The 72,089-nt window shown below is 42.1% G+C and overlaps 1 protein-coding gene across 2 annotated transcripts; it reads left to right on the forward strand.

Annotated features, from left to right (window-relative positions):
• Positions 1–12,893: 12,893 nt before the first annotated feature.
• Positions 12,894–58,898, forward strand: pdcl3 (phosducin-like 3). 2 transcript variants are annotated; one of them, XM_060826008.1, is made up of 7 exons: positions 12,894–13,085; positions 26,968–27,085; positions 40,713–40,803; positions 44,777–44,920; positions 45,403–45,611; positions 55,824–55,984; positions 58,496–58,892. In XM_060826008.1, exons 1-6 carry the CDS (start codon positions 13,080–13,082, stop codon positions 55,964–55,966), a joined length of 711 nt encoding a protein of 236 aa, XP_060681991.1. In that variant the 5' UTR covers positions 12,894–13,079; the 3' UTR covers positions 55,967–55,984; positions 58,496–58,892. The 2 variants fall into 2 exon arrangements, with proteins under 2 accessions (XP_060681991.1, XP_060681990.1); XM_060826007.1 differs by having other exon boundaries at positions 55,824–58,898.
• The last annotated feature ends 13,191 nt before the right edge of the window (positions 58,899–72,089 follow it).

The following is a 72,089-nucleotide window of genomic DNA, read 5'->3' on the forward strand; positions in this document are numbered from 1 at the left end:
TGCTATCAAAGAGCTAGAGTTGATGTAAATCAATAAAGCATTATATTATATCGGTGCCTGAGTATGAGGTGTTGCAATGTCCTGGACACAGACAAGCCTTTGATGAGAAGTTATCAGAAGTACGTTTTCTTTTAGCTACTATGAAAGATCAGTGAGATGATGGTGCATGAGCTGCCAATGAGATTGTCAGTGCTCTGACTGTGACGGTACAGATTAGTTAGGAGTACAATTAGTTCAGGAGCACAAGTCTTCACTTCCAAAACTGGATTGTTGTTAAGGTCTGTAGCCTTTGCAGCATTTGATGTCTTCAGCCATTTCTTGGTATCACATGGAGTGAATTGAATTGGTTGAAGACTGATATCTATGGTGCTCGGGACCCTTGGAGGAGGCCGAGATGGATAATCCATTTGGCACTTCTAGCTGAAGATGGATGCAAATCTTTCAGTCTTGTCTTTGCACTGATGTACTAGGCTGCTGTATCATTCAGGATGAGGACATTTATGAACCACTACCTCCTGTTAGTTGTTTAATTGTTTACTAGCATTCATAATTGGATGTGGTAGAGCTTAGATTTGATCAATTAGTTGTGGAATTATTATGAGCTGTCTATTGGATGCTGCTTCCCTATATGGCATGCAAGCACATTTGTATTGACCAGGTTGACACCTCATGTTTAGATATGCTTGATGTTGGTCCTGGCATGTCTTTCTGCACAGTTCATTGGATTGAGGTTCATTTCCTGGCTTGTTTGTAATTGCAGAGTGGGGAATTAACCAGGCCATGAGGTGCAGATTGTAGGTGAATATAATTCTGCTGGAGCTGTTAGCCCATGGCGCCTCCTTTACTCTTTCCTTCCCGATCTTCCCTGAACTCTTTGTCTCCTGGAATGTTGAGTCTTTAGTCCTGTCCTTCTTTGAACCAGTTCCCTGTTACCAGCATACCGTTATTTTTCTATGTGATTATGCTTACCTGCTGCCTATCATCCTTATTTGTCACACTCCTCACATTTACCTGAATGCACAACTTTAATTTAGATCTTTTTACATTCTCTATTCCTGTGATCCGGAATTTAATATTTTGCTACTTCCACTCTAAGGTTACCTGTCTCTCCAAATTCTCTGTGTACCTTGATTTTCTGACTTTACATTACCTCTTGGTTCCGAAGTCATTTGAAAACCATGCCAATAGCACTAGCAAACTGCCCCCAAGAGAATTTGAGCTTAGCTCTGTTTGGGTGAAATCTTTATAGCCTGAAGAGGTCCCATCTTCTCCAGAACTGGTCCCAAAGCCCCAGAGATTCAAAGCCTTATCTCACAGGAACATAAGAACTAGGAGCAGGAGTAGACCATCTGGCCCATCGAGCCTGCTCTGACATTCAATAAGATCAAGACTGATCTTTTCTTGGACTCAGCTCCACTTATCCGCCCGCTCGCCATAACTCGTAATTTCTTTACTGTTCAAAAATCTATCCATGTTTACCTTAAAAACATTCAATAAGGTAGACTCAACTGTTTCATTGGGCAAGAATTCCACAGATTCACAACCCTCCTCAACTCAGTCCTAAATCTACTGCCCTTTATTTTGAGACTTTGTCCCCTAGTTTTAGTTTCAGCTGCCGGTGGAAACAACCTCCCTCCTTCCATCTTATTCACTCCCTTCATAATTTTATGTTTCTATAAGATACTCCCCCTCGATATTTTAAATTCCATTGAGTATAGTCCCAGTCTACTCAACCTCTCCTTATAAGCCAAACCTCTCAACTCCAGATTCAACCTAGTGAAATTCCTCTGCACCCTCTCCAGTGCCAGTACATTCTTTCTCACATAAGGAGACCAAAGCTGTACACAGGATTCCAGGTGTGACCTCACCATCACCCTATACAGCTACAGCATAACATCCCTGCCCTGCAACATCTCCAGTCACACATTAATTTGCTATTTCTTCTCATTCTAAATGCACTTACTTCTCGTACCACAAAAACCCCTGCGATTGTTAGATTGCTAGGGTTCGTTTACGGAGGCTGAAACCAAGTGTAAAGTCTCCTGCAACTGTTTACTTGTGTTTCGAAGTTCAGTACACACTCCAGTCTGTTCTGTCTACTCCCCAACCAATTCCCCTTACTGGGGAGAGCCAGTCCTTTTGCTTCTTTTTAATAATCACTACCAAACCACTCATTCAACCAATTAAATAATTAATGAATTACAAGAACTGCCTGCTTGGGGCTGTAAAACAATAACAGAAATAAAGGCAGGAAGAGAGGGAGGCGCTAAATTTTGATGGAGTTGAGGTGGGGAATAATGCCCAGCCCCTGTGATGTCCATCTCTTTAAAAACCAGTCCTTTGATTTGAATACACCACCCACGCCCTCCACCTCCTCCATGGTTTTCGCTTCCCCGGTCCCCAACGCCTTATCTTCACGATGGACATCCAGTCCCTGTACACCTCCATTCCCCATCACGAAGGACTCAAAGCCCTCCGCTTCTTCCTTTCCCGCCGTACCAACCAGTACCCTTCCACTGACACCCTCCTTCGACTGACTGAACCGGTCCTCACCCTGAACAACTTCTCTTTCCAATCCTCCCACTTCCTCCAAACTAAAGGAGTTGCCATGGGCACCCGCATGGGCCCCAGCTATGCCTGTCTCTTCATAGGATATGTGGAACAGTCCATCTTCTGCAACTACACTGGCACCACCCCTCACCTTTTCCTCCGCTACATCAATGACTGTATCGGCGCTGCCTCGTGCTCCCACGAGGAGGTTGAACAGTTCATCCACTTTACCAACACCTTCCACCCCAACCTCAAATTCACCTGGACCATCTCAGACTCCTCCCTCCCCTTCCTAGACCTTTCCATTTCTATCTCGGGCGACCGAATCAACACAGACATCTACTATAAACCGACTGACTCCACAGCTACCTGGACTACACCTCCTCCCACCCTGCCCCCTGTAAAAACGCCATCCCATATTCCCAATTCCTTCGTCTCCGCCGCATCTGCTCCAAGGAGGACCAGTTCCAATACCGTAAAGGCCAGATGGCCTCCTTCTTCAAGGACCGCAGATTCCCCCCAGACGTGATCGACGATGCCCTCCACCGCATCTCCCCAACTTCCTGCTCCTCCACCCTTGAGCTCTGCCCCTCCAACCGCCACTAGGACAGAACCCCACTGGTTCTTACCTAGCACCCCACCAACCTCCGTATACAGCATATCATCCTTTGTCGTTTCTGCCACCTCCAAACGGCCCCCACCACCAGGGATATATTTCCCTCCCTTCCCCTATCAGAGTTCCAAAAAGACCACTCCCTCCGTGACTCCCTCGTCAGGTCCACACCCCCCACCAACCCAACCTCCACTCCCGGCACCTTCCCCTGCAACCGCAAGAAATGCAAAACTTGCGCCCACACCTCCTCCCTTACTTCTCTCCAAGGCCCCAAAGGATCCTTCCATATCTGCCACAAATTCACCTGCACCTCCACACACATCATCTATTGCATCCGCTGCACCCGATGCGGCCTCCTCGATATTGGGGAGACAGGCAGCCTACTTGCGGAATGTTTCAGAGAACACCTCTGGGACACCCAGACCAACCAACCCAACCACCCCGTGGCTCAACACTTTAACTCCCCCTCCCACTCCACCAAGGACATGCAGGTCCTTGGACTCCTCCATCGCCAGAACATAACAATACGACGGTTGGAGGAAGAGCGCCTCATCTTCCGCCTGGGAACCCTCCAACCACAAGGAATGAACTCAGATTTCTCCAGTTTCCTCATTTCCCCTCCCCCCACCTTGTCTCAGTCGATTCCCTCGAACTCAGCACCGCCCTCCTAACCTGCAATCTTCTTCCTGACCTCTCCGCCCCCACCCCACTCCGGCTTATCACCCTCACCTTGACCTCCTTTCACCTTTCACATCTCCATCGCCCCTCCCCCAAGTCCCTCCTCCCTACCTTTTAACTTAGCCTTCTGGACACACTTTCCTCATTCCTGATGAAGGGCTTATGCCCGAAACGTCGATTCTCCTGTTCCTTGGATGCTGCCTAACCTGCTGCGCTTTTCCAGCAACACATTTTCAGCTTTGACTACGCATCACCAAATTAACTAATGAAAACAACTAAATAATAATACTGAAAGCTGTTGACCTTTGCATGAACCCTGACATCATTTTTTGATTTCTCCTACGTTGATGTGGCTCCTGGAGTATTTTGTTCAATCTCCATCCTGCAATGACAGAATTATATTAAGGCCCTGAGCTTGGTGTGCTTTTTGAACCCCTGCTTTGCTCTTGCTCCATCATATCCAGTCTCCAATCACTTTGCGTATTTTTGTATTGCAGGCAACACAGTTTGCATGCAGCGATCTATCACAAACAGTAATGTGATAATGACTAATAATCTGCTTTTGGGACGCTGACTGGGGAATAAGTATTGGCCAGGACACCAGAGGGAACTCTGCTCTTCTTTAAAGTAGAAAATCTTTAACACCCAACTGAACAGGCAGATGTGGCCTTGGTTAAGATCACATTGAAAATTCAACATCTCTGTAGTGCAGCACACTTTCAATAGTTAAGGATTGTGGAAGGGATGGTATCATGATGGACAGGAGGCATACAGCATTGGTACTGGCCTCTGGGCCTATACAACATATACAGTGGTATAGTGGCTTCATGGTTATCACTGTGCCTCAAGGTACCAGGGAGCCATGCTTGATTCCACCTTGTGCAACTGTGATGATCTTCAGAGGGTCAGTATAGACTTGATGGGCTGAAAGGCCTCCTTTCACACTGTAAGGATTCTATGATCTATAAAAATCAAGGCACAATTTATTTTTTCTACAATGATGATAGAAGCCTTCTCTGCATAAATGCCAACCATGCAATACAGGGCATCCATCACAGGGCATCTAACGTTCAGAAGCAGTGAAGCCAGCAAGCCCTCACACATCGGCTCCAGCCACTAGGGGAGGAAAATGTAGAAGCGCTTGGAAACAAGCATGTAAACATGTGTGTGGTTGACATAACAGCTTTCATAGCTTTGACTTCATGTGATGTATGACACTGATTGTTCCATTCTGAATCAGTGAACATATATTTGATGCCTTACTTCACTGTTTCATGCAATTCTTATTTCAGCAGTTTGCGGCATTTCATTCCTCGTAGCTTGTGATGTTTCAATGGTTATTTTCTTGCCAAAAAATATGTCCAGTATGAGAGTTAATGGTTAATGCAACAGTGCTGCATACTGGAATTACTTTATTCATGTGACTAAACATATGTTTGATGCCTCCACTGCTTCATGTAATTCTTATTACAGCACATCGAAAAGATTATTGGGAAGGTACCTGAATAGATTTACATAGCTGACAATTGTATCTAGTTCCTCTCATTCTTTTTATGTCTAACAGGGTCATTAGATACAAATTCAACTTCTCTCTGTTTCCCCAGCTTGTACAGGGTGCAACAGAGTACCACAATATGGGACACATTTGAGGATCTGCACTGGATTGCTCCCCAAAAGTTCTCGCATATTTTCAGTTGCCTGACTGCCCTTGTCATTAAGACAGCTGCAATCATATGAATCCTCTGTCTCACCGTTGGCATTATGCACTGGTGTGAGCAGCCAAGTCCTCAGTGCACAACTCCTATCATCCAGTTTCCATCCATGAAAGCTTTTTGGTGCAGGAAACAGTTGAGATAGTCTCACAAAGAAGGAGTTATGGCAACTTCCTGGGACTTAGCACACCCTTGCATGATTCTTCAAGTGTTCTGCACATTGAGGAGGCAGCTGACTGTTCTGAGGGAACCTTGATGTCTAGATGGGCGCAATCAATCACAACATGAAGCTGAGAAAGTCCTGTCAGGGCTCCAATGCTGATTGCCCTCTCAGCCTCTGTTCCTATCTTCCACAAAAACTTTTTGCAGTCCCTTTCTCTCTCGAAGAAAGTATCCAATAACTGCATTATGGGATGATGGCAACAAATTGCAAGATCTCAGAAACTTCCTCAGCCAATAACTGGAAGGACACTTCATTGAAATAATTGAGTACCATGGTAAATTTCACAGTTAAAGGCAGTGCATATCTGCTCCATCCCAGAAACTTCAATTCCTCCTCCAGCATGCAGCACAGGACAGCAGTCACCTGCACTGATAAGCAGAGTCTAAGGACACATGGATGCTCCTGCCCATGAGCAGGAGTTTAGACTCAGCCAGGGTACCTACTCCCACTGTAAATGTAGGGACCAATCTCAGCACACAGCAAGCTAATGCTAAGTGGCCAGTAAAGCGGCTCAAGTCAATACTTCCTCACACATCTGGGGGGTAATGTTCTGCATCTGAGATCTGCCAGTAAACAAATAAGTTGTCAGCTGTCTGGTCTCAGTAGCACCACCTGATGCAATGGTTGTTGCTGGACTTGCATCCAGTCCTTGAAAGAGATTTGCTGGATCTTTACAAAGGTAGGTGGAAGGGATGGGGTGATGTAATTGGGAGCAGGCTGTAAGTTCCAATGAAACATGCAAGGGGCGGATGTGTGTAAATGCTGGATTGGCCAGGGGATGGATTCAAGGACTCAGGACTTGAATTCAAAATTGGCAGAGTGATAGGAAACAGACAGTTACGGTCAATGGATATTTTTCGGGCTGAATAGAGGTTTGTGGTCGACTTCCCCAGAGGTTGGTTTAGGGGCCCTTGCTTTTCCTGATATGTATTAATGATCTAGATCTTGTGTGCAAGGGACAATTTCAAAGTTTGCAGTAGACACAAAACATGGAAGAACTGTAAACTGTGAGGACAATGTGGAATTCCAAAAGGATATTGGCAAATTGGTGGAGTTGGCAGATACGTGACAGATGAGGTTCAATACGGAAAAGTTTGAAGTGATGTATATTGGTCAGAAGATCATTGAAATGCAAAATAAAATAAAGGGTACAATTGAAAGTGGGATGGGGTGGGTGTGCAGGGACAGAGGCACCTCAGTGTATATGCACACAGATCATTGCATGTGGCAGGACAGGTGCAGAAAGCAGTAAATAAAGCATACAGCGTTATTAATAGGGCCATAGATGACAAGAGCAAGGAGATGATGTTGAACTTGTGTAAGACACTTGCTGGACCTCAGCTGGAGTATTGTGTACAGTTCTGAGAGTCACATAATAGGAGGGAATGTGAACACATTTGAGATAGTGCAGAAGCAGATTATAAGAATAGTTCTTCAGATGAGTTCCAGAGGATCTGTGGTGGGCAGAGACATCAGTGGCCGGAGCAGGTATGTCACCACCAGTGGCCCAGTGCAGAGCATGGCTGTAAGCGGTCCAGTGTGGGAGTTGTCCAGTACACAAGGAGGTAGTGTTAGCAATTCTTCAAAGTGTGAAACAAGATAAGTCCCCTGGGCCGGATGGGATTTATCCGAGATTTCTCTGGGAAGCCAGGGAGGAGAGTGATGTGGTGTGTATGGATTTCAGTAAGGGGTTTGATAAGGTACCCCACAGTAGGTCACTGCAAAAAATACAGAGGCATGGGATTAAGGGTGATTTAGCAGTTTGGATCAGAAATCAGGTGGCTAAAAGAAGACAGAGGGTGGTGGTTGATGGGAAATGTTCATCCTGGAGTTCAGATACTAGTGGTGTACTGCAAAGATCTGTTAGTCATTTTTGTAAATGACCTGGATTATGGAATAGAAGGATAGTTTAGTAAATTTGTGGATGGCACTAAGGTCGGTGCAGTTGTGGATAGTGCTGAAAGATGTTGCAGGCTACAGAGGGATATAGATAAGCTGCAGAGCTGGGTTGAGAGGTGGCAAATGGAGTTTAATGCAGAAAAGTGTGAGGTGATTCACTTTGGAAGGAGCAACAGCAATAAAGAGTACTGGGCTAATGGTAAGATTCTTGGCAGAGTACATGAGCAGAGAGATCTCAGTGTCCACATACATAGATCACGGAAGGTTGCCACCGGGTTGATAGGGTTGTTAAGAAGGCATAGACATGCTAACTATTGTTGGTCGAGGGATTGAGTTTCGGAGCCAAGAGGTCATGCTGCAGCTGTACAAAACTCTGGTGCAGCCGCACTTGGAGTATGTGTACAGTTCTGGTCACCGCATTTTAGGAAGGATGTGGAAGCTTTGTAAAGGGTTCAGAGGAGATTTACTAGGATGTTGCCTGGTATGGAGGGAAGGTCTTATGAGGAAAGGCTGAGGGATTTGAGGCTGTTTTCATGAGAGAGCAGAAGGTTGAGAGGTGACTTAATTGAGACATATAAGACAATCAGAGCGTTAAGGTAGGACGGACAGTGAGAGCCTTTTTCCTTGGATGGTGGTGGCTAGCATGAGGGAACATAGCTTTAAATTGAGAGGTGACAGATGTAGGACAGGTGTCATAGGTAGTTTCTTTACTCAGAGAGTAGTAGGGGCATGGAACATGCAGCTTGCAACAGTAGTAGATCAGCCAACTTTAAGAGCATTTAAATGGTCATTGGATAAACAAATGAATGAAAATAGAATAGTGTATAATCGATAGGCTTCAGATTGGTGCCACAGGTTGGTGCAACATCGAGGGCCGAAGAGCCTGTACTGCATTGTAATGTTTTATGTTCGGGGCAGCAGCCAGCAGTCAGATCGCGTGGAGACCCCTTGTGCTGGTCTGGTGCAGAGAGACTTTGGAGAGAGACTGTGACATTTGTCTTTTTAACATTGCTTCTTGATTGTCTGACCTATGGTCATACTATTTTTAGCTGAAATGTAACGTTTCTTTCTTTATTTCCCTAATCTATAACTAAGGATTGTTCCTAGGTAGCTTTGGACCTAAGGTGGCGTGGTAAGTGATGACTTATAAACTTTTCCCTGTCCTCATTTGAGTACGTGACAATAAAGCTAATTCAATTCAATTCAATGAGGAACTTCAGTTATAAGAATAAATTAACGAGGTTTGGACCGTCCTTTTTTAAAAGCCTGGCCTTTCCGGACTTAACCCCGGAAGAGGTGTCGGTCCTGAATGCTCCCCTAACAACCCAGGAAGTATTTGACGCAATCAGGCAGCTTCAGAGCGGTAAAGCACCCGGTCCAGGTGGATTTAAGTTTAAATTCTACAAAGAGTTTGCAGGAGTATTAGCTGGTCCACTTATGGACATGTACAACTACTCATATAGTCAGGGCTGCCTCTCGCCTTCGTTGAGAGAAGCAAATATTTCTCGCATGCTCAAAAAAGGAAAGGACCCAGAAGATTGCTCTTCATACAGACCAATACCTTTGCTAAATGTAGATTTTAAAATTCTTTCTAAAACATTAGCATTGAGGCTGGAGAGGGTATTGCCATATATCATAAAAGAGGACCACATGGGGTTTATCAAGGGCCGTAGATCATTTAATAATATTAGAAAGGTTTTGAATGTGATTCAAGTCTGTCATCAGGAAAGAATATCAGAAATATTAGTCTCATTGGATGCGGAGAAGGCATTTGACAGGGTTGAATGGTCATACCTGTTCTATACACTGGAAAGGTTTGGCGTTGGGAAAGTATTTGCTAAATGGGTCTCAACATTGTGTAATGACCCCAAAGCAGCCGTGATCACCAATGGTTTAGGCTCAGATAGCTTCAGTGTGGGTAGGGACTGCCGTCAGGGATGTCCTCTCTCACCGTTACTATTCACGCTAATAATTGAGCCACTAGTGGAGGCTATACAGGCTGACTCTAATATAACAGCCCCAAGGGTTGGCACGGGTAAACATAAAATTACCCTTTATGCAGATGATGTTCTCCTTTTTCTTAGTAATCCTTTGATGTCCGTGCCCCACCTGATCCAAGTTATTAATTTATTTAGTCCATTCTCATGTTACAAAATTAATTTCTCAAAATCGGAGGCCATGGTGACGCATGGTCTTGCTAGTATGTCCCACTTATTGGACGGATCTCATTTTCTCTTTCAGTGGTCTCTGGAGGGTTTTTTTATATTTAGGTATTTTTATCACCCCAGTATTTGGTAGCTGTACAAGGTCAATTTTGTGCATCTACTGGAAAGGATAAGGCAAGACCTTCAACGCTGGGGGAATCTTCCAATTTCTTGGCTAGATAGAATAGCTCTAATTAAAATGAATGTCTTGCCCCATCTCTTATACCCTATGAGAATGTTCCTCGTGATGTTGCTGAGGCTGGCACTGCGCAAATTATATGGTTGGTTTGGTTCTTTCATCTGGAATCATAGATGTCCCCTCATTAAGCTAAAGAAGCTAGTTTCCACAAGCAAGGAGAGGGCTGGATTTTCCAGACTTTAGGAAGTATAGCTGAGTTCTCCATTAAGCTACATAGCCGATTGGGTTTCGTCTGACCCGTAATCAATCTGGCTGGACATCGAGGCTTCTCAAGCAAAGCGTCTTCTTTTTAACCTCTTATTTACCTCTTATTTTTAGATAAGGTGAAAGTCATTATGGACCATTGTAAAACTCCTATGGTATTAAACACAATAAAGCCTGGAAGATAATGTGGCAAAACGAGGGTAATTCACATAAAATCTCCCCTTATACTCCTGTAGTGGGGGCATGGGGTTTTCAACCTGGGCTCACAGATGCCACATTTAAATCCTGGAGGTCCAGAAGTATCTCCTGTTTAGGGGATCTGTTTGATGAGGAGGTCATGATGTCTTTTGAACAGCTGCACCAGAAATTTGGACTACCTAATGGAGATCTCTTTCGATACTTCCAAATTCGAGATTACATACAGAAGAAGACTACATTATTAGATAGCCTTTATAAATCCAATAGGGAATGTAGAGTGTTGTGGCCAATGGGTTTACCCTCGGTCAGCATACCTATCATTTATTACATAATGAAGTTTTGGAAGACATGAAACGTTTGCTTAGAACGTGGGATCAGGAACTGGGATTGAAAATATCCACAGAAATGTGGGACGACACATGGGAAAATGCCAGAAAAATCTCCATCTGTAATAGAACCCAAGCCATTCAGTTAAAGATACTCCATAGGACTCATATAGCACTGGAACAATTGGCAAAATTTAGGGAAGATCATCTCCAATGTGTCCCAAATGTAAAATAGAGGTGGGCACTCTCACACACTGCTTATGGACATGTCATAAGATCTGCAAATACTGGGTCAGAGTAGTAAATGCTTTGACAGAAATCTTGGGAGTGGAAATTAGAGTAGACCCAGTATCTCTTCTCCTGGGCTTTTTGAGCTTGCCTTCTCTGATGAGCACGGGAGGAAATTATTTTCCATTCTCTCCTTTTGTGCAAGGAAAAATATCTTAGTAAACTGGGTAGCTAAGGGCACTCCAGGACTTTCGAATTGGTATAGGTTGGTAATGGAATGTATTCCCCTTGACGTCCTTACAAATATGGTGCACCAAAAAACTGAATTATTCAATAAAATATGGCAGCCCTTCCTGAATTATATAGATAGATATTTCGGGCATTTTGTCAAGGGCTTTCATCTAGTTGTGGTAGCAGTTCTGGCTAGTCCGGGTGCCCTTGGGGGAGGAATCCCACATGAATATGGATTTTATTATGACTTGATGTTAATTCGTTCCAAGCATGTACTTCACTATCTAATTACTATGTTTTTTTTGAGTAATATAAGATATTTTATTATATGCTCTGGTTAGTTATAGGTTAGGTTAGTAGTTAGTTGAGTTTAGTTTTCTCTTTTTTTCTCTTGTCTGCTAGGTTTTGGTTATTATTTATTTAATAGTATATTAATGTTTGTAAAAACATGTTAAATTTTCAATAAAAATGTCTATTAAAAAAGGTTTGGACCAGTCTTCTTGGATAGTAGGAGGATTAGAAGGAATCCAGTAGAACGTTTGAAAATTATGATTAGGGTGAATACAGTAGAAACTGGTTTTGCTCATAAAAGGTACACAAACAAGAGGGCATTGATTTAAAGCGATCTGCAAGGAAATTAAGGCTGAGTTGCACTCAGTGAGTAGTTAGAATGTAGAATGTGCCACCTGGAAAAATGGCAAAGGCAGGTTCAACTGGGACATTCAAGGGGTGGATGGTTATTTGGACAAAAGTAATGAGCAAGGGCCTGGGGAAAACAACAGCAAATTGGCACTAGGTAATGATGTCTGTTTCACAAGCTGTCTTAGGTATGATAGGTTCTGTGATTCCTTGATGAGGTGAAACAGAGGGAAGGCAATTTAGATGAGAATTGACCAACAGCTGAGGGTCTAAAGGAGCTAAAACCACCCTCCGCTTTTTAATCACCACGAGCCCAATCAATGAAAGATGACAAGCTTTAAAATTGGCATGACCATCTGCCGGCTGTGAGGAAAATTTGCAGCGTGTGGGAAGTAGAACTTAACAGGTCATTAATTGGCCAAATGAGGACCGGCCAGCGAATTGGTTGAAAGCTGCTCTGAAAAGGGCTAAAGCTACCATTGGCCTACTTTTCCCCCCTTCCAACATTTATCACATTTAAAGCAGCGTGATATTGTTAGACACAGCACACACCAATAGTATAAAAATTGCAACATTACATTTATCAATTTTCCTACATCCAACTTCTGCATAAAATACGCAGAACATGACAGGATGTTGCATACACATTAAGGATACATCATCGATTTACGTTCAACACTTAAACGGTTGTCTCACGAAGTAAGACACTGTATTAGGAACAGAGTGACGGTCAGTGAATGCAGCTTTGCCGCTTATCTAGAGCAACAAAAAAAAGGAATAATCACTTTTTAAAAATATTTCAGATTTCCAATATCAAAAGTTTGTAAAACTGTTTGTTACATAGACACTGCATGTCATTTACAACATTCTGAAATCTCCATACTTCAGTAATTGAACGGAGGGGAAGCAACAGGAACACAGCAGTGACTCACTGGCTCGCTACATCCTCATATGGAAATAGTGTCACTGCCTTTCCATACACGGCAGCAGAAGAAACCGGAAATTAGTGCGTTCTAAAAAGAAATCCCCAGGACCAGCAGCAGCCTTCAATCTTCAGCGAGTGAATCCTATCTGTCTCCGTGTTATTGAGGGTGAAGCTGCAGCGGGAGCGCCTGCTCCGGGACATTTAGCGAGTGTTTAAAGACCAGGGCCGGTCTAAGCAGCGAGGCGGCAGCATGCAGGTCAGCAACTCTTCTCCTTGATGTTCTTATAAGCGGAAGAGACGCCTTTCTAGGGTGGCACTGAGCAAAAGCATGTCTTATTTTCATACGGATGCAGGTTGATCAGGAGCTAAACCTGAAATCGTTAGCATTGCAGGGCTTGTGTCTTAGCTGCCACCATTAAACAGATTTCCATTGACCCACGAGAAACTTTGTCGTCTTGCTTGGCCTACTACAGTGAGAGCTGTACAACTGTTTTACATAAAAGCACGATCTGAGTTCACCAGTCTTATCAAACTGTATGTGCTTTGAAGCGATCAACGAAACCCTAACGTTATATATGTGTGTATACCCGGAAACTGCTTCACTTATTTTCATGATTAGTAGCACATAAGGATCACTCGACAGGGTATATGAGGGACCCAAGCCCTTTTTAAGTCAAGACATTTTCGGCTTTCCTTCCGACTTGGTGCATAGGTGTCGCAACTTGGGTTCACTAGTCATGATTTGGAGATGCCGGTGTTGCACTGGGTGTAAAAAGTTAAAAATACACAACACCAAGTTATAGTCCCAACAGATTTAATTGGAAGCACACTAGTTTTTGGAGCGACGCTCCTTCAATAGGTTCTCTTTCCAATCCTCCCGCTTCCTCCAAATCAAAGGAGTTGCCATGGGCACCCGCTTGGGCCCCAGCTATGCCTGCCTCTTTGTAGGATATGTGGAACAGTCCATCTTCCGCAGCTACACTGACACCACCCCCCACCTTTTCCTCCGCTACATCGATGACTGTATTGGCACTGCCTCGTGCTCCCATGAGGAGATTGAACAGTTCATCCACTTTACCAACACCTTCCACCCCGACCTGAAATTCACCTGGACTGTCTCAGACTCCTCCCTCCCCTTCCTAGACCTCTCCATTTCTATCTCGGACGACCGAATCAACACGGACATTTACTATAAACCGACTGACTCCCACAGCTACCTGGACTACACCTCCTCCCACCCTGCCCGCTGCAAAAAAATGCCGTCCCATATTCCCAATTCCTTCGTCTCCGCCGCATCTGCTCCCAGGAGGACCAGTTCCAATACCGAACAACCCAGATGGCCTCCTTCTTCAAAGACCGCAATTTCCCCCCAGACGTGATCAACGATGCCCTCCACTGCATCTCCACTTCCCGCTCCTCCGCCCTTGAGACCCGCCCATCCAATCGACACCAGGACAGAACCCCACTGGTCCTCACCTACCACCCCACCAACCTCCATATACATCATATCATCCGTCGTCATTTCTGCCACCTCCAAACGGACCCCACCACCAGGGATATATTTCACTCCCCTCCCCTATCAGCGTTCCGAAAAGACCACTCCCTCCATGACTCCCTCGTCAGGTCCACACCCCCTACCAACCCAACCTCCACTCCCAGCACCTTCCCCTGCAACCGGAAGAAATGCAAAACTTGCGCCCACACCTCCCCCTCACTTCTCTCCAAGGCCCCAAAGGATCCTTCCATATCTGCCACAAATTCACCTGCACCTCCACACACATCATTTACTGTATCCGCTGCACCCGATGTGGCCTCCTCTATATTGGGGAGACAGGCCGCCTACTTGCAGAACGTTTTAGAGAACACCTCTGGGACACCCGGACCAACCAACCCAACCACCCAGTGGCTCAACACTTCAACTCCCCCTCCCACTCCACCAAGGACATACAGGTCCTTGAATTCCTCCATCGCCAGAACATAACAACACGACGGTTGGAGGAAGAGCGCCTCATCTTCCGCCTGGGAACCCTCCAACCATAAGGGATGAACTCAGATTTCTCCAGTTTCCCCTCCCCCCACCTTGTCTCAGTTCCAACCTTCGAACTCGGCACCACCTTCCTAACCTGCAATCTTCTTCCTGACCTCTCCGCTCCCACCTCCATTCCGGCCTATCACCCTCACCTTAACCTCCTTCCACCTATCGCATTTCCAATGCCCCTCCCCCAAGTTCCTCCCTACCTTTTATCTTAGCCTGCTTGGCACACTCTCCTCATTCCTGAAGAAGGGCTCCTTGGATGCTGCCTGACCTGCTGCGCTTTTCCAGCAACACATTTTCAGCTCTGATCTCCAGCATCTGCAGTCCTCACTTTCTCCTTCAATAGATCAAAGACTGCACACCAAGTATTGCAGGAGAGGCAGTGGTTGTATGATTATGGCAAATTATCTAGACCATTAACTCAACATAGTGCAAACATTTTTGTTTCTGAAATAAACAATCGTAGGTGCAGGCAGGTGGGACTAGATTGGGTTGGGATATCTGATTGACATAGATGAGTTGGACTGAAGGGTCTGTTTCCATGCTGTACATCTCTATGACTATTTGCTGCTGTAAGCTATGAGGGAGTCGGTTAGTTCAGTTGGCTGGATGGCTGGCTGGCTTGCGATGAAGAGTGATATCAACAGTACAGGTTCAAATCCCCCACTCTGAAGGACCCTCCCCCTCAAACTCTTCCCTTGCCTGAAGTGTGGTGAACCTCAGGTTCATAAGCTCATAAGACATAGGAGCAGAATTCAGCCATTTGGCCCATTGAGTCCTCGTGGCTGATATGCTCCTCATCCCCATTTTCCTGCCTTCTTCCCCATTACCCTTCAGACCATTACCAATTAAAAATCTGTCTGACTCCTCCTTAAACTTATTCGTTGCCCCAGCATCTACTGCATTTTGGGGTAGCAAATTCCACAGATTCACAACCCTTTGGGACAAGTAGCTTCTTCTCAGTTTTTTTCTCTCTTTTTCTTCTCTCTCTCTCACACACACACACACACACACACACACACATATATAGAGCAGCCCTATAGTCTGGGTTGTGCTACTTTCTGCATGGCTGGTGTATTATCTGACTGGAGTTATGTACAGGTCTTTGAGCAGTAGTCGAGCTGTGAGGCAGAAAATAAATTGGGAGTTACAAAAGGGATGTAAGAAAGGAGAAAGTAAGGGCTGCAGCAGCCGGAGATCAGAGTTGAGTGTGTGTTGCTAGAAAAGCACAGCAGGTCAGGCAGCATCCGAGGAGTAGGAGAATTGATGATTCCTGATGATGGGCTTATATCTGAAATGTCGATTCTCCTGCTTCTTGGATCTGCCTGACCTGCTGTGCTTTTCTAGCACCACACTCTCAATGCATGTGAGAAAGGCACAATTACATTAATCACAGGGGAGCTTCAATTTGCAGGTGGACTTGAAAATTCAGGTTGGTAATAGATCTCAAGAAATAGAATTTGTGGAATGTGTATGAGAGGTTTTGGAGCAGCTTTGGTAGAGCCCACTAGGGAACAGGCAATTCTGGATTTAGTGATGTGTTGTGATAAGGGAGCTTAAGATGAAGGGGGCAGTGACCATAATATGATAAATTCACCCTGCAGTCTCAGAGGGAGAACCTGGAATCCGGTGTAGCAATATTACAATTCCGTCAAGGGAACTACAAAGGCATGAGGGGGGAGCTGGCCAGAGTTGATTGGACGAGGAGCCTAGCAGGGAAGATGGTGAAATGGCAATGGCAGGAGTTTCTGGAGTAATTTGGGAGGCACAGCAGAAATTCATTGCATGAAAGAAGAAACAATCTAAGAGGAGATGAGGCAACCACGGCTGACAAGGGAAGTCAAGGACAGGATAGAAGCTAAAGGAAAAGAATACAATGTAGTGAAGATTACTGGGAAGCTAGAGGGTTAGGAAGCCTTTAGAAACAGCAGAGGAAAACTAAAGAATACTAAGGGGTGGGGGGGGAAGATGAAGTATAATGTTAAGCTCGCAAATAATATAAAAGACAACTGCAAGAGTTTTTTTTTAGTTCTCTAAAAGGTAAGAGAGTGGGTATTGGGCTGCTGACAAATGAAGCTGGAGAAGTAGTAATGGGTGAACAGAGAAATGGCAGAGGAACTAAATATGTACTTTTCATCAGTTTTCATGGTAGAAGACATCAGTAAGATGTTAGAACTTAAAGAGATGATTGTAGTAGCCATCACTAAGGAGAATGTGCTGGGAAGCTGAAAGGTCTGAAGGTGGATAAATTATCTAGACCAGATAGACTACACCCCAGAGTTGTAAAGGAGATAGCTGAGGAGATTGTGCAGACATTGATGGTGATCCTACAGGACTCACTGGAGTCAGGGAAGATCCCAAAGGATTGGAGATTAGCTAATGTAACATCCTTGTTTAAGAAGGGAGGGAGACAGAGGACAAGCAATTATAGACTGGTCAGCCTAACCTCCGTCGTTGTTAAAATTTTAGAGTCCACCATTGAAGATGAGATTGCGGAGTACTTGGAAATGCTTGGTAAAATAGAGCTGAGTCAGCATAGCTTCATCAAGGGGAGGTCATGTCTGACAAATCTTTTAGAATTCTTTTGAGGGGGGTAATGAGCAAGCTAGACAAAGTAGAGCCAGTGGGTGTGTTCTATTTGGATTTCCAGAAGGCCTTTGACAAGGTGTCACACATGAGGTTGCTAAATAAGATGAGGGCAAGGCACTGGCATGGATAAAGGATTGGTTGGCTGACAGAAGGTAGAGGGTTAGAGTCATAGATATGTACAGCATGGAAACAAACCCTTCGGTCCATCCTGTCAATGCCGACCAGATATCCCAACCCAAACTAGTCCCATCTGCCAGCGCCCAGCCCATATCCCTTCAAACCCTTCCTATTCATATACCCATCCAAATGCCTCTTAAATGTTGCAATTGTACCAGCCTCCACCACTTCCTCTGGCAGCACATTCCATACACATACCACCCTCTGCGTGAAAAAGTTGCCCCTTAGGTCTCTTTTATATCTTTCCCTTCTCACCCTAAACCTATGCCCTCTAGTTCTGGACACCCCAACCTCAGGGAAAAGACTTTGCCTATTTATCCTATCCATGCCCCTCATAATTTTGTAAACCTCTATAAGGAGCCTCCTGTGAAGCGCTTCTGTGATGTTTCCTCCGGCATTTATAGTGATTTGTCTCTGCCGCTTCCAGTTGTCAGTTCCAGCTGTCCGCTGCAGTGGCCGGTATATTGTGTCCAGGTCGATGTGTTTGTTGATAGAATCTGTGGATGAGTGCCATGCCTCTAGGAATTCCCTGGCTGTTCTCTGTTTGGCTTGCCCTATAATAGTAGTGTTGTCCTAGTCGAATTCATGTTGCTTGTCATCTGCTATAATCTACTATTATAGGGCAAGCCAAACAGAATTCCTATAGGCATGGCACTCATCCACAGATTCTATCAACAAACACATCGACCTGGACACAATATACCGGCCAGTGCAGCGGACAGCTAGAACTGACAACCGGAAGCGGCAGAAACAAACCACTATAAATGCCGGAGGAAACATCACAGAAGCGCTTCACAGGAGGCTCCCAAGCACTGAGGATGTCACCTAGACAAGGGACGAAACGTTTGCAACACAAATTCCCAGCTTGGCGAACAGAACCACAACAATGAGCACCCGAGCTACAAATCTTCTCACAAACTTTGAGCCTTCTTCACTATCCTATCTACCTGCAACTCCACTTTCAAGGAGCTATGAACCTGCACTCCAAGGTCTCTTTGTTCAGCAACAATCCCTAGGACCTTATCATTAAGTGTATAAATCCTGCTAAGATTTGCTTTTCCAAAATGCAGCACCTCGCATTTATCTGAATTAAACTCGATCTGCCACTTCTCAGCCCATTGGCCAATCTTGTCCAGATCCTGTTGTAATCTGAGGTAACCCTATTCGCTGTCCACTACACCTCCAATTTTGCTGTCATCTGCAAACTTACTAACTGTACCTCTTATGCTCACATCCAAATCATTTAAGTAAATGACAAAAAAGTAGAGGGCCCAGCACCAATCCTTGTGGCACTCCACTGGTCACAGGCCTCCAGTCTGAAAAACAACTCTCCACCACCACCCTTTGTCTTCTACCTTTGAGCCAGTTCTGTATCCAAATGGCTAATTCTCCTTGTATTCCATGAGATCTAAGCTTGCTAATCAGTCTCCCATGGGGAACCTTGTCGAATGCCTTACTGAAGTCCATATAGATTACATCTACTGCTCTGCCCTCATCGATCTTCTTTGTTACTTCTTCAAAAAACTCAATCAAGTTTGTGAGACATGATTTCCCATGCACAAAGCCATGTTGACTATCCCAAATCAGTCCTTGCCTTTCCAAATACATGTACATCCTGTCCCTCAGGATTCCCTCCAACAACTTGCCCACCACCGAGGTCAGGCTCACCGGTATATAGTTCCCTGACTTGTCTTTACCACCCTCCTTAAACAGTGGCACCATGTTTGCCAACCTCCAGTCTTCCGGCACCTCACCTGTGACTATCGATCATACAAATATCTCAGCAAGAGGCCCAGCAATCACTTCTCTAGCTTCCCTCAGAGTTCTCAGGTACACCTGATCAGGTCTTGGGTATTTATCCACTTTTAACCATTTCAAGACATCCAGCACTTCCTCCTCTGTAATAAAGGAGTTTTCTTCAGGCTGGCAGTCAATGTTTAGAGTTCCACAGGGGTCCATGTTGGAACCACAACTGTTCACGTTATACATTAATGATCTGGATGAAAGAACATTATTGTTAAATTTGCAGATGACCTAAGGATAGGTAGTGGGACAGGTAGCGTTGAGGAAGTGGGTAGACTGCAGTAGGACTTGAACAGGATAGGAAAGTGGGCAAAATGGACAGATGGAATACAATGTAGAAACGTATGAGGTCATGTACTTTGGTCAGAGGAATAGACATGAACACTATTTTCTAAATGGGGAAAGGCTTTGGAAATCTGAAGCACAAAGGGACTTATGAGAATCCTGAACTGGGACTCCTAAGGCTAACATGTAGATTCAGTTGGCAGTTAGGAAGGCAAATGCAATGTTAACATTCATTTCAAGAGGGCTAGAATACAAAAGCAGAGATGTGCTGTTGAAGCCGTATAATATTTCAGACTGCATTTGAAATATTGTGAGCAGCTTTGAGTCCCCTATTTAAGAAAGGGTCTGGTAGTATTGAGGAGTCCAGTGGAGGTTTAGAAGAATGATCTCAGGGATGACGGCTTGTTATATAAGGAGTGGTTGAGGACTCTGGGACTATGCTAAGGATGGGGTGAGGAAATCTGATGGAAACTTACAGAATACCGAGTGGCCTGGATACAGTCGACATAGTTTCCACTGGAGGAGAGACGAGGACCCAAGAGCACAGCCTCAGAGTGAAGAGGGCTGTGGAGGCCAAGTCATTGGATTTATTGAAGACAGAGATCAATAGGTTCTTAATTAGTAAAGGAATCAAATGTTAAATGGAGAAGGTAGGAGATTGTTTCTCATGTCCATATTAGCCACAATTGAAATGTGGAGCAGACTTGATTGGCCTAATTCTGTTCCTATATCTTATGGTCTTAAAGCATGCAGGTTGTCTCACACCTGCACACACACACTATGGGTGCTGGGGAAAAAAAAAGCACTACCGCAGTTAGGCGGTAGTGTGGAGGTTAAAAAAAAACATGCAGGTATCCTAGTGGTTTTTGTATATATTGTCATTGCTTGTATCTCTGGTATCAGCTTGGTCTTAGTGGATGAGGAGTGTTGCTCCCATGCTGAGTATTTTGCTTGTTGGGGAACAGTGTATCTCTAGCACTGAATCATCCTTTAGCTTGTGAAGGTGATCAGGTCTCCTCTTGATCTGTTGTTTGCGGTAAAGGAACAGTTTAGTGGTTGTACATAGTTATCTGAGACTGATGTTTTATCTGTTGTTTCACGTTCACCAAGTATGATTACATTCATAGCTGCTGCTCGCAAGGCACAAATTATTCTGCAAACTCTGACTGGCTGTTCAGTGCTCAGTTTGAATCAAAGGGAAATTTGGCTTTCTTTTGTCTCACCTTGATTTTTTCACTTGCATCTGTTACTGTTTCTGGCCTTGTTGATTTTTTTTTTGCTGCTGGAACAGTAGTTTGTGTGCAGTTTGTTATTAGTCTTTGGACTGAACTACTTGCCATTCATTCAGTAGGTGTCATACTCCATTTAAGGATTGCCCTGTACACGTCAGCTGGATTTGCTTGATTTTTCCCTATGCTCCTTTTGGCAGTTTTTCATTGCTGCCTCACCCTTCCCATTTGACTGGGGATAAAATGGAGATGATGTATGGTATTGAATTTCCAAATCCATTATGGAGTGCCTGAAGCTTTCACTCATGAATTGAGATCTATTGTCACTCATCCCAATGTTTGGAATGGCACTGTGTATGAACTGCATTTTCAGGCATTCTGTAATCCCAATGGTAGTCCTTGACATCGACAGCCCCAGCTCCCAGTAGTCAGAAAAGTAGTCAACAACATAGACGAAAATGGGTACTGCAGATACTGGAGATTATCAGGAAGGGCTTTTGCCCGAAACGTTGATTTTGTTTCCTGCTCCACGGTGCTGCTTGACCTGCTGTTCTTTCCAGCACTACTCTGATCTAGTCAGCAACATAATCAGCTCTTGTGAAAGTAAAAAGATCTACACCCAATTTCACCTATAGTCTGCCTGAAATATCATGTGTTATGAGTGGTTCTTTATCTTGCTAAGCTTGACATTTTGTACAAACTCTACATTTGCTGATATTGCCCTTAATCTAATTGCTCATATTTGGTCAGCAGAACAATTCCCTTGACTTCTTCCCTAGATTCCTTCTTCCATAGATTCCTTTCTTCCTTGATGGTTTGCATGGACGAAACACGATTTATCAGAGTCATCGGGCTAACATCTCTCTGGCAGACATCTTGGTAACTTGTTTTGCTTCTTTGTAATGAAACATTTGCAAATAGTGATTCAGCAGCTTGAAGGTAAAGCTCTGCTTCCCCATGCTGAACATGCTTCCTTTTTCTTTTGTGATGTTTTCTGCAAAATCCTATACCTTGATCTTTCTAGTGCTTCTACAAGTATTTGCTCTTTTTTTTATGTGTTGTTCTGATTCAGCCTGGAGTGCCTCTGAGCACAATGCAAAGTTTCACCTTTTCTCTTTTTAGCAAACAATTGATCATCTCAAAGCTTCTGATAATGTTGATTACTTTCTTGGTAGTAATTTTCTCCTCTTTCAGCAGATGTACTCTCATTGCAGGATCTCTTATGCCTACAGCAATCCTATCTCGAATGAGATCATCCTTCAGTTGGCAAAATTCTCGAGATCCACCTAGGTGTTTTAATGTGGTCACATACAGCTCGATCGTCTCACTATCCTCTTGGGCTCTGATGTTGAATTAATACCATTCATGAGCAACATTAACATGTGGTTCAAAGTATGAAATCTAACTGTACCAATTCCTCTGTGATCTCAGCAGCATTACAGCTTAACTGTTTCTCCAACATTGATGGCAGGGTTGCTACTGTAATATGGACAGTCCCTTTAAATAATTCTGCAGCTATCTAATTGTTTTGCTGCTTGTTTGGGAAAAAAAATCAATTCTGTCCCTTACGTCCTTTCATTTCTGCAGCAACAGGGCATGAAAAATCACATGTCCACCCTATAATTCAAAGTTATGGACTGTTATGTGTGTTTTATTTTGAAGTTAAAAGTCTTACAACACGAAGTTATAGTCCAACAGGTTCGTTTGGAAGTGCTAGCTTTTGGTAGCTGTGGAGCAGGATCATAAGACACAGAATTTATAGCAAAAGATCAGTGTCTTGCAACTGATTTGATATATTGCACAAATGGAGATTGCTGTTAAGTCTTTCATCTTTTTAGAATGGTTTTGCAGATTTTGGTTAATTAAAAGCTGTGTTCATCGGATGTTCTGCTTTATTATATTAAAATTATTTAAATGTATTTACTTTGACCATTTAATAATGGTTTCTGATAGAGAATTCTATGGATGAGAAATTCAAAAATATTTATACCCATATTAACCCAACAGTTGGAGATTGCTAGTGCAATTCAGAAGGCTTTAAACTGATATGGAGAGGGATGAGGGTATTCTAAGCAATGGTGAGAAAAAAAGAGAAAGCTGAGGATGGTTGGAAAGTTTAAAGGGAGCAAGTTAAATAAACAAGGCAGGCAGGAGCATGGCAGAGAACAAGGTAACACTGAAGAATTAAACTACATTTATTTCAATGCAAGAGACCGGATGGGTAAGGCAGATGAACTCTGGGCACGGATTTGAACGTGGGACTGGGATATCATAGCTACTACAGAAACTGGACTGAGGGAGAGACATGATAGGCAGCTCAGTGTTCTGGGGTATAGATGCTACAGGAAGGATAGAAAGGGGGACAAGAGAGGAGAGGGAGTGGTGTTTTTGATTAGGGAAAACATTACTGCGGACTTAGGATATTCTTGGGGGAGGGGGGTAGGTTCATCAGTGAAGCTACATGGGTGGAACTGAGAAATAGGAAGGAGATGATTACCTTGATGGGATTACACTGTAGGCTGCCCAATAGCCAGTGGGAAACTGAGAAGCAGATAGCTAGTGAGTTCTCTCAAACATCTTTTTTAAAGATTAATAGGATTGTAATGGTAGGGACTTTAATTTTCCAGACATAGATTAGGATTGCCATAGTGTACAGGGTGTAGATGGAGAGGAATTTGTTAAGTGTGTTCAAAAAAAATTTCTTATTCAATAGAGAAAGAGCAAAACTCAACCTGCTACGAAATAAGGCAGCACAATTGACTGAAGCGTTATGGGGGAGCACTTTGGGATCAGTGATCATAACTGTTAGTTTAAAAATGGTTATGAAAAAGGATAGGTCTTGTATAAAAGTTAAATTCTAAATTGGAGCAAGGTCTGGTTTTAGACAGGAACTTTCAAAAGTTGATTGGTGTATACGTTAGTAGGTAAAGGAACAACTGGCAAGTGGTAGGCTTTCAAAAGTGGGATAGCAAGAGTCCAGAGATCGTACGTTTCTGTTAGAGTGGAGAGCAAGGCTGTTAGGATGAGGGAACAATAGATGACTAGAGATATTGAGGTTCTGGTCAAGACAAAGAGGGAGACATATGTTAGACATGGAAAACTGGGATCAAGTGAATCTCTTGAAGAGTATAAAGGGAGTAGGGGCATATTAAAGAGGGAAGTCAGGAAGGCAGAAAAGGTGATCTGAGAGAGCCTTGGCAGATGAGGATAAGAAGGATCCAAGAGATTCTACAAGTACATTAAGAGCAACTAAGGAGAGAATAAGGTCCCTTTAATGAGGACAACTGTGTGGAACCATATGAGGTTGGAGACATACTAAACAAATATTTTGCATCTGTATTTACTGTGGAGAAAGACATGGAAGCTAGGGAGCTTGAAATAAATACTGATCTGTTGAAAACAGCCCATATTAGAGAAGAGGAGGTCTTATAAAGGTAGATAAAACTCCAGAACTTGATCAAGTTTATCCCAGAACATTATGGGAAGCTAGGGAAGAGCCCTAGCAGATATATTTGTATCACTTATAGCCACTGGTGAGGTGGTAGAGGACTGGGGGCTTGCTAAGTTGTGCTTTTATTTAAGAACGGATATAAGGAGGGACCTGAGGACGACACACTGATGAGTCTGACATCAGTGGTGGTAAGATGCTGGAAAGGACTCTGAAAGATAGGACTTACACGCATTTGGAGAGGCAAACTTGATTGAGTTTTTCTTTTTGCGGATATGACCAAGAAAATAGATGAGGGCAGAAGATGCCAAAATTGGTGTTATAGTGGACAATGAGGCAAGTTATCTAAGAGTACAATGGTATCTTGATCAGCTTGGCCAATGGGCCGATGTGTGGCAGATGGAGTTTAATTTAGATAAATGCAAAGTGTTGCATTTTGGTAAAGTAAATCAGAGCAGGGCTTATGTAGTCATTGGTATTACCCTGGGGAGTGTTGTTGAACAGAGACCTAGGGGCGCAGTTACATAGTTCCTTTAAAGTGGCATCACAGGTGGACAGGAGGTGAAGTAGACTTTTGGCACACTTGCCTTCACTGATCAGATCATTGAATATAGGAGTTGGGACATCATGTTGCAGCTTTACAAGACATTGATGAGGCCACCTTTGGAATACTGCACACAATTCTGGTCGCTACACTATAGGAAGGATGTTACTCAGCTGGAAAGGGTGCAGAAAAGATTTGCAAGGCTGTTTCCAAGACTGTTACAGGGAAAGGCTGATTTGGCAGAGGCTTTTTTTCCTGGCGCTTAGGAGACTGAGGGATGACCTTTCATAGAGATTTATAAAAACATGAGGGACATAGATAAGATTAACAGCCAAGGTCTTTTCCCCAGGCTAGGGGAGTTCAAAACTAGAGGTCATAATTTAAAGGTAAAAGGGACCTGAGGGGGACCTTTTTTCACACACAGGCTGGTTCATATGTGGAGTTACCTGCCAGTGGAAGTGGTAGATACGGGTATAGTTACAACATTTAAAAGACAGGCACATGAGTAGGAAAGATTTAGAGGGATATGGCCCAAACACAGGTAAATGGCACTAGTTTGGTTTGCGAACCATGTTCGGTGTGGATAGGTTGGACTGAAGGGTCTGTTTCCATTCTGGATGACTCTGTGACTCTTCTTGAGGAAAGAGATGCCTATGGAGTGACCTAATAGTAGCCTGTAAAATTATGAAGGGATTTGACAGGTTTCACTTTGGGGGAGCTAAAGCCAGGGGTCAATAAATACAAAAGTGTGTCATGTTCTATGCATTATGTTTGAAGGCAAGTCATTCACTTGTTGTTAGCTGTCCACTTGGAGCTGTTTTCTTGGCAGTTCTTGTCTGTGGTGCTTTGCTGTTGCCTTCCATTATCAGGGACAGGGTGAGGAGGCAAGCTCCTGGAGCAGGAATCAAACCTGCTTTGTTAGCATTTAGTATGAAACACCTTGTTAATTTATCATTAATGTATTTAAAATGGAGTTCTCAAACACTGTTACCTAGAGTGGTGAAAATGTGCAATGTGCTACAGCTTGGAAGCAAATATAGTGTAGATGATTTTAAGAGGAAGGTAAGTATACAGTGGAGAGAGGAATGATGTGCTAAATGAAGTGGAGTGGCAGCAAGAATAATTGATACACAAACTCTAGTCTGTTTGTGGGTTGAAAATTCTGTGTACTCTTCCAGTTTGCTGTCCATCTTCACATCTCACCAGCCAAAGAGACTTTCTTGACACCAAGAGATAGAATTACGTCTTTTTCTCTGAATCGAATGAAGCAGTATAAGTGAGCAATAGGCTTTACATCTTTTTCAGCACCTGAATGTAAAGTAACAAACATTGAAGGAAGGGTGACAGTAGGTATCTGCAGTTTGCCATTGAGTAAGGAAGGTAACTAGGGGCGGCACGGTGGCACAGTGGTTAGCACTGCTGCCTCACAGCGCCTGTAGACCCGGGTTCAATTCCCGACTCAGGCGACTGACTGTGTGGAGTTTGCACGTTCTCCCCGTGTCTGCGTGGGTTTCCTCCGGGTGCTCCGGTTTCCTCCCACAGTCCAAAGATGTGCGGGTCAGGTGAATTGGCCAAGCTAAATTGCCCGTAGTGTTAGGTAAGGGGTAAATGTAGGGGTATGGGTGGGTTTCGCTTCGGCGGGTCGGTGTGGACTTGTTGGGCCGAAGGGCCTGTTTCCACACTGTAAGTCTAATCTAAAAGTCTAATCTAATCTAGTAAGAAAGGAAAGGAGCATACGATGTGACAAGGTTCTGTGCTGCATCTTTTCAAGCAGTGCCAGTAACTTCCATCATCTTGATTCTAGCCCTTCTGGGAGTGTTGAGTACTTTTTCCTTCAGATAGAAAGTGTGCAGAGGCAACCTCTGCTTCGGTGCATTATTGGCAACCAGAAGAGGTTGTTAAACCTCCCACAGTGTGAGGTATAGGAAGTATTCATCACCTCCAGTGAGTGAGGCTGTTGTTGTGATGAGCGTAGGATGTGCAAGTGTGGCCTAAACGCTTATACTGGTTTTCTTTCTTTTACTTAAGGATCCAAATGCAGATACTGAATGGAATGACATTTTACGGAAAAAAGGCATCCTCCCTCACAAAGAGGATGCAAATCAGGCAGCAGAGGAAGAGCTCATTCAGTACCAGAAACCGATCGGTAGGTGAAGAAGTTTAATTTGTTACTTGTTCATGTGTTGCTGCCAAGGCTAGACCATATGAAGTAGGAACAGCAAGTGGCTATTCGGTCAAGTGTGCTCTTCCACTCACTGAGATTGTGACTGACTGACAATCCTCAACTCCACTTTTCCTGATTTTTTTTTTCATAAACCTTTGCTGATTAAAAATCCACTACGCTACTTGTTCCAAATGTAGAATAAAATCCATACAGTGTGGAAACAGGCCCTTCGGCCCAACAAGTCCACACCAACCCTCTAAAGAGTATCCCATCCACTCTACATTTGCCCCTAACTAACACATACCTGGACACTATGGGCAATTTAGCACGGCCAATCCACCTAACCTGCACATCTTTGGACTGTGGGAGGAAACCGGAGCACCTAGTGGATACCCATGCATACACTGGAAGAATGTGCAAACTCCACAGACAGTCGCCTGAGGCTGGAATCGATTCTGGGTCCCCAGTGCTGTGAGGCAGCAGTGCTAACCACTGAGCTACTGTGCCGCCCTCTTTTGGATTGTTTGCAAATGGTTGTCATGGTTGAAAAGTGCAGCACTGGAAAAGCACAGTCGTTCAGGCCTCATTCAAGGAGCAGGAGAATTGGAAGGTCTTATACCCAAAGCGTCAATTCTCCTGCTCCTCTGATGCTGCCTGATTGGCTGTGCTTCTCCAGCATCTGCAGTCCTCTCTTTCTCCTGAATGGTTGTCATGCCTTTGTAACTGTTGTCACGTTAAATGGAGCTCTTGTCCTTGTGGAGCATGATCTGAGCTGCATATTGGTATTTGGTGCTGTTAACTTATCTTTTTTGGACCATTGTTCCTGAAAGAACATATGCGCATGAAATCAAAGTTTGGACCAATAGTATTGTGTCCTGATAGGTTGCACACAATCACACAACAGCCTGGAGTATTCCATGCGAGCCTTGATCCAGCTTAATGCATAGCAACTGTACAAAAATATTCAAAGATATGACATTCAAAAAGGAAATTTCAAAGGGAGCTTTGGTGAGGCGGCACGGTGGCACAGTGGTTAGCACTGCTGCCTCACAGCGCCAGGGACCTGGGTTCAATTCCCGCCTCAGGCGACTGACTGTGTGGAGTTTGCACGTTCTCCCCGTGTCTGCGTGGGTTTCCTCCGGGTGCTCCGGTTTCCTCCCACAGTCACAAAGATGTGCGAGTCAGGTGAATTGGCCATGCTAAATTGCCCGTAGTGTTAGGTAAGGGGTATATGTAGGGGTATGGGTGGGTTGCGCTTCGGCGGGTCGGTGTGGACTTGTTGGGCCGAAGGGCCTGTTTCCACACTGTAAGTAATCTAATCTAATCTAATCAGCAGAGGTGATACATATGAGGTTCTGACTGTGTGCCAAGGTAGCATTGCCCTGTGTTAAATCATGTAAAGAATACAAGAGCAAATTTCCTGGCAGTTTAGCCCACCGAGAAATAGAGTTTTTTTACAGTCATTTCTAAGATTTGAACATAGAATATATTCTAACTCTGAACTGACTGAGAGGACAGTTATAGGTGCAGTGTCACATTTGATAGTTTTGCTGAGATCATCCACTAACTGACTTGATCCTTAAATGGTCAACCTGACCAGATAGTACAACCATACCAGATAGGGTACGTAGGTTAGTTTGATCTTAGAGTAGGATAAAATATTGAGGGCCGAAGGGCCTGAACGGTGCTGTACTGTTCTATTTTATCTCAGTCTAGAATAAACTTAATGACCAGCCTCATCAGCTTTCTGTGTCAAGAATTCCACCCGTTCACCCTCCTCTGAGATAAAACATTTCTCCTCACCTCTGTCTTAACAGGGTGGCCCTTTATTCTGAGATTATGCCCTCTGGTCTTGGACTCTCCCACAGTCCTCTACTATCAATTCACCTTACAACTTTGTATGGTTCAATAGGTCTCCTTTCATTATTGTTATCTACAAATAGTATAAGCCCAACCTACTCAACCTCTTCTCATAAGATGGTTCCACCATATATGGTACAGGGTTATCAGCCAGTGAGCCTTCTCTGGACAGTTTCCAAAGCAAGTGTATTCCTCCTTAGATAAGAGGCCCAAAACTGTTCAGTATTCCTGCTGTCTGACCAGTGTCTTGTGTACTTTTACCAAAACTATCCTATTTCTATACGATGTTCCCTTTTGAAATAATGCCAACATTCCATTTACCTTCCTTCTGATGAACCTGTATGCTAGATTTTTGAGATTGATGCAGTTTTTCTCCATTTAAATCATTGAATATTGTCCATCTCCAATTGCTGTTTAGAAAATGATGAGAAGCTGGCTTAGAGTCAGAGAGTCATAGAGATGTACAGCATGGAAACAAACCCTTCGGTCCCACCCGTCCATGCCGACTAGATATCCCAACCCAATCTAGTTCCACCTGCCAGCACCCAGCCCATATCCCTCCAAGCCCTTTCTATTCATATACCCATCCAAATGCCTCTTAAATGTTGCAATTGTACCAGCCTCCACCGCTCCCTCTGGCAGCTCTTTCCATACACGTACCACCCTCTGCGTGAAAAAGTTGCCCCTTAGGTCTCTTTTATATCTTTCCCCTCTCACCCTAAACCTATACCCTCTAGTTCTGCAATCCCCTACTCCAGGGAAAAGACTTTGCCTGTTTACCCTATCCATGCCCTTCATAATTTTGTAAACCTCTGTAAGGTCACCCCGCAGCCTCCGACGCTCCAGGGAAAACAGCTCCAGCCTGTTCAACCTCTCCCTGTAGCTCAAATCCTCCAACCCTGGCAACATCCTTGTAAATCCTCTCTGAACCCTTTCAAGTTTCACAACATCTTTCCGATAGGAAGGAGACCAGAATTGCACGCAATATTCCAACAGTGGCCTAATCAATGTCCTGTACAGCCGCAACATGACTCCCAACTCCTGTACTCAATACTCTGACCAATAAAGGAAAGCATACCAAACGCCTTCTTCACTATCCTATCTACCTGCGACTTCACTCTCAAGGAGCTATGAACCTGCACTCCAAGGTCTCTTTGTTCAGCAAAACTTCCTAGGACCTTACAATTAAGTGTATAAGTCCTGCTCAGATTTGCTTTCTCAAAATGCAGCACCTCACATTTATCTAAATTAAACTCCACCTGCCATTTCTCAGCCCATTGGCCCATCTGGTCCAGATTCTGTTGTAATCTGAGGTAACCCTCTTCACTGTCCACTACACCTCCAATCTTGGTGTCATCTGCAAACTTACTGACTGTACCTCTTATGCTCACATCCAAATCATTTATGTAAATGACAAAACGTAGAGGGACCAGCACCGATCTTTGTGGCACTCCACTGGTCACAAGCCTCCAGTTTGAAAACAACCCTCCACCATTTCCCTCTGTCTTCTACCTTTGAGCCAGTTCTATATCCAAATGGTTAGTTTTCCCTGTATTGCATGAGATCTAACCTTGCTAATCAGTCTCCCATGAGGAATCTTTTCGAACGCCTGACTGAAGTCCATATAGATCACATCTACTGCTCTGCCCTCATCAATCTTCTTTGTTACCTCTTCAAAAAACTCAATCAAGTTTGTGAGACATGATTTCCCACGTACAAAGCCATCTTGACTATCCCTAATCAGTCCTTGCCTTTCCAAATACATGTACATCCTGTCCCTCAGGATTCCCCCCAACAATTTGCCCACCAGCGAGGTCAGGCTCACTGATCTATAGTTCCCTGGCTTGTCTTTACCGCCCTTCTTAAACAGTGGCACCATGTTAGCCAACCTCCAGTCTTCCGGCACCTCACCTGTGACTATCGATGATACAAATATCTCAGCAAGAGGCCCAGTAATCACTTCTTCAGCTTCCCACAGAGTTCTCGGGTACACCTGATCAGGTCCTGGGGATTTATCCACCTTTACTCATTTCGAGACATCCAGCACTTCCTCCTCTGCAATATGGACATTTTACAAGATGTCACATCTATTTCCCTACAGTCTATATCTTCCATAACTTTTTCCACAGTAAATATTGATGCAAAATATTCATTGAGTAACTCCCCCATTTTCTGCGACTCTACATTGCCTTGCTGACTTTGAGGGGCCCTATTTTCTCTCTAGTTACTCTTTTGTTATTAATATATTTGTAAAAACCCTTTGGATTCTCCTTAATTCTATCTGCAAAAGCTATCACATGTGCCCTTTTTACCCTCCTGATTTCCCTCTTAAGTATACTGCTACTGCCTTTATACTCTTCTAAGGATTCACTCGGTCTATCCTGTCTATACCTTACATATGCTTCCTTCTTTTTCTTAACCAAACCCTCAATTTCTTTAGTCATCCAGCATTCCCTATACCTACCAGCCTTCCCTTTCACCCTAACAGAAATATACTTTCTCTGGATTCTTGTTATCTCATTTCTGAAGGCTTCCCATTTTCCAGCCATCCCTTTACCTGTGAACATCTGCCGCCAATCAGCTTTTGAAGGTTCTAGCTTAATACCGTCAAAATTGGCCTTTCTCCAATTTAGAACTTCAATTTTTAGATCTGGTCAACCTTTTCCATCACTATTTTAAAACTAATAGAATTATGGTCGCTGGCCCCAAAGTGCTCCCCCACTGACACCTTAGTCACCTGCCCTGCCTTAATTCCCAAGAGTAGGTCAGGTTTTGCACCTTCTCTAGTAGGTACATCCACATACTGAATCAGAAAATTGTCTTGTTCGCACTTACCAAATTCCTCTCCATCTAAACCCTTAACACTATGGCAGTCCCAGTCTATACGATAGTCACCCTATTAATCTTACAGATAGCTGAGATCTCCATACAAGTTTGTTTAAAAATGCGTTGCTGGAAAAGCACAGCAGGTCAGGCAGCATCCAAGGAGCAGGGGAATCAATGTTTCGGGCATAAGCCCTTCTTCAGGAATGAGGAGGGTGTGCCAAGCAGGCTAAGATAAAAGGTAGGGAGGAGGGACTTTGGGGGAGGGGCGTTGGGAATATGATAGGTGGAAGGAGGTTAAGGTGAGGGTGATAGGCCGGAGAGGGGGTGGGGCGGAGAGGTCGGGAAGAAGATTGCAGGTCAAGAAGGCGGTGCTGAGTCTGAGGGTTGGGTTGAGAAAAGGAGGGGGAGGGGAAATGAGAAAGCTGGAGAAAACTGCACTCATCCCTTGTGGTTGGAGGGTTCTAAGCAGAAGATGAGGTGCTCTTCCTCCAGACGTCGTGTTGCCATGGTCTGGCGATGGAGGAGGCCAAGGACCTGCGTGTCCTTAGCGGAGTGGGAGGGGGAGTTGAAGTGTTGAGCTCCTGGGCAGTTGGGTTGGTTGGTGCGGGTGTCCCAGAGGTGTTCTCTGAAACGTTCCGCAAGTAGGCGGCCTGTCTCCCCAATGTATAGGAGGCCACATCAGGTGCAGCGGATGCAGTTAATGATGTGTGTGGAAGTGTAGGTGAATTTCTGATGGATATGGAAGGATCCCTTGGGGCCTTGGAGGGAAGTGAGGGGAGGAGGTGTGGGCGCAAGTTTTGCATTTCTTGCGGTTGCAGGGGAAGGTGCCGGGAGTGGTGGTTGGGTTGGTGGGGAGTGTGGATCTGATGATGGAGTCGCGGAGGGAGTGGTCTTTCCGGAACGCTAATAGGGTTGGGGAGGGAAATATATCCTTGGTGGTGGGGTCTGTTTGGAGGTGGCAGAAATGACGAAGGATGATACGATGTATCTGGAGGTTGGTGGGGTGGTAAGTGAGTACCAGTGGGGCTCTGTCTTGGTGGCGGTTGGAGGGGCAGGGTTCAAGGGCGGAGGAGTGGGAAGTGGAGGAGATGCGGTGGAGAGCATTGTCAACCACGCCTGAGGGGAAATTGCTGTCTTTGAAGAAGGAGGCCATCTGGGTTGTTTGGTATTGGAATTGGTCCTCCTGGGAGCAGATGCGGCGAAGGCGAAGGAATTGGGAATATGGGATGGCGTTTTTACAGGGGGCAGGGTGAGAGGAGGTGTAATCTAGGTAGCTGTGGGAGTCGGTCGGTTTATAATAAATGTCCGTGTTGATTCGGTCGTCCAAGATAAAAATGGAGAGGTCTCTGAAGGGGAGGGAGGAGTCTGAGATGGTTCAGGTAAATTTGAGGTCAGGGTGGAAGGTGTTAGTAAAGTGGATGAACTGTTCGTGGCTGAACACTTTAACTCCCCCTCCCACTCTGCCAAAGACATGCAGGTCCTTGGCCTCCTCCATCGCCAGACCATGGCAACATGACGTCTGGAGAAAGAGCGCCTCACCTTCCGCCTAAGAACCCTCCAACCACAAGGGATGAATGCAGATTTCTCCAGCTTTCCCATTTTCCGCCTCCCTCCCCCCACCCCCCCAACTTTTCTCAGTCCCAATCCTCAGACTCAGCACCACCTTCTTACCTGCAATCTTCTTTCCTACCTCTCCAGCCCCATCCCCTCTCTGGCCTATCACCCTCACTTTAACCTCCTTCCACCTATCGTATTCCCAACGCCCCTCCCTCAAGTCCCTACCTTTTATCTTAGCCTGCTTGGCACACCCTCCTCATTCCTGAGGAAGAGCTTATGCCCGAAACGTCGATTCTCCTGCTCCTTTGATGCTGCCTGACCTGCTGCGCTTTTCCAGCAACACATTTTTCAGTTCTGATCGCCAGCATCTGCAGTCCTCACTTTCTCCTTACAAATTTGTTTCTCAATTTCCCTCTGACTATTAGGGGGACTATAATACATTCCCAATAAGGTGATCATCCCTTTCTTATTTCTCAGTTCCACCCAAATAACTTCCCCGGATGTATTCCTGGGAATATCCTCCCTCCGCACAGCTGTAATGCTATCCCTTATCAAAAATGCCACTTCCCCTCCTCTCGTCTCCTTTCCTGTCCTTCCTATAGCATTTGTATCCTGGAACATTCAGCTGCCAGTCCTGCCCATCCCTGAGCCATGTTTCTGTAATTGCTATGATATCCTAGTCCCATGTTCCTTATCATGCCCTGAGTTCATCTGCCTTCCCCGTTAGGCACCTTGCATTGAAATAAATGCACTTCAATTTATTAGTCCTACCTTGTCCCTGCCTGTCCTGACTGTTTAACTCACTTCTGTTCTCAACTGTACACGTCTTGGATTGATCTCTTTCCTCACTATTTCCCTGCATCCCACCCCCCCCACCTTACTAGTTTAAATCCTCCCGAGCAGTTCTTGCAAATTCCTCTGCCAGTGTATTAGTCCCCTTCCAATTTAGGTGCAATCGTCCTTCTTGTACAGATCACTTCTACCCCAAAAGAGATTCCAATGATCCAAAAATGTGAATCCTTCTCCCATACACCAGCTCCTCAGCCATGCATTCATCTGCTCTATCCTCCTATTTCTGCCCTCACTAGCTCGTAGAAGGTTGGGGAATTGCTGCAGTTGTATATGGTATGTTGGCTTGGATACCAGAATCCAGATATTACTACCCTTGAGGACCTCCTTTTTAAATTTATGCCTAACTCTCTGTAATCTCCCTTCAGAATCTCAACCTTTTCCCTTCCTATGTCATTGGTTCCAATTTGGACAATGGTCCAATGCTGGCCCTCTCCCCCATGATAACATTCTGCACCCTCTCTGAGACATCCTTGACCCTGACACCAGGGAAACAACACACAATTCTGCTTTTTCACTGCTGGCGACAGAAATGTCTGTCCGTACCTCGGACTACAGAATCCCCTAACACAATTGATCTCTTGGAAGCTGACGTACCCCTCATTGCATTAGAGCCAGTCTCAATACCAGAAACTTGGCTGTTCGTGCTACGTTCTTCTGAGAATCCATCACCATCTACATTTTCCAAAACAGCATACCTGTAGAAATGGGTCTATCCACAAAAGACTCCTGCCCTAGGTGCCTACATCTCCTATTTTTCCTGGAGTTAACCCATCTATGTGACTGTATCTGAGACTTTCCCCCCCTTCCTATAACTGCTATCCATCACATACAGTTGCAAATTCCTCATCACTTTTAACTGTCTCTCCAACCGATCCATTCGGTCTGATAAGATTCGCATCCAACAGCATTTATGGCAGATATAATCCGCAGTAACCCTTAAACTCTCTTTAAACACTGCCCCAGGTTAAATTAATAGTTATGGGTGGGGCAGTATTTTGTAAAGGAATAAGACAGTGTTATTTTCTGGGTCTGTAGATTGTGAAGGAGCAAAAATGGCCTTTACAGTGATATGTACTTCTTGTCAGATGTGGGAGTTTAAAGAGAGTTTAAGGTTTCTTGAAGCGCTGCTGTATTTGTTCCTGTTAGGAAGGGATTTGCCAGGTTTTGAACCAGTGACTATGAAGAAGCTAAAAATCACACAACACCAGGGTATAGTCCAACAGGTTTAATTGGAAGCACAAGCTATCAGAGTGCTGCTCCTTTATCAACCAACGGATAAAGGAGCAGCACTCCGAAAGCTAGTGCTTCCAATTAAACCTGTTGGACTATGAACCTGGTGTTGTGTGATTTTTAACTTTGTACACCCCAGTCCAACACCGGGATCTCCAAATTATTAAGAAGCTGTAATATATTCCCAAAAATGGGATTATGTATGGTTTGGAGCATATCTTGTACGTCATGGGTTCTCATTTGTCTGTTACCCTCTTCCTCCAAGATTGTAGAGGCTTTGAAAGGAACTATTGGAAGAAGGTTGGGGAATTGCTGCAGTTGTATATGTTATGTTGGCTTGGATGTTGTCAACCCTTTTGCATTGGTGGAGCTGCATTCACACCAGGCAAGTGGAGAATATTCCATCACATCATACCCCTGACCTTTGATTTATAAATTGTGGTCAGAATTTAAAGAGTCAGCAGGTTCACAGGCTCTCCCCTCCTCTTGTACCTTTAGTAGTTAAATTGCTGAGTATTGGTAACCTGCCAAATGTTAATTGTGGGAGAATTCAGTGATGGTAATGTTATTTAAAACCAGCAGATATAGGAGCAGATTTTGGCCCTTCAGCCCATTGAGTCAGCTGTGCAATTCAATCATGGCTGATATGTTTCTCAACCCCATTCTCCTGCCTTCTCTGTAACACTTGATTCCCTTACTAATCAAGAATCCATCTATTTCTGTCTTAAATACACTCAATGACATGGCCTCTATGGTCTTCAATGGCAATGGGTTCCACAGATTTTCCATCATCTGTCTGACAAGATTCCTGCTCATCCCCTCAGTTCATCTCTTAATGCTGAGGCTGTGCTCTTGGGTCCTAGTCTGTCCTATACGTGGAAACATCTTCTCCATGTCCATTCTATCCAGGTCTCAGTGATAAACTGGGCTGAGATAACTGACTTCTAGCAAGCACAGCCAACCAATTGAGATATGACTGCAGCCAGAGGGATGTTTCCCCCTCATAATCCCATTTGGCGTGCATTTTTCTGAAGCTTCTTGATGCCGTACTTGGTCAAAATCTGTTTTGATGTTGAAGACTGTCATTCTTGGAATTTGGCTCTAATGTCACAGGTAGACAGGATGGTTAAGAAGGTGTTTAGCATGCTTGCCTTCATTGCTCAGACCCTTGAGTAAAGGAGTTGGGATGTCGAGTTAAGGTTGCACAGGCCATTGGTGAGTCTAGATCAGAGAGGTTCTGGAAAAGCACAGCAGGTCAGGCAGCATCCGAGGAGCAGAAAAATCGACGTTTCGGGCAAAAGCACTTCATCAGGAATGAAGGCAGGGAGCCTCTGGGGTGGAGAGATAAATGGGATGGGGGTGGGGCTGGGGGGAAGGTAGCCAAGAGTACAATAGGTGGATGGAGGTGGGGATGAAGGTGATAGGTCAGACAGGATGGTGGAACGGATAGGTGGGAAGGAAGATTGGCAGGTAGGACAGGTCATGAGGATGGAGCTGAGTTGGAAGGTTGAAACTGGGGTGAGATGGGGGATGGGGAAATAAGGACTGGTAGTTTCAGCTCAGCATCGTCCTCATGACCTGTCCTACCTGCCAATCTTCCTTCCCATCTATCTGTTCCACCCTCCTGTCTGACCTATCACCTTCATCCCCACCTCCATCCACCTACTGTACTCTTGGCTACCTTCTCCTCAGCCCCACCCCCCTCCCATTTCTCTCTCCACCCCAGAGGCTCCCTGCCTTCATTCTTGATGAAGTGCTTTTGCCCGAAACATTGATTTTCCTGTTCCTAGATACTGCCTGACCTGCTGTTCTTTTCCAGCGCCACTCTAATCTAGAATCTGACCTCCAGTATCGCAGTCTTCACTTTTGCCTAGGACATTGGTGACGTCTCTTTTGGAGTACTATGTGCAGTTCTGATCACCGTATTATGGGAAGGATATTATTAAATTGGGAAGGGTTCGGCAAAGATTTACCAGAGTGTTGCCAGGAATGGAGGGTTTGAGTTATAAAAATAGGCAGGGACTTTTTTTCACTGGAACATAGGAGGTTGAGGGGTGACCTTTATAGAGATTTATAGAATCATGAGAGGCATGGATAAGTTGAATGTTAAGGGTCGCTTCCCTAAGGTGGAGGAGTTCAAAACTAGGGAGCAAATTTTTAAGGCGAGAGGGAAGAGATTTAAAAGGACATATGAGGCAACTTTTTTTACACAGTGGTTTATATGTGGAATGAACTGCACAGAAAATGGTGAATGCAGGTACAGTTACATTTAAAAGACAGGTTCATGAATAGGAAAGGCTTAGAGGGGTAGCGACCAAATACAGGCACATGTGGCACTAATTTAGTTTGGGATCAAGGTTCGTGTGGACTAGTTGCACCCATGACTGTATGACTATGGCTGTAATTAGATCTGCATCAACTGGTTCTGGCAGAACCCAAGATAAGCATTGATAATGAGACTGTATATTTGAATGTGCACTACTAGCATTGTAAAAGGTCCTTCCTATCAATTTTCTGACGATTGTAAGTAGACCAATGAAGCAGTAATTGGCTGGGTTGGATTTTCCTTGCTTTTTGTAGACTGGATTATTTGGGCAACGTTCAACATAGTGCTAAAACAATCTCTGCTGTTCAGCATTGGCATAGTCCTTTATTGTAGCTTCACCAGTTTTAGGGAAACCTGGTGCTGCTCCTGGCATGCCATCCGGACCATTAACTGAACACTCCATTTTGACTTTCTGGGTCTGTTCTGAGTCTATCACGTATAACATAGCAGCAGCAGTTCCATAAAGCAAAATAGAGGATGTCCTCTATGTAAAAACAGGACTTTTTCTCAGTTAATCAGAGCTATGTGCTAGTCATTCCTACTGATATTATCATGGACTGATATGGACGCATTTGTAACAATAGATTGAAGACCAGGGCAGATACGTTTTACCCTCTTGCTATTCTCATCACTTGTTGCTGATATAATTTTCAGGTCTTGGCCACTCTTGTCCAATTGCCCGAATTTTGATTGGTTCGTATTGATTAATTTGAGCTATCCACACTAGATTTCGTGCAGCTAAATGGAAAATTTAGCTTTCTCCTTTTGTCTAGCCTGTCAGCACTCTGATTTACATCTAGGTCAGACATGGAAGGATGGCATTTAAACTTGCATAGTTCCAGGCTGTGGCAGGTTTTAGCTTGCCTATTTTAGCAAAATCTTCTCGAATTTTTTACAAGCTAACAAGTCATTTACTTTAGTGCATTCTTTATAACATGTGGATGATGTTGTTAGAATTCTGTTAAGGATTTTTAAGCTGTAAAGAGAATGCTTAATACCCTGTTTCAACCAATAGAGGTACACCACAATATTTCGCTTTTCTAAATTAAAACCTTTATATAAAAAACAATAAGCACTGAACACAACAATATGGTTGATAATTACGAATGTTATGGACTCATTTATTTCTTCACCCAAAAATTCTCTTAATAAGGCACATTGATCTTAGAGTTCTATACTTTTGTAAGATGCCACAATCCTCTGGAAAATTCTCCAACTCCAGCTATTCTTAAAGGTAAACATCCCATTTATCCTGTTTTAATTGTGGATGTCTCATTCCTTGTTTTGATCAGCTTTCCATTAATGTACAGCTAAGCAGGATTTATTTTTCATAACCGTGTGGAGAACCACTGTAGATTCAAACTAGACAATCTTCCAACTTCTGTTCCATTACAAAATGAATATTGAGATCACACCTCACCTGGATTCCATGCAGTTTTTGTTTTTAACTCTGCTTACAGCACAGGCCTGAATAACTGTCATTGTTCTCTTTCTACCTCTCTCAGTGAGCTACAATCCACAAAATAAACATGCCAGCAAATGCCCAGAGAATTCCCCAATCTCCATATGATGCAGCCTGCAATGAACAAACTTCAAGCCAGCTTCTAGATTAATGATCGCTCATTTGCAGTCTGTTCTTTGGTCTATTATATGGGTTTTTCAGTCTTTCAGGGTCTATTGAATGTTTCTAAACTAACTTAGCTCCCCCTCCCTATGCAGAAACATCTCCCTGGAGTGCAATTACTGCAAGATTTGCAGACATTACATTGGTACTTTGTCCAAGTTTCTAGTCTCTGAGCCTTCCTGGATGCTCACAATATCCCTGCCTTGCCTCGTTGCACATTGCTACCTTGGCCAGAAACACCAAATTCATATCCTACTGTCTTAGCCTTTGATTGCAGCCAGCTTGGAAATGGTCAGTCAGCCCCTCTGAGTCAGAATTCTGCCCACATGAGGGATAAGGAGCTGAATGTCGAACAATCTACCACCCACCTTGAATTTTCAGACCTAATGAGGTCTGTTTTTCTCCTGGAATCAGAGAGAGGGGGTCACATATCTCGGGAGATGAAAATGGGTGGCAATGGTTGGGACGTGTCCCAAGTAAGTGATTTAGATGGCAGAGAGAGTACACAGGATTAGTTGGGAATTGGGATGGGTGACAGTGTATGAGGGTCAATGTTGCAGACATTCATGAGAGCAGTCGAGTGTAAGCCTTGGTGAGAGGCAGGCCCGGTAGCAGAGGTATTGTGAGGTACTCGAGAGAAGGTGAGGCACTGGTGTTGGTGGAGTGGACAACATCTTCCGAAAGTGCTTGGCATTCTTCCAGATGGTACTGAGCCAAGTGGCAACTTCGGACCAGGCTGGAATGGTGTGGCTTCTTGACCTTCCCTTCACTTCACAGGAGAAAGAGTATGGCCCAACTGTGCACTATCCACCAGGTGTTCTGGTCCCTGCCTTCACAGCAACCTGCATATCCCCTCGTGTCTGCCATGTCCAAAAGCAAATATCTGGAACTGTACAGGGCAGCTCTGGACTGACAGTGCTTGCACAATGGATTTTTAAAGACTGTGTGGGCATGAGGGATACCAGTGGTTTCTGGGATATCTGCTATGTGAAACACAAGTGATATGTCCAAAATCGAATGTGAGGGTCACTACAGGGGCAGTAGGTAGTTAATTATGTGATATTTGGTAAGATGCAGTAGGAAAGTCTTTTTTGGCCACATGGCAAAAAAAAACCTTCCAAAAACATTTGTAGCAACTTGGACTTGGGCAAACAAGCACAAGATTCAGCCCATGGTTTTTCTGCTCCATTTCTAAACCTTTTTAAAAAAGTGTGCCTTATATCTTATTACACCAGGAGAGTGCCCTTTTAATGTATGCTTACAAGTTAACAGATTTTTAAAAATGTGATGTTCTCAGCATATTCAGATAACAAATCTGGTTTTCCTTCTGACAGTTAAAACATATGAAGACATGACCCTGGAGGAGTTAGAGGAGAATGAGGATGAATTCAGTGAGGAAGATGAAAGAGCCATTGAAATGTATAGGTAAATGATTGGAAGTTTTTAACAAGGGTGTTAAATCTCATTTGATTACTGGGTTCCAGCAAACCCAAGAACATCAAGTTACCATTGAAAACCAAAATATGCCATGGTCCACCATATAACATAGCATAATTTATTATTATTTGAATTGACCACTCTCAATATGTGATCTGCTTTTTTTAAAAGTACTTCACAATGCCAAGCCTAATGGATAATGCACTTGTGAAGTCTAATTAAACAATTCTTCTTTGTCTAGGTTTGCAGAACACTTGGACATTCTTCAGTTAGTATGCTCTTTCCATTTACACTGAATTTTATATCTGTGTGTCAGGTTGCCTTTTTAAATTTTTAGAAATTCATTCATGGGAGGGCATCGCTGGCTGGACCAGCATTTATTACCCAGAGGGCAGTTAAGAGTCAACCACATTGCTGTGGGTCTGAAGTCACGTAAACTAGACAAGGTAAGGATGGCAATTTCCTTGCCTAAAAGACATTAGTAAACCAGAGAGGTTTTTCTGACAGTCAGCAGTGGGTTCATGGACATCATTAGATCCTTACTTTCAGATTTTTAAAGAAATTGAATTCAAATTCTACCATTTGCCATAGCAGAATTTTCACATATTCGTCTTTCTTTTATTTTAATATAGACCCCAATTTTGTTGTTAAAGTAACAGTGAGGAAAATGGCTCAGCAACTGAACCAGACTTGCCTTCTGTGTGTAGAAGAGCAGGTCAGAGGCAAGGAATCTGACAACCAGCAACTTTTCTCCTGACTTCCTGTCCACTGTCAATAAGGCACAAGTCAGGAACATGCTTTCCAATAGCCTGCATAAAACAACCTGTTAGATTGACACCACATCCAGGAGAAAGTGAGGACTGCAGATGCTGAAGATTAGAATCAAAGAGTGTGGTGCTGGAAAAGCACAGCCGGTCAGACAGCATCCGAGGAGCAGGAGAGTCGACATTTCGAGCATAAGCTCTTCATCAGGAATGAGGGTGGCCCAAGGACCCTGAGAGATAAATGGGAGGGGGGTGGGGCTTGGGGGATGGTAACTGGGAATGCAACAGGTAGATGGAGGTGAGGGCTAATGGTGATAAGTTGGAAAGGAGGGTGGAGCAGATACGTGGGAAAGATGGACAGGCAGGACTGTTCAAGAGGGCGGTGCCGAGTTGGAGAGTTGAATCTGGGATATGGGAGGGTAGGACTTCACTGACACTGACACTCAGTAGCAACAAGCGTACTATCAACAATCATAGGATCCCTACTGTGCAGAAGCAGGCCATTTGGCCTATCAAGTCCGCATCAACCCTCCAAGAAGCATCCCAACCTCCCAGCTTATCCCTGTAACTTTACATTTCCCATGGCTAATCCACTTAGCCTGAGTATCCATGGGCACTATGAGCAATTTAGCATGGTCAATCCACCTAAACTGCGCATCTTTGGAGGAAACCGGAGCCACCTGAAGGAAACCTGAGCAATGGGACAATGTGCACACTCCCCACAGCCAGTCACCTCGGTACCTGGCGCTGTGAGCCACCGTACCGTGCTGACAAGATGCAATGCAGAGGTTTACCAAAGATCTTTGGAAACTTTCAAATCCATGGACAAGGGATGCAGATACATGGGAACACACCTGCAAGTTTATCCCCACCCTGATTTGGAAATATATCCTCCATCCTTCAATATCTGAGGCTGAGGCACTTGGGGCTGTTCTCATTGGAGAAGAGAAGGTTTAGGGGAGATCTGATAGAAGTGTATAAGATGATTAGGGGTTTAGATAGGGTAGATACTAAGAACCTTTTACCGCTAATGGAGTCAGGTGTTACTAGGGGACATAGCTTTAAATTAAGGGGTGGTAGGTATAGGACAGATGTTAGGGGTAGATTCTTCACACAGCGGGTTGTGAGTTCATGGAATGCCCTGCCCGTATCAGTGGTGAACTCTCCTTCTTTATGGTCATTTAAGCGGGCATTGGATAGGCATTTGGAAGTTATTGGGCTAGTATAGGTTAGGTAGGATTCGGTCGGCGCAACATCGAGGGCCGAAGGGCCTGTACTGCGCTGTATCCTTCTATGTTCTATGTTCTATCTCTGGGCAAAATTCCTGGAATTTACTTTTTAGTGGGTGGACCACATGGGATTGTAATGGTTCAAGAAAACAGCTCTTCACCCACTTTTCATGGGCAACTAGAAATGTGTTTACTGCCCAATACCCATGTCCTCTGAAAGAATAATAAATAAACTTCAGGCAAGAGATAGTTGAATAGTTAAATGGCAGAGTCTAGAAGTTTCTGTGTAATTTCGCTTAATCAATTTATCTTCATGAAAATGGCATTTTGTTGCCTGTTTCACTACTGAAATGCATTGAGTATTGTGTAGTCATTGTTTACACAGTAAACATGATTAAGTTTGCCATAGGAAGTTAGCCTTGTCATTCAAGCATAAGTAACTGCACTCACGTGACATGGTGATTGACTGATTTTGAGTGTGCAGTCACATTCCTCCAAATGCTAGTTGTTGGAGATTTTAATGATATTGAATTTAATTTTTTTATCTTGTCTATTTCTCTTTTTATCATTCTTTCTCTTTGTGAATGAGATTTGACATTGAATTCACCAATACTTAATACTTTCTTCTCTATCCTTTTGCTCTTTGCTTCCCAAGTATCCAATCTGGTGGGTTAAGAAGATACATTGTTGGCTGCTTTGTTCACTTGGGTCCCAGATGCTCAGTTTCCTTCTCTGTGCCATCACCAATTCATGCTTTCTACTGCTTGTCACCAAAAATGTTTTGAAGAAAATCTAAGTGTGGAAGGACAAATCTAACTGACTGCAGATGCTCTCCAATAATCCATTGCAGCAAATTCTATCTATTATACTATCTGTATTTGACATATGGGGCATTGATGTCTTTATGCTGGTGTACTTTTTACTTGGTCATGCTTTTGAAATTCAAACTTACAGGGTCTTTATTGTCATGTTAACATTATTTCAGGCAGGATTTGATTCAATGAAGGTGATAGAGGTCTTCCCTCTGGCTGGAAAACCAGTAGGAACCCTCTGAAGTCTCTCTTGGAAAGGATCACTAAATTAAAAATGGCACTCAGGCAGTTTCTGAGCAGCAGCAGGTCTCCTCTGGGTTTGAGGATCCTGAGGGCAGGAGTGGCACCTGAGGAGAGCTTCTGGCCAGGCAGAGACTGACTGCTGTGATGAAGGCACTGCTGCCACGACTGTAGTGATGGCTGCCATTACTGCACCCTCTCAAGGCTCAGCATCATTGCTGGATCCCAGGACATATGGCCAGATGGAGGCTGCTGGGTGGGAACTATGGAAGGGAGTTTGGAGGCAACGGAAGAGGTGGACCTCAGCAGGAGGTTCCTTATTCACACACCTAGTGCCTTTGAATGAAGGAACACCCCTCTGGGAGCCCACAAACAAGCTATGGGTTTGCTTATCATGCGCTTGGCCCACCCCACACCTATTACTGAGTTAATACCAACAGTAGTGGAATGAAGTAAAGTGAGGATCGGTTGTCCACTTGGTAGGGTCTTGAATAGTGCTACTAGAGCAGGCAGAGTATTCGCGGACTTTCCCACCATGAATTCTAATGGGGTGGAGGGGTGGAAACAATGCAGACCATGCCAGAGGAGATGGCAATGAATTCCAGCTGTTTTTTCTTATTAAGACATGTATTGAATAGCTCTGGCTATTGAACATTTTTCTTATGAAAAATGTATTGAATAGCTCTGGCATTAAACATTAGCGATCTTTAAATGGTGATCCTATCCACAGTGTGCTCAATATGATTTACATGCTGCAACTCAAACACAACTTGGTACAGTAGCCAAGTGCTGAATAACAGCTGACAAAATATGGTCATATAACATGCAAGTCCATAAATCAGCTCGATGGAATTTAAAGGATTAGCTGCTATTTAAAGTGGTAATAGAAAATAATCATTTACTTAATTGTATTCAGACAGCAGCGACTAGCCGAATGGAAGGCAACCCAGATGAAGAAGGTCTTTGGGGAAGTTTTGGAGATCTCTGGGCCAGAATATGTGCAGGAGGTGACTAAAGCTGGCAAGGGTGTGTGGGTAATACTGCATCTTTACAAACAGGGGTAAGTGTAAAAACCATCTGTAAGACACAATTTGAATCTCAAACATTCATCGTACTTAATGCTATCACAAACTTCATTTTATTGTTATGCTGTCTTTGTGTAATCAAATAAGCATACTGAGGCATTAAAGCAGATTTTCCCTTTACTCCTCAGGTATAATTTTCATGGAAGAAATGTTATCATAATCTGTAAGAAAATTTGCAATAAGAATTTCACCATGCTAATGTGAGACATGGCTGATAGGGCTATTGTATTGGAGGGGTAGCTATTTGAAATCTCTTCTCCCAATATTTCAGTGTAATACAGTTTGATGCCATCTGAAATTTAGTAGATTTAAGTTTTTTTTTTAAATGTTACTGTGTCCTAAATAAATATGTGAGATTTTAACTCCCATCCTTGATTCTTTAATAAGGATTTTGAGCATGAGTTAATATTTACTTCATATTGTTTTACAATTACTTGTCTATATGTTCTTGCTTCAGGATACCTCTTTGTGCCTTGGTCAATCAACATCTAAGTGAACTAGCAAGGATGTTCCCAGAAACTAAATTTATTAAAGCAATATCCACAACCTGTATACCCAACTACCCTGACAGGAACCTGCCAACAATATTTGTTTATCGTGATGGAGACATCAAGGCACAGTATGTTGGACCCTTGGTGTTTGGAGGCATGAATTTAACAAAAGATGGTAAGTGATTAATTAAATTGATTTCTGCAGATTGAAGTTGCCTGTGTTCATGCTTTAACATCTTTTTATTTGCATTACTTTAAATAAAAGCAGCTTTTCTTTCCAAGACATTTATTTGAAAAGTAATCATGTTTAAATAGCTGATTTATGGACTTACATATTGTATGACAATATTTTGTCAGCTATTATTCAGCACCTGACTACTGAACCCAGGTTATGTTTGAATTGCAACATCTAAATCATATTGAGCACGCTCTGGGTAGGATCACCACTTAAGAATAAACATTTGCAGGAAATCAAAGAAGGGAGGTTTCTTAACTGAGGTGTTTTCACCTTGCCAATTGCTGTCTAAAAGTGACCAAGTGGCCTCTATACTGTACTGCAGCTGCACAGTCCAAGGAAGTTGTATTTCCCAATGAATTTTTTTAATCTGAAAGGACAATCCCATAAAATCTGAAATCCTGGGGCAAGTGTCTCCTTAAAGGAATTATGCAGCAGTTATGATATCCCTGCCAAATGAATTTATCTGTTGCGAGCAAAAGCTTATAGCTACTCTGGAAATATCACAAGAAACATCAGGTTCAACAATGACAGAAGCTGCTTGCAATACTTTACAGGTCTGGCAGCATCTGTGGATAGAGAAACACAGTCGATATTCCAGATTAGTTGTATAAATGGGGATGATACATTTCCATTGAGTTTTCATTCCTTTCCCTACTCCAATACCAAATTCACACAAAATGTACTGCAGAAGACAATCTTTCTCCCCGTTTTGTCTTTTTATGTGAGATTCTCAACATAAACCCATATTACATTTCATCCATCACTGTTATCCTCTGGTATATTTTCATTTTCTCATTTACTGGCTATATTCCCTGATTCAAAAGTTATCCTGTTCTCCAATTTTTATTCATGGCAAATTTGCCCTGAACCTCTGAACCTTTATTGTTATATAAAGTCAATTTTTTTTACAAAAGCCTATCTTTGATCCCAGGGCTAATCAACGAGCACTTTCCATTCTCAGCAGTTCTTCCGCTACGTTTCTGATGACCTGCAGCTGTTTTTTATAAGTTCACTCACGGTATGTTGCTTCACTGGCTGAGTCAGCATTAATTGTCCATCCCTCACTGGAGCTGATGGTAAACTGCCATCTTGAACTTCTGCAATCCATTTTGTGAATAGAGCCACGTTGCTGTTGGGGGAGAGAATTCTAGGATTTTGACTCAGCAGTAGTGAAAGAATAGTGTAATATTTCCAAGTCAGGATGGTGAGTGGTTTGGAGGTAAACTTGCATGTCATAATGTTTCCATGTATTTCTTGCCCTTGTCCTTCGAGATGGTGATGGCATTTGTGGTGGGTATGTGATGTTTGTGGGTATGGTGCCAATCAAGTGGGGTTATTTGTCCCAGATGGTGCCAAGCTTCTTGTGTGTTGTTGAAGCTGCACTCGACCAGGCAAATGGGCAGTATTCCATTAGGCTCCTGACTTACGCAATGTAAATGCTGAAAAGGATTTTCAGAATCAGGGATTGAGTTATGCGATGCAAGATTTCTTAACTTCTGATCACCCATTGCATGCACAGTATTTCTATGGTTAATCTAGTTCAGGTTTTGGTCAAAATAACCCTAAGATGTTGATAGTTAGAGATTTAGTGATAATACCACTGATTGTCAAGGGGTGATGGTTATTGAAGGTGTTCTTGTTTGACACATTTGTGGTACAAGTGTTACTTGCTTCTTCTCAGCGTAAGCTTGGATATTGTCTTGCTACATCTGCCCTTGAACTGCTTCAGTATCTGAGAAGTCGTGATGGAGCTGAACATTGGTGAACATCCTCATATTTGACCTTATGATGGAGGGAAGGTCATTGACGAAGCAGCTGAAGATGGTTGGGCCGAGATCACGACCCTGAGGAGCTCTTACAGCGATACCCTGGAGCTGAGACGATTGATCTCCAACAATTATGATCATCTTCCTACATGCCAGACATGTTTGCACCTAATGAGGGCAGGAGTTGAGTGGACCCAAACTGGGCATCACTGAGCAGGTTGTTGCTGAGCAGGTGCTGCTTGGTAGCACTGTTAATGATACTTTCCATCACTTCACCGTTGATCGAGAGAAGACTGATTGGGCAACAATTGACTAGCTTGAATTTGTCTTTTTTTTTGTGTATCAGGACATACCTGGGCAAATTTTCACATTATCGGGTAGATGTCAGTCTGAATATCTTTACTCTGGTCACAGCTGATTCTCGTGCTCCGATCTTCAGTACTTTTGAAATGTTGTCTGGGTCCAAAATCTTTAGCCATTTCACTTTGATATCAAAAAGGTGCTGAATATTGAAAAGACTGGAATTTGTGATGCTGAAGACCTCAAGTCATGCATGTGTTAATGGAAGCAAAGTGTAGATTATTGCATAGGGCTATCACTATCAGGAAATTTATAACTTCTCCATTCACTGAATGTGGACTTGCAACTTTGAATGAAATTGACTTGTTTTCATCATGTGAGATTTATTCATCTACTTGTTTACTAGTGAGATTGACTATGTAATTAGTGACTAAATTACAGGCTGGGGAAATTCCACGCTGTCACTAATGGAGCAGAGAGTTATTAGTGTAGCTACATTAAGTTGTTTGGGATGCACAGAATGACATGATGTAGTTCATAAATTAGGATTTGACCTGCAAGCGAATTAAGCTATAATTTTTAACTGGTCCCTATTGCAAAGCTCAACATTTATTGCCATGCCTGATACATTATAGCTACTTCACAATACTGAACATTAAAGTACAAATGCAAACATTGAACCATTTTCCACTTGGTTGTACATTTTGGGAGCTTTTATTCAACACTTAGTCCGGCGTTCCTAAAAACCAGTATTTGTGTATTGTGTTACAGGTACAATACAGTGCTGAACTGTTGCAGATTTTTTATCATTGTCCCAGTGGACAGATTGGAGTCTTGAACCTGGTTTTCCCATACTTAAGAGTCAGAACTTTTGTGGAAAATTAATCAGTTTTTTTTTAACTCATTTAACAGATTGCAGGGAATTCAAATACATTACTTTTTATTTGCTCTCATGGGTCTTGCAGGCCAGCGGCTGCTGTGTTACTAAAATAAGAACATTATCAGGAAGATTGTGCATATTATCTAGTATTGAATTATGTACAGCAGTGCAGACAATTAGGGAGCAGCCATTTGGCCCCGTGACCTGCTCAGCTATTTAGTAAAATCATGGCCAATCTGAGTCCACATCAGATCCATTTTCCTTCTGCTCCTGATAACCTTTCAGTCCTTGCTTCCCTGAAAAATAAATCTATTTACCTCTGCCTTAAAATTATTTCACTTCTGCATTGACCACCTTTTCAGGAAGAGAGCTTCAAAGACATTTGGTGTACTGAAAGAAAAATATTTGCCTTATCTCTTTTTTTTTCAATGCACAACCCCTGGTTTTCAAATATTCTTTTTTTTTAATCCTCCCAAAAGAGAAAACATCCTCTTCACATCCAACTTGTCATGACCCATCAGCATCTTCTGTTTCTATCAAGTCACCTCTTGCTCTTCTAAACACCAGGTGATACAGGCCTAGCCTGTCCAACATTTCTTGTAAAAAAATAACACCACTTGAAATAATTAATTGGGTAACTCAGACTTACGGTGAAATTTCTATTTGCTTACTAATTTAAATGTAAAATATCCTATTGTACTGGTTAAACAGCAGCATGAAAATTATCCCAATGGCTGGACAAATATTTATATCTTTTCTACACCTCTAAAGCAATCAATTGATATTCATCTCATTATATTTGACAGGTTTTGCTCTGCATAAATTGACTACAATGTTTACCTACCTTGCAGTAGTCACTGTGATTCTAAAATATTCAATTCACCTAGTAGCATTTTGCATTGTATGAAAAGGTGTTATATAAATGTAAGTTTAATTCACTCTTTCAAAAAATGTCAAATGTGAGGTGTTGCATATTGTTAAGGCAAACCAGGGCAGGACTTATACAGTAAATGGTAAGGTGCTGAGGGGTGTTTCCGAACAAAGAGACCTAGAGTTTCAGGTGCATAGTTCCTTGAAAGTGGAGTTTCAGGTAGATTGGGTGGTGAAGAAGGCGTATGGCACTCTTGCTTTTGTTGGTCAGAACATTGAGTATAGGAGTTGAGATGTCATGTTACTGCTGCGCAGGAGTTTGGTTAGGCCATTTTTAGAATACTGCATACAATTCTGATTTCCTTTCTACAAGAAGGATGTTGTTAAACTTGAGAGGGTGCAGTAAAGATTTACAAGGATGTTGCCAAGACTGGAGGGTTTGAGTTATAAGGAGAAGCTGAATAGGCTGGGCTTTTTTCCCTGGAGCATTGAAGGCCGAGAGGCTGATCTTTGTAGAGGTTTATAAAATCAGGGCCTATATGGATAGGCTGAATACCCAAGATCTTTTTCTTAAGGTGGGGGAGTCCAAAACTAGAGGGCATAGGTTTAAGGTGAGAGGAGAAAGATTTAAAAAGGAACTGAGGGGCAAGTTTTTCATAAGAGGAAGGTGTGTGTAAGGAATGAGCAACCAGAGGAAGTGGTGGAGACTGGTCCTATTACAACACTTTAAAAGGTGTCTGGATGGGTACATGAAAAGGAAATGTTTAGAGGGATATGGGCCAAATGCTGAAAAATGGAACTATGTCAGTTTCGGATTCTGGTCAGCACCAGTGAATTAAACCAATGGGTCCGTTTCTGTGCTGTGTACAATGCTGATTCTATAAATATCCAACATGTGATGAGCATGACTGCCTCCTGAATGTCTTTTTGATTTGTTCCCTTTGTGATGCTTGTGTTATGCCTCACTGGGGTAGTGTGCTGGAAATCAAGCCTAGTTCAGTACTTTTAGAACATAGAAGATTACAGTGCAGGACAGACCCTTCAGCCCTTGATATTGCGCTGACCTGTGGAACCAATCTGAAGCCCATCTATCCTACACTATTCCATTTTCATCCATATGTTTATCCAATGACCATTTAAATGCCCTTAAAGTTGGTGAGTTTACTACTGTTGCAGGCAGTGCATTCCACGCTTCTACCACTCTCTGAGTAAAGAAACTATCTCTGACATCTATCCTATATCTATCACCCCTCAATTTAAAGCAATGTCCCCTTTTGCTAGTAATCACCATCCGAGGAAAGACTCTCACTGTCCACCCTATCTAATCCTCTGATTATCTTATGTTTCAATTTAAGTCCCCTCTCAACCTTCTTCTCTCTAATGAAAACAGCCTCAAGCCCCTCAGCCTTTCATCATAAGACCTTCCCTCTATACCAGGCAACATCCAGGTAAATCTCCTTTGAATGCTTTCCAAAGCTTCCACATCCTCCTCATAATAGTAACCAGAACAGTACATAAAACTGCAAGTGCAACTACACCAGAGTTTTGTACAGCTGCAGCTTGACCTCTTGGCTCCAAAACTCAATCCCTTGACCAATAAAAGCTAACACACCTTATGCTGCCTTAACAACCCTATCAAACTTGGTGGCAAATTTCAGTGATTTATGCACATGGACACCAAGATCTCTCTGCTCATCTACACTACCAAGAATCTTACCGTTTAAAAATCACACAACACCAGGTTATAGTCCAACCGGTTTAATTGGAAGCACACTAGCTTTTGGAGCGTCCTTGATGAAGGAGCGTCGCTCCGAAAGCTAGCGTGCTTCCAATTAAACCTGTTGGACTATAACCTGGTGCTGTGTGATTTTTAACTGTGTACACCCCAGTCCAACACCGGCATCTCCAAATCAAGAATCTTACCAATAGCCCAGTACTCTGCATTCCTGTTGCTCCTTCCAAAGTGAATCACCTCACACTTTTCTGCATTAAACTCCATTTGCCACCTCTCAGCTCATCTTTGCAGCTTATCTATGTCCCTCTGTAACCTGTAACATCCTTCATCACTATCCACAACTCCACCTACCTTAGTGTCATCCGCAAATTTATTAACCCATCCTTCTACGCCTTCATACAGGTCATTATAAAAATGACAAACAGCAGTGCCCCAAAACAGATCATTGCTGTACACCACTAGCAACTGAATTCCAGGATGAACATTTCCCATCAACCACCACCCTCTGTCTTCTCTTAGCTAGCCCACTTCTGATCCAAACCACCAAATCGCCCTCAATCCCATGCCTCCATATTTTGTGCAATAGCCTATCATGGGGAATCTTGTCAAACGCCTTGCTGAAATCCATGTACGCCACATCAACCACTTTACCCTCATCTACCTTTTTGGTCACCATCTCAAAGAACTCAGTGACGTTTGTGAGGCACGACCTACCCTTCACAAAACCGTATTGACTATTCCTAATCAACTTATTTCGCTTTAGATGATTATAAATTCTATCTTCTGTAATCTTTTCCAACACTTAACCCACAACTGAAGTAAGGCTCACTGGTATATAATTACCAGGGTTGTCTCTAATCCCCTTCTTGAACAAGGAGACAATATTTGCTATTCTCCAGTCTTCTGCTACCATTCCTGTAGACAGTGCCAACATAAAGATCAAAGCCAAAGGCTCTACAATCTCCTCCCTGGCTTCCCAGAGAATCCTAAGATAAATCCCATCTGGCCCAGCGGATTTAATTATTTTCACTCTTTCCAGAATTGCTAACACCTCCTCCTTGTCAACCTCAATCCCATCTAGTTTGGTAGCCTGTATCTCCGTATTCTTCTCGACAACATTGACTTTTTCCAGTGTGAATACTGATGAAAACTATTCATTTAGCGCTTCCCCTATCTCCTCGGACTCTTCGCACAACTTCCCACTACTATTCTTGATTGACTAGAGAAAGATGAGGGCCATTCTTTTATTCTAAATATACCCGTAGAAAAGTTTAGGGTTTTCCTTGATCCTACCTGCCAATGACTTCTCATGCCCCCTTCTGCCTCTTCTTCGCTCTCTCTTCAGATCCATCCTGGCTAACTTTTAGTTCAAATGCCCTAACTGAGCCTTCATGTCTCACCCTAACATAAGCCTTCTTTCTCTTAACAAGAGATTCAACACCTTTAGTAAACCATGGCTCCCTCATTGAACCACTTCCGCCCTGCCTGACAGCAAGGACACACGGTAGCTGTTCCTTGAATAAGCTCCACATTTCAATTGTGCCCATTCCCTGTAGTTTCCTTCCCCATCCTATGCTTCCTAAATCTTCCCTAATTGCCTTTTCCCCAGCAATAGCTCTTGCCTGCATTATATGCCTTTCCCTTTCCATCGCTAAAATAAACATAACTGAGTTGTGGTCACTATCACCAAAGTGCTCACCTACCTCCAAATCAAACAACTGGCTAGGTTCATTAGGTTTCTGATCTAGACAGTTTGGGAGAGTGGTCCAGCAAATGGCTGATGGAATTCAACGTGAGCAAATGTGGGGTGTTGCACTTTGGCAAAAAGAATAAAAGCATAGACTACTTTCTAAATGGTGATAAAATTCGTAAAGCCAAAGTACAAAGGAATCTGGGAGTGCTAGTCGAGGATTCTCTAAAGGTAAACATGCAGGTTGAGTCCGTGATTAAGAAAGCGAATGCAATGTTGTCACTTATCTCAAGAGGGTTGGAATATAAAAGCACCGTTGTGCTACTGAGACTTTATAAAGCTCTGGCTAGGCCCCATTTGGAGTACTGTGTCCAGTTTTGGTCCCCACACCTCAGGAAGGACATGCACTGGAGCGTATCCAGCGGAGATTCACACGAATGATCCCTGGAATGGTTGGTCTAACATATGAGGAACGGCTGAGGATCCTGGGATTGTATCCATTGGAGTTTAGAAGATTAAGGGGAGACTTAATAGAAACTTACAAGATAATACATGGCTTGGAAAGGGTGTACGCTAGGAAATTTTTTCCGTTAGGCGTGGACACAGCCTTAAAATTAGAGGGGGTCAATTCAGAACAGAAATGCGGAGACATTTCTTCTGCCAGTGAGTGGTGGGCCTGTTGAATTCATTGCCGCAGAGTGCAGTGGAGGCCGGGACGCTAAATGTCTTCAAGGCAGAGATTGATAGATTCTTGATGTCACGAGGAATTAAGGGATACGGGGAGAATGCGGGTAAGTGGAGTTGAAATGTCCATCAGCCATGATTGAATGGTGGAGTGGACTTGATGGGCCGAATGGCCTTACTTCCACTCCTATGTCTTATGGTGTTAGGGTCTTATTACCCAGTACCAAATCTAATGTGACCTCACCCCTTGTTGGCTTGTCCAAATTGTGTCAGGAAACCATCCTGCACACATTGGACAAAAACTGACCCATTTAAAGTACTTGAACTATAGTATTTCCACTCAATATTTGGAAAGTTAAAGCCCCCATAACAACAATCCTGTTACTCTTGCTCTTATCCAGAATTATCTTTGCTATCCTTTCCTCCATATCTCTGGAGGTATTCGGAGGCCTATAGTAAAGTTCCAACAGGGCGAACCTCTCCTTCCCTGTTTGAGGGTAAAGTGGTTGATATGCTGTATATGGATTTTAGTAAGGTGTTTGGTAAGATTCCCCACAGTAGGCTATTGCACAAAATGTGGAGGCATAGGATTAAGGGTGATTTAGTGGTTTGGATCAGAAGTGAGCTAGCTAAAAGAAGACAGGTTGGTGGTTTATGGGAAATGTTCATCCTGGAGTTCAGTTGCTAGTGGTGTACAGAAAGGATCTGTTTTGGGGCCACTGCTGTTTGTCATTTTTATAATGACCTGTATGAGGGCGTAGAAGGATGGGTTAGTAAATTTGCAGATGACAAAGATCAGAGGAGTTATGGGTAATGCTGAAAGATGTTGCAGGCTACAGAGGGAAATAGATAAGCTGGAAAGATGGGCTGAGAGATGGCAAATGGAGTTTAATGCAGAAAAGTGTGAGATGATTCACTTTGGAAGGAGTTTCTAACCTCTTCATTCCCAGATTCTGTTGTCAAACTGATTTTTATGTACTGATCTTTTTCACTGGCCAGCATGTTGCTTCAGTCGCCTTTCTCTCAGGAAACTTTCACTGGTTGGTAAGAGAGACAAGGTGGCCAGTTCACTCATTAAAAAGCCTCTGACTTATCAGTTAAAAGTCAAGGCTTGAAAGATAAGTGGATGTTTCTCGTGTGTGTGTGTGTCTCTCTCTCTCTCTCTCTCTCTCTCTCTCTTGCTCTCCCTCTCTCCCTCTTTCCACCTCTTCCCCCACCCCCCACCGTGTGTCTCTCTCTCTCTCACTCACATTTGCAATTCAAACTTCAATTACTGCTTATTTAAACAGGTGTCTACGATGCTTGTTGGGTAATTTGCTTTTTTAAAATTGCAACTGATCCCTTTAACTACTGCCAATATATGTTTACTAATTGTGCACATTTTAAATGTGTATTATGACTTATATGTATAATGTGAATCATTTATGACAATCTATACAATTCTTTTCACAAAAGTGCAGGGTGAACTAAATTGGGGGGAAAAAACAGTGTAAAGATAAAAACAAACTGATTTTGTTGTGCATCAAATGAGTTGATGCTGGGAAAGACCGAATTTGCTGCACTGGGAGGGAATGATCCGTGGGCAGGCTACTAAACATAGTCAAGCAAGGATTTAGATTGGGAGGCAGTATTACAGACACAGTTAAGAATTTAACTTAAATTGTACTGCAGTCTCTCAGTATTGGATTTTTTTCTCAAAAATAAATGTCTCCCTTTTCCCAAAGATTTTATAACACTATTGTTGGTTAAAATCAGCTATTTTCTTTAAGAACCATCCATAAACATAATGTTATTAGTACCTTTTAGGTGATGACTCAAATTAATGTCAAAATGATTTCAGCAATTTAGATAATTAACTGCTACTAATATGTTCTTCATTCACAAATAGTCAATTAGCTGTTTGATTAAAATAAGCATCAGATCACATAACATCTTCTGCTTCACAGATTTTGTGTGGTAACCTTTGAAAAATATGGGTCATCAGATCCATTGAGGCTTTTAATCATAGTGTATACAATATGGAGCAGATCCAAATTATTTGAATATACACTCACATATTGTGATTTAGTATTTATGCCCACCAGTTAATAACTGAATGGCGATAAGTTCCATTTGCAGGAATGGAGGGAGGAGGATACTATTTTTTAAAAATCTTTTTGAATTAAATAATATTGTAATATTCCTCATATTGTCTTATTTTCTCCTTGCTTTATTTTCAATGAAGAACTGGAATGGAAACTGTCAGATTCTGGTGCAATCAAAACTGAGCTAGAGGAAAATCCACGAAGAAAGATTGAAGATAAGTTGATGTCATCTATCAGGACAAGTGCACCCTTAAAGAACAACAGTGATTCTGAAGAAGATTAATAATTTAAATATAACGGGGTAAAGTTTCCATTCTGAGTGCATTGGATAATTTCAGTGCAAATTACTTTCAGGTTGAAAAGACCCTCTTTGAGTCTTCAGTCACTGTGTTTGCGTATCATTGAACACACAATGTGTATTTAATGAGGTAAAATTTAAAAACATTTAATGTAATTCAAAATAATTACTCAATATTTGTGGTAACTCAGTAAAACTTATGAAAATTACATCTGAGAATAGATTTGTCATTTTTAAAAAAAACACTTCAAAACAGTGTCAATCCACTCTGTGTGTGTGACCTGATATTCTTTTTAGTTCTGATCATTACCTTAAAAAGTAGTGAGTTCCTTCTTCTTTTTCAACAAAAATCAAAACATACCAATAAGTGCCCTTGTGCTTCAAAAACTCCAGTTTCATTTTGAACCCTCCAGTCGACAAAAAAAATCACCATAATCATAAACTCAATGATTAACTCATTCTGAGTCAATGTCATGGACTGGACCTACTTCTAGTGTAATATTTTTACATTTAGTGCAAAATATTTGTACTTAAAATTCTTCCCATATGCAAGTGTGAGGAATTGCCTTTAGAAGTAGAAGTGCATTCGAATGGAAGCTCTAGAGAGTGGTTGTGACATTAACAGAAAAAAAAGTAAGAATTCAAATTCTTACATTTGTAATCATTCAACTTTGTTTTCATATTCACTCTTCGAAAGAGCCTCAATTTTTTTAAAAAATGCAGCTGTCTACTGCATTGACATCCTATTTAATTTATAACTCTTTTGTGAACGCAGTAAAATCTTGAATAAAATCTTGGCATTCTTAAATAAAGTTCTTCAGTCCAGTTGACATCCGAATATAGCAAAACTGTGGGATGATATTATGATGCTAATTTTAACAATAATGGCTATATCTGATATAATGCACTATGACCTAATATTCCATTTCTTCCATCCTCAAAAATAAAATCTTGGAACAATCCAAAATCATCCATACAAATGGTGTTTCCAATCTGTTGTTTAAATCTTACAGACTTCAGACTAATGCCTGATATACACCTTTGGGGTAAATGAGAGGATGATGAACTCGAGCAATCACTGCTGATTCTAAGCAAGTGACTCATATTTTGTGGAAGGCCTATTTTGTGGAAAATGGATAACTATAATACTGCTACGTACCTTCCCTTCCCCCACCCACTTCATCAATTGTTAGGATCGATTGCTAGTGCTTATTGTTGGGTTCATATTTTGATATTGCCTATTTGGCCAAATACTGGAAAGTTCCTTTGAAACTTAGCATGAAATCAGTCGTGCAGGGAAAGTACTGTAGAAGTACTGGAAATGTAACAGGAAAAGCTACAGCATTATACTGGAACAAGATTAGGTTCACCATGATCTGATTGTGGTCAAATATGTTAAAATTAACTGGTTTTTTTTTCTCTGTGAACCTAGAACCAACTGGAGTGCTGCCAATATCTGTGGAATGATCAGCTTCTGTTGAATCCCATCCATACAGGTTATGTAGGAAAGTTGGTGCTGTGCAGAGGGAAGGTTTGCTCATGTTTGACTAAACGAGTGAGCTTTGTTAGTCTTGCTCTTGCATCTGAGAGGAAAGAAAAATGGCTGTTCATGGCAGGAATTTGTGCCTTTTTATATAGCTGTAACATGGATTTGGATAGATTACCCAGGAAAAGTTTAATCAAGTACAAAACCAACTTATAGACTTCTTTATGGATTAATTCTCCATGAAATTAAGCATATTTCACTCCCTATCAAATGTAAGCTATTAATACCCATTGCTAATTTGTTAAATAGATTACTGGTAGAAAAATCTTTGGCTTAGACACCTAGCTATTTTACATGAAGTGTAAGTACAAGGAATTTGACTTGGCAAGGAATGGGAACATACTTTAACTTAACAATAAATCTGAGCTTGATGTTCTAATGTGCACAATTATTTATATGTCCTTTACCAACAAAAGCAAAAAAAGAAATTTTTGAAACTTTTCTGAATGGGGCATATATGGTAGTATGAAACCCACAGTAAGATTGCCTTCAGTCTTTAAGTATAACACTTGATGACTAGGAAATTTCCAGTTTCCTCACTGAACACTTTTGAATAAAGATTCTCAGTTTGCAAACATCATTGAAACAAATTCAAACTCTGCTGGAATAGTATTACTCAGATTTTGGAAGGATCTTCTTTACTGCACAATAAATGTTTTTAATACTGTTCTTCCTTGTCATGTCTTCTATTTTCTCTCAACCTCACCTTCCTGACTTATTTCACCTTCACTTTTTCTTACTTATGTTGAAAATAGCTCATTTTAAATTTGTAGCTTTGGTTATTTTAAAAAAAATTTTTTTTAAAGAAATGATCGTCTTTGGTACTGACTCCTTATGGCAATGGCACCTTTATACCGACATAAGTTTTAATACAAGATCCATTGCATATTAACTGGTATCCCAGGGTTTCATCCCTGAAATGTCTTAATGTTACAAACAAGGTAAATTTTTAATATTTTGTTTTTCAGATGCCATCCAAAAGAATGACCAATTAATGGTTTAATTTGGCTGTGTGTGGAGTTAATGCCATTGTTTTCCAGTAATGATGTAAGAGCACTGACATGTGATGTAATAGTACCAGGAAGTAATCTCCAATGAAAATGTTATATTCCACACATCCAAGTAAAATCAATGTATAAAAACCTAGGAGTGCTCTGTGTTGTAATTTAATTCAGAGGATAGATGTCAATTGCATAAAGGCTGCTGATTGTAAGAGAGAGAACTCAATTTTGTCTTACCACAGCCATTGCATTTTTGTGCATTGTGGAAAAGTTCCTCTAAATTATGTATACTCGTTTGCTGTTTTCTATACATGTTCCTACAAAATCATGTCTGCAGGATATGATATATTCTGTTCATGTGTTGTAAAGGTATTCTCAGAATTAAATTGTTTTAGGTGTAAACCTCACTGCTGGCTTTGCATTTTCATTTCAAAATTAAATAGAGATGTTTGTACCAATTTTTACATAACTGAAGTGAAACAAGGTATCAGCATGGAATTTCTAATCCCGGCTGAGTCTTTGTAGATTATTGCTGAGCAGAAAATGACTCATCCTGACGTACTGCCATTAATTTTAAAGGCAGCAATTTGGAGTGACTTTGGTAAATACCTGGGAGCAAGCTGCCAGTTTTTATAAAGGAAAAATGAATTACTTTTGTGTTTATCATTAAAGTAGTTCATTCCTGTCAGTTTTACATAGGAGTTTGGTTACCATGTAATTGTTGAGTCAGCTATGTCCTGGAGGAACCAATCTATTCAATTCAAATACAAGATTCTTTGAAGTTTGTTATTCGGAACTTTTGAAGTTTAAAATATATTTAATTGGTTATGTCCCAATCATTTATAGATAGTGTACATAATTATTTTTGTAAAATTGAAAGTTTGTTTGAAGTCTTCACCAAGAGAGAGAGGTCAGAGTGAATGATGAATTATGTTACCCGATGGAACAGTATGTATTGAAGAATGTTAGGCTGGATTTTCAATCTAGTTGAGAACTAGAAAAGTGTGCAAGTCCAACTCCTTACCTAATGCATAGCCACTGGAATTCTCAGCACTGTAGCCAGTTAAAGGCCAGGGTCTGTGCTAATTGTCTAGTGAGGGAATGCAGGCAGACTCCCAACATTGGAGGGCCTCCCATGACTCTCCAGCGCTGAAATTGGCTGACGTACTATCCAAGGTGGGAGTTGACAATCTGAAGATGAAAACTGAAAGTGACAAGGGCAGCAAAGTAAATGACCCTGACAAGGACAGCCAGTGACCACCACTTGTCCAGTTCCTCCTCACCTTCCACAACTTAAAACCGGCACCACATTTCCAATCCAGTTTGCTTTCCTGTCTGCCACTGCCAATTGTTTCCTTAAAGGGTAGAAAACGAAATCAATAGCTGAACCTACAGCTGCCAAAATTCTTTTAACGGTGACAGTTTCAAAATTATCAGAAAGATATGAGGACTAAAGATAGAAGATCTATTTACTAGGGCATATGACCTCTCAATGTTTTAATTTTAAACACCGATTTAATGCTTGATCTTGTTTTTAAGCCTGATGTGATTCTGAATGCCTATTACAGCAATCTTTTTAAATCAGTCACGCTCCTTATTTTATTTTCGAATTCAGGAAATTCGACAAGTAAAATGTTAAAAATTATTGTCAGTTAATGCGTCCGCACCTGGAAAGATCCAGATAATCTCACACTGCTGTTACCAGTACTATAGAAACATTAATCTAAGACAACCATGCTCCAGAGAATCATTCTGACAAAAAGAAGGGTTAGAAATTGTACCTTTAGACGCTTTTTGAACGCAATCAGATTTGTTGTAGATTCTCAGTTACAAATACCTTTTCAAATTTAAAATAAAAGCAAAAGCCTGCAGATGCTGGAAATCAGAAACAAACACAAAACTGGAGAAACTCAGCAGGTATGGCAGCATCTCTGGAGCAAGCAGCAGAGTTTAATGTTTCAGGTCTGGTAATGACATCTGTAGTACAGAAGAGTCATACCAGAAGATAACTGTTGACCTTTTGTCTGTCCACAGATGCTGCTAGACCTGCTGACCTTTTTTTTAAATTTTCCTATATCATTGAAGGTAACCCTGACCTCTGTCTACTACCTTTTGAGGGCAGCAAACAATGAGATGGAACAATATGTAAGGTGTAATTTTACTTAGTTATAGGGTCAGTACGTTTGCAGAGCTGGGCATGTTTTATTATTGTTTGTTTGTTTTATTCCTACATACAATACGGACAATGCTGTCATGGCTGGCCTTAGTTGCCTATCCTGAACTTCTGTCAAGAAGCTGTTGGTAACTGCTGCCCTGATCTGCTGAAATGTATATGATGAAGGAATAGGTAGGAAGTTTGAGGATTCTGACCTAGTGACAATGAAGGACATAATATATTTTTGTCAGAATGGTGTGAACCTTGGAGAGGAACTCACAGCTGGACGTTCTCCCTGTTTGTATAGGTGACAACTTGATGTGTTGATACGGTGCATCTTATAGATGGCACACTCTCAGGCATGTGCCTGTGTGAACATTTTAGGTAATTGGTGAGGTGCCAATCAAATGGACTGCTTTCTCCTCAGGAGTGTTGAGCTTTGGGTGTTGTTAGAGCTGCACATCTTGAAATAAATAAAATGGGAGCGAGAAGATATTTCACTCAGGACAGAATTCCCAGCCTCTGACCTGTTCTTATTGATTTTCCTTACTTTAATTCATCCTATTCCAAGGGGCTATTAATTTTGTCCTAGTTTATCATTTCTAAAAAGCTTTACCACCACAGAGGTTATGCTATAGTTGCTGAGGGTTTTTTTTGCACCACACTGTATCTCCGAAAGATTGGAAAATGATAGACAATGGATCTGCAATTTCCCTCTTTACTTCCTCCAGTATCCTGGACTATGGAATTGATCTGGTACTGTTAACTTACCAATATCAGTTCAATTTCAGCCAGTGTTTCTAATTCCTCCTTCTCAATTTTTAGCCCATTCAGTGGTTCAACTATCTCCACTATCACAATGACTTTGCCAATATCCTCTTCCTTGATTGTAGCTGGAGTATTTTCTCTTCACAAATAACCCAATGGTCAATTACAGTTTTATCTGCCAATCTCTAATACCAATTTATCAGGACAGATCTATTTTCATTCTCTCAGAAATTAACCTTCCACAATTATTTATACACTGCACAATTCTATGTCTTTTTTCTGTAAACCACCTCAGCTCTACACTATGAACACTGTCTTCTAAACTTTCCCTTAATACCCTACTTCCCAAACTATTGTTGAAAGTGAAACCATTTTAATGTTTGAAAATAAGGTAGACACCATAGACACAAGAAAAGACAAACCAGCAACAAAGAGTATTATAACATTGAGTATATAATTATTAAAGTCATTACAAATTATTAAACTTATCATTATATAAATATGAAAACATTTATTTTTAAACCACTTTGTAAATATGTTATTTTAGGTATATATGTAGGTTCCAAGCTCTCCATGTTCCCTAGTGACAAAATTCTGTGCAGTCAAGTTAAATTTTTAAATATTGTTAGCTTACTACAGTAATGCTTTACACTTTCTAGACACCCTTTGTTGTACAAAGGCAAATAGGAACTGAAACATAATAAAGTTTGAAGTAGCCACTTACCTACCTGGCTCAGCTACATGATTTTCATTTGCACTTAGTGACTAATTTTCATTTCCTTGCCTCTGCCTCCACCAGTCATTGCACAAACATCCTGGTACTGCGCAATAACTACCACTCTAGGTGTTTCTGAAGGTTAGAAGTGTATTTTAGGCTCACCATTCACCTCTTTACTGTTTGGTGCTAAGCAAAGAGTGGGTTGGAGTGTCCTGACCAGAGTATCCTCTCCACAGTCACTACTGATAACTCAGAGGGACAGCATGCAACTGCAACATCTATAGCTGCAGTTCTATTGGGAATCATGACCACATCTTGGGAACCAATTGCCTTGATACCAATTGTCTCACCTCATTCCCTACAACAACATCTAGCAGAGGGCTTCTTCCTCATTGGACTGAAACATATCAATATAGAAAATGTTCCTGAATGCACATTAGAAGTTTGCTCCTCTTTGTCCTTTCTATTGCTGGTCTCCCAGTTATACTAAGATAATAAAATCCCACCATTATTAACAAACTATACATACATCTCCCTACTTTCCTTGCAACTTTATTCCTCAGTCTTTTTCACTATTTTGGAGGCCTACAGAAAACACTCCCAACAGTATAATAGTACCTCCTTTGTTTAATATCTCTGACCAAATATACTCTGTCCTTGCCACCTCTAGGACATCCTCTCTCTAGCACTGTAACATTATCCTTAAACAAAATTGCTGTCCCTCTTCCTTTCTTTCCTTCCCTTTCATCCAGGAAAATTTAGTGCCCTGTATATAATACTTTGTATTCTGTATGTTTTTCAGCCAGATCTCCTGTATCTCCACAACCTTATACTTCCACATGGCTTCCTCAGCATGCAGTTCTCCAAGCTTATGTACCACACTCCACATGTTCACATACATGTATAGTGAGCCTAATTCAGATCTTATTGCACTCCCTTGCACTGACCCCATATAATGTTTTAGCATTTTCTTACTGTTGTGTTGTTTGACTCTCCCAGTTCTTAGTACATCTTGGTTTTCCTCTCAAATCTTGTTAGTTATAATATTTCTAGTATACATAGAAAATACCAGGCTGCAATACCTAGCATGCCTTATATGGCAAGTAAATTGCCTAAATTCTTGCAATAGAACTAATTAAGTTCAGGCTATTAGCATTATTTGTCAACGTTACACAATTTGGAGTTACCTCCCATGGTATCAGCTATAAGAATTAAAGCCTGTCTAGTTTGAAGATTTTTGAAAGGTTCATATTTTATTCTTTCAACTCCTAGCCATCCAAGTCGAGAAAGTTTTACTTCCACTATCTTAGGTTTTCTTTAAGACCTCTTGTCAATTATATCATTAGTTCTTAACAATGGTAGAATGGATCAGACTCTTCCATTTATGTTGCCAGTTCTATGGATAAGACTTAAGGAAAGTGTGTGATTTGCCTCAATGAAGTCACATGATTATTTCTTAGAATTTAACCACAGATGAAATAGAAATCTAACAGACTCTGCAGTACCCTAACAGCACATAAGATGGCAGACTTGATAAGAATAAAAATGAATTGGAATCCAGATTTTGCTCAGCCTCTGCCACAAATTTGATGAACTTGAGTGTGAATTCTCTTTTATTTCTCTCATTTGAGGATCCCTCACATCATGGATCTGAGCGGACACGACTGTGCATTGTTCATAAAATCCAAAAGTACTGTGGATGTTGTAAATCAGAAACAAAAACAAAACTTTCTGGAAAAGCTCAGCAGGTCTGGCAGCATCTGTGCAGAGAAATCAGTTAACATTTTGGATCTGGTGATCCTTCCTCAGAGCTGTTCTGAGGAAGGGTCACTGGACCCGAAACATTAACTCTGATTTTTCTTTACAGATGCTGCCAGACCTGCTGAGCTTTTCCAGCAACTTCTGTTTTTGTTTCTGTGCATTGTTCTTATTGGATTTGACTGGACAGTATGGGGCACACACGAATGGCCATTTAGTTTTCTTTACTACCTTAGGGAAGCAAAGATATTTGTTCTTTGCATCTTTACGGCAAGATTAATAGCCCAAAGAAGTGGAGAATCAACGCAGAAAACCTCAATAATTTTCCAGCCATTTCCACCCCCTACTAGCCATTTTTGGCTCTTTGTCTTTAGAGGGAGCATGATACGTTGAAGATTAATTTTTTAAAACATCCAGAGGCACTCACTGAAAGGTGAGATAAACATGTGAAAAGAAAATAATGATATTGTACGTGGAGACAGATAAAAGCAATGATATTAAACAAATATAAAATATGTAAACACAATGCTGGTGAAACATGGCAATTTTGGCAGCATCTGTTCAGAGAGAAACAGAGTTAACATTTCAAGTGTGGTATGATTTCTTCAGAACTGGGAGAAATTTTGTTTATGTACTTTTGAGAAGAGTAGAGCATCTTCAAGATGGACATTCCCAGAAGAGAAGATAAATCAAACAGTGAATTAAATTAAAAGATTTACACAATAATATTAAAATAAGCCGTAATGGATTAGGGTTCTTAACTATCTCATAAAAATGTAATTATTTATTTGCTGATGGGCCACAGGCATTACTGAGAAAGCTGACATTTATTGTCCTTTCCTAACTGTTCTTGAGAAATTGGTGATGACTGCCTTATTGAACTACTACAGTCTGTGTGAATACAGTACTCACAGTTTTATTGAGAGTTTGAGGATTCTGATCTAGTAATGCCGAAGGAACAGTGATCTACTTCTAAGTCAGGATGATGTGTGACTTGGTTGGAAACCTTGAGGTAGTGCTAAAGTGACCAGTGTCTGCAACGGTGGGCACCTTCAGAAGGTGGCCAAGATGAATCATCCACTAGACTCTCAGATTGAAGATGGTCATGGTCCTAATGATGAGAGGCTTAGTAAACTGGGCCTATATTCTCTAGAGTTTAGAAAAATAGAAGGGATTGCATGGAAATATGCAACTCTGAAAGGAGTAAAGATAAAGTATTACAGATGCTGGAAATCTGAAACAAACAGAGAATGCTGGAGACCCTCAGCAGATCTGGCAGCATATGTGGAGAAAAAACAGAGTTAATTTTCAAGTCTGATGTGATTCTTCTTCAGAAGTTCTAAGACACCACTTTATTTTTATGCATTGCTATCTTCTACCTATGCTGTAGTGGGTAATTATATCAGCGACAGTTAGGTTAGTTTGCACGAGGTCAATCAAGTATTTTCTTCCAACATTGGTTCTCAACATCTGCTGAACCCCACCCCAGACATTGTTCAAGTCTCAACCAGCACAGATAGTAATGATGCTACTGAGCCATTCCGATGATTGAGTGGTGAAGGTTTATAGTATTTTACTACGATTTGTAATTTGGAATCTAAAGCAGAGGTAAATGTATTTTTGGTTTAGTTCCGTGAAGGTTTTTAAAAAGGTTCAAAGCAGTGAGCTAAAGATAGCCTTTCCAAGAAATATTGTGACGCAATATTAATTGACTCAACAAGCTGTCTAGTGAGGTAATTCCTGCTTATTTTTGACTTGAGATTTGATGACTTAAAGAACGGGAGGCTAGGGGCCCAAAACAGGTTCTAGTTTATCAGGAATGACTCATATCTTCGGACATGCTGTTTAGCAGCTTATACAATAGTCAAATCCTTGAGATTATTTCTTAGAGTTCAATCAGAAATATAGAACTGCATTATCCTGGATGGCTGTATGACTTCAGGATGACTGTGCAGAAAGTCACCAAATTGAAATGCTAGTGAATTTACTAAAATGAAATGAAAGACTAAAGAAAAAGATAATGCTCCATTGGAGTTGGGTGTCTATAAAGCATATTACTAGGGATAAAAGGTATGAACTATTCCTTTTTGTTGTTTTTGAGAAGATAGTTCAAAGTTGTTCCAAATAATATATATCTTTGTTTTACTTTTGTGTAATAATCTTATGTTCTTTTGTTAAAAGTGCATCGAAAGCTTTATGTTGATTTGTTCAGTGACAGGCCACTGTAGTAACAAAATGGTAAAACTAAAACCAATGGCGGGTTTCACTCTAAAATCTAATTTGTCCAATATTTTCATTAGCATGGTTCATAACAATTGACAATGAAATAAACCACCCTTAGTGATTCTAAACAAAGGAGTAGTGAGTCACGAGCTGAAGGAGGATGGTAGATGTAATCAGTAAGAGATTTCCTTGTTTGACTTGAGGTCCAGACTCAATATTGAGAATGATCAAGGTAATTGTACACTATTATTCAATGATGATGATCTGTCTGTTGGTTGATTGCATAACTTGAGGTAGATGGTATAACCAACCAAAATCTCATGCATCCTGAACCTAACCATTACACAACCCAAAAGAAGAAAACATAGACTTAAGGCAGGGCAAGTTATAATTCAAGTCAATGGTCCACTTTCTACAATCCAAGCATCATCAACATCATTTCATTACTTCTTAACTTGACATAAAACAGAGTTCTCTTCAGATACCATTAACCGACCAGAGACAATATCTTATTGCTTTTGATACTTATGAAGGTGTTTCAGTCCCAGAATATCCTACAGATTAAGTTCAGCACATAACCCTTTCCTGAAGATTGTGGTTTTCAGCAGTGCTTATCCAACAAAATTTGGCACTCAAGAGGACCAATGTGCATTTGCAACATCTGTCATTGATACTCTAGGGTAGGGAGTGACAACAGCTGGAGGAAACCCTAAAAACAACTCAAAGTCATTCATGTGTTTCTGACCCCATTTAATGTGAAAGAATTAACATTGTACATAATATTGCCATTCAAATCACAAGTTTTTACTAAGTACAATGAGATTGCTGAACATCTTTGGAAGCGACTGTGCAAATATGCAGCATGGGATTTCAACTCATGTCTGCAGAGCATTTGGTTTAATAATGTTGTCATTGATAAAGGTCAAATTCAGTTGACAGAACTGCCAAAGATGTTCAGAATATTGACTAGAATGATTTCCAGATAGATTTATCATTATCTGCCATTTGGAAAGGTGGTACGGTGGCTCAGTAGTTCTTACTGCTGACTTAAAGTAAAAAATGAGGTCTGCAGATGCTGGAGATCACAGCTGAAAATGTGTTGCTGGTTAAAGCACAGCAGGTTAGGCAGCATCTCAGGAATAGGGAATTCGACGTTTCGAGCATAAGCCCTTCATCAGGAATGAGAGAGAGTAGCCAAGTAGGCTAAGATAAAAGGTAGGGAGGAGGGACTTGGGGGAGGGGCGATGGAGGTGGGATAGGTGGAAGGAGGTCAAGGTGAGGGTGATAGGCCGGAGTGGGGTGGGGGCGGAGAGGTCAGTAAGGAGACCCGGATTTGATTGCACCCTTGGGCAACTGACTGTGTGAAGGTTGCAGATTTTCCCTGTGTGCAAGATGGCAATGGATTAGGATGCTTCAGATAAAGCTCTTCCTTTTCCATTTTTCTTTCTTTTTTCTTCTCTTTTGTGTTTTTCTTTCCTTCTCTCTTCTTTCTTCTCCCAGCCGCAGACTCCTGGCATCGGACTCAGGGCAGACCCAGTTGAGGCAGCCTCCTGTCCAGGTGGGGCAACTTCCCAGCCCGGAGTGGTGGCCTCCTCACCCAGCATGGCAGAATTTCAGTCCAGCATTGTGGTCTTTCTGCCTGCCCAGTGGTCTTTAAGCCCAGCGTGGCAGACTTGTGGCCTAGTGTGCCTCCTCACCCAATGTGGTGATCTTTGGAACGAGCGTGGTGGACTCTTGGCCTCAGTGTGGACCTTTGGTTGCGAGGTGATTCCTCGAAGTGCGATCCCACTGTGGCTAGGTACTTGAGAAAGACTGTAATGTTGGAATTTTCAGCTTTTTAAAAAAAAATCTGCTTAAAACTAAGAAGGTCTGCCTTATTTTGTATGTTTCACGCTATTCTCTAATTACTGCAATATTAACTTTTAACTTTAATCTTTCTTTCTACCTTGTTTTTAAGATTCTGTACCTAGGTACTTGTCCCTAATATGGGGCTTTGAGTGGCGACATTATAACTTTTCCCTGTACTCCTGTATTTTTGTACTTTGGTTCACATGACAAAAAAAATCAAGATCAAGGTCAAATCAAAATTATGTCTGTGTGGGTTTTTTTCTGGGTGCTCTGGTTTCTCCCACAGTCCAAAAGTATTCAGGCTAAGTGGATTAGCCATGGGAAATGTAGGGTTACGGAAATAGGAGAGGGGATGCTCTTTGGAATTGACTCTCGATGAGTTGAATGGCTTGCTTCCACACTGTAGGTCTTCTATGATTATAGCTATTATGGATTTTGCATCTGAAACAATAGGTTATTTAATGTTTGATCCTGGATGCTTCATTTAGAGTGTTAGAATGAACTTGCATTCTCTATTCATGATTGATAGCTCGAACTGGAGAGATAATGTGTATACACTGACCTCCAAAAGCTGAGGGGGCAATTTCCATTCAGGAAGGCAACTTTGACAAGCAGCTTGATTAACCAATCCTTATCACATTAAGTTGAGACTGGTTCAGAGACTGAGAAACACAGATACTTCAGTCTAAATAGTGAATGTGGATCAGTCTGTCCTTGTTTGATTACTGACAATCTAGTCAATGGTACTCGAGGGGATAGAGTGATGACAGGTGGAATAAAGCTGAAAGACAACAACCTCAAAGCCAATAATGTATTTCTGATCCCATCTAACATGAAAGTATTGCCATTGTACCACAATGTTGCCAATTATGTTTAGCAGACATAATTTGGAGATGTCGGTGTTGGACTGGGGTGTACAAAGTTAAAAATCACACAACACCAAGTTATAGTCCAACAGGTTTAATTGAAAGCACAATTCAAGCTAGTGTGCTTCCAATTAAACCTGTTGGACTATAACCTGACGTTGTGTGATTTTTAACTATGTTTAGCAGAGGTGGTGGCTGCACGTGTGGTTTACTGTCTTGTAGAGAGAATCTCCTGAGTGCTAAACAGGAGAAACATTTTTTGTATTTACTTCATGCAGTATCAAATCCACTTCTCCAGCTATAAAACAATGTCATTTGGCCAGAGGTTCTGATTTTGTTGCATTCCCACTGGGTTTCCTTTCTTTTGTCTTGAGCTGCCACAAGATGGGAGCCAAATTGGATAAACCCCACCACCCTTCAAGGTGCTAAAACTCAGAAAAAGATCAGTCAACAATGGCTGATGATGGAAGTTAAGGATTGTTTTAAACTAAAAACAAAAGACCTATAAAATCAACAGAGATAGTGATGCATCTGAGGATTGAGAAGCTTCTAGAATACAGCAAAGAAGGATCAAGAAACTAATAAGAAAACGAAGTATAGGAAAGAAATGCAACCCAGCAAAAAGCATGAAAATTGACTGTAACATGTTCCAGAAGTGCATGGAAAGGAAATGTTTGACAAGACAAATGTGAGTCCACATAAAACAGAGACAAGAAAATGTATAATGGAGAATAGAGAAATGGCAGATAATGATTACTGATCGAATGATTGCCTTTATTGCAAGAGAATTTGAGTATAGGAGTGGTGAAGTCTTGCATCAATTGTATTGAAGCTTATTTAGATTGCACCAGGAGTATTTTGTGCAGTTTTTGTCACTTTATCTTAGGAAAAATACTACTGCCACAAAGAGAGTGCAACAAAGCTTCATCAGACTGGGATGGTGAGACTGTTCTATGAAGAGATTTTGGGTAAACCAGGCCTGTAGTTTCCACAGTTGTGAAAAATAAAAAGTGATTGATTTGAAACTTAAAGAATACTTCAAAGCGATAGGCAGATAGATGCAGGTAAGTTGATTCTCCAGTTTGGGGGCAGTAATTGAAAATAAGGATGAAGCCATTTCGGTCCAAGATGATGAGAATTGTTTTACTCAAGAGGGTGATGATACTTTGGAATTCTCTACTCCAAAGCTCTGTCAGAAACATGGTCTTTGAGGATGTTTAAAGGTAAGGTTGATAAACTTTTGGTTATCAAAGACATAAAGGTTTATGGGGATAGTGTGGTTGAAGGTATCATCAGACACATTGTACCACATACAATAATACACTTATGTCTTTTCCACAGCAATACAGCCTATATTAAATAGTGACAGTAGTTAGGAAGTCAGGAACAGTTGCATGTACCTACCATCATGGAGGGATCAATGCCAGCAATGATTGGAGCAATCACCATTTGGATGCACAGATTCAAAGTTTTGTGAATTGAAATTCAGTGCATGATAATGCCCTAGAACTTGGTTATGAAGGTAAGTAACAGCAGAGATTCTGATCTGCATGTTGTGAGCCACCTGCCATGAGTAGATCCCAGCCAGACCAGGGTGAAAGGATGTGTAGGTGCCAGTTCCCTGGAGCTTATGGTCACCGAGGGTTCCTCTTGCAGAGAATTCAAACATGGACTTAAATGGGGTGGTGCAAAGAGAAAAGCTGATGGGGATGCATATAGAAATGTCTGGTGCATTGGTTGGCCTGTAAGCAGCCTTATGTCACTGTAAAGTACCATGGAGGACACAGTATAAGCTTTGCACAATGTTTGGAGCTTATCTTTCCAGTGCGGAAGTGGTAACCAACTCCCATGTCTATACTTGCAGTCTCAATCATGTAGAAGGCAGAAACCACCCAATCAAAATGTTGCCTGGCAAGTACAGTCTGAAATCATACTCTCTCAGCTTGCTGTCGTAGATGCCATACAGGCCCATTCTGCTGCTGATACCACTGCTAAAAGGGGCTTTCAGGGTCTCACAGTTATTTAACTACCTGTCTTTCTACCAACAGCTGTATAGCTGAAGAACCACCCCTGGAAAGGCCAGGGATATATTGGAAAATAAACCTGCCATCCTCTCTTGGGTGACATTCATGTTTCCATCAGTGCCAGTCCATTAGTGACTCTTCAGTTGCCTGTTAGCCAACCAGCCCTGGCTGCAGCTGCTGATTGAGTGTGTGTAGTGAAATCATCAACCAGGTACACAGTGAATAACCCATGTCATTGGGCAGATATCCTCCAGTTCAATGTGGTAGCTGAAAGATTGCTTGCTGCATTGATTAGCCTGCAATCTGCCTGCTGTCACTGTTAGGTAGCATGAAGAAACCTCATTGAAGTCTCCATCTGAATACTCTGCAGCAGAATTCCTGTGCAACCTTGCACTCCAGACAGCTGGAAGCAACATGACCTTTTCTCTTGAATGAACTGGTGTGGGATGAACACATCATGACTGTGCCAGGATAGTGGGCATTTACCAGCATGATGTAGAAACAATGACTGCAGATGCTGGAAACCAGATTCTGGATGAGTGGTGCTGGAAGAGTACAGCAGTTCAGGCAGCATCCAAGGAGCAGCCAGCATGATGTGTTGAGCATGATTACAGACCAACCGCTCACTGAGAGGGTGGTAACCTTTGCAGTTTCAGTACATTTCAGCTTTGAAATGTGAAAAGCCGTACGAGTCCTGCACCATGGGGAAACCTGCTGTCTTGTCTCTCAATGAGAAATTAGATAACAAAGTTGCTCCTCCTGGTAAGCAGGATCTCTGTCAACCCCCAGATGCAGCAATGGACAGTGAGCTGCAAGATGTTGACTTTGTCCCTATTTCAATCCAGAACAAGTGTGTCTCAAAATATTCAGAACTATTGTCACCTTCACAGCAACTGTCCTCCCCATGCTCTAAGACTCCAGGTCTGGCTCCAAGAGGTGGCACTGTTTTGTCACTATGTTGTTGCTGAATTGTAGACACCAACCACAATACAATTGGCTTAGGAAAAGTAAGAGTCGTGCTCCTGGAAAGAAGTAGGTGGATATGACCATCTCCTTTCTCCCTCCTCGTGTTGTCAGCAGCTTGGTTTCCTTGCTGCCTTTTCTCCAACTCCCTCTAATGCTGCAGTTCAAGATGGTACACAGAGCCCTTGGAGTAACCACAAATGACACTGTTCTCAATGCCTCCAAATACTAAGTACCT

This window comes from Hemiscyllium ocellatum, chromosome 6 (genome assembly GCF_020745735.1).
Source record: "Hemiscyllium ocellatum isolate sHemOce1 chromosome 6, sHemOce1.pat.X.cur, whole genome shotgun sequence".
Classification (NCBI taxonomy): Eukaryota; Metazoa; Chordata; class Chondrichthyes; order Orectolobiformes; family Hemiscylliidae; genus Hemiscyllium; species Hemiscyllium ocellatum.

Excerpts from the sequence above, each read along its gene's own strand:
- pdcl3 (XM_060826007.1), top strand. Across the intron at positions 27,086-40,712 it reads TCAGTACCAGAAACCGATCG|TTAAAACATATGAAGACATG; the intron begins GTAGGTGAAGAA and ends TCCTTCTGACAG. Across the intron at positions 45,612-55,823 it reads CATGAATTTAACAAAAGATG|AACTGGAATGGAAACTGTCA; the intron begins GTAAGTGATTAA and ends TTTTCAATGAAG.